Source organism: Phyllobates terribilis, unplaced genomic scaffold, assembly GCF_046119375.1.
Source record: "Phyllobates terribilis strain yellow unplaced genomic scaffold, ASM4611937v1 Scaffold_231__1_contigs__length_3143052, whole genome shotgun sequence".
Taxonomy (NCBI): Eukaryota; Metazoa; Chordata; class Amphibia; order Anura; family Dendrobatidae; genus Phyllobates; species Phyllobates terribilis.
This window is the reverse complement of record NW_027362991.1, coordinates 1,828,607-1,880,880: the sequence shown is the minus strand read 5'-3', so window position 1 is coordinate 1,880,880 and position 52,274 is coordinate 1,828,607. Positions and strand designations below refer to the sequence as shown.

General features: G+C 48.8%; 1 long non-coding RNA gene across 1 annotated transcript; it reads right to left on the bottom strand.

Annotated features, from left to right (window-relative positions):
- Window positions 1-33,850: 33,850 nt before the first annotated feature.
- Window positions 33,851-43,134, bottom strand: LOC141215231 (uncharacterized). The gene is made up of 3 exons (XR_012284327.1): window positions 43,017-43,134; window positions 41,188-41,494; window positions 33,851-34,123 (listed from the first exon to the last, which is right to left on the bottom strand). It is a non-coding gene; the product is annotated as an uncharacterized lncRNA (long non-coding RNA).
- Between the last annotated feature and the right edge of the window lie 9,140 nt (window positions 43,135-52,274).

The following is a 52,274-nucleotide window of genomic DNA, read 5'->3' as shown; positions in this document are numbered from 1 at the left end:
TGACCACCCGCCTGTCCAGAGACTTCTGCCCGCTCACCTGGGAGCGCTCATCTGCCGCCTGTCTGTTGGTCTTCCTGGAGGCTCCGCCGTCACATGCTGTGACCACCCGTTCATCCAGAGACTCTCGCCTGCTCACCTGGGAGCTCACGTCTATCATCAGCCGCCACAGGTCGTACCAACCCTTTACCTAGAGACTGCCCCGGTCACTTGCCGTGACCATCTGCCCGTTCATCCAGAGACTGCCCCGGTCACTTGCCGTGACCATCTGCCCGTTCATCCAGAGACTGCCCCGGTCACTTGCCGTGACCATCTGCCCGTTCACTCAGAGACTGCCCCGGTCACCTGCTGTGACCTCCTGCCCGTCTTCCCTGGTCGCCACCCGCTCCCTTACAAGGACTGCCCCCTTGTATAGTAGCTCTGAGGTTCCGCCTCCCAGACCCGTTACAGTTTGCTCGGGCCCTGGAACCCGGTGGCACCCAAGCTCCCTTGCTCTCGGACCTGTGTCATGAACTGTCCCGTCAAAGGTCCCAACAGGAGTCCATCCTGGGTCACCTGCGGAATGTCAATACTCGCCTGGACACTCTGACTGCTCCACCAGCAACCTCCGCCAGTGCCATGTCTCGCAATCCGGCAGCTCCGCTGCCCACTATTACCATGGTATCCTACCCCGGACCCCGGCTTTCTGCACCTCCTCGCTTCGGAGGCGACTCCGCCCAGGCTCGGGGCTTCATAAATCAGTGCACCCTGCACTTTGAACTATTGTCCCACCAGTTTAACTCCGACCGGGCCAAAATTGCATTCATCATGTCCCATCTCACCGGGGAGGCCCTGGCCTGGCTAAATCCTCTATGGGAGAGAGGAGACCCCCTGGTGTCCAACTTGCCTGCTTTTCTCACGGCTTTCCGTAAAGTCTTCGACGAACCCGGACGGAAGACCTCATCCGCATCATCACTGCTACGCCTCCGTCAGGGAAGTCTCACCGTGGGCCAATATGCCATACGGTTCCGTACCCTTGCCTCGGAGCTGGCCTGGGATAACGACGCTCTGGTATCCGTCTTCTGGGAGGGTCTGTCCGGCCGTATTAAAGATGAACTTGCCGGTCGGGACATTCCTACCACTCTCGATGACCTAATAACTCTTGCCACCCGGATTGACCTACGGTTCCAGGAGCGTGCCAAAGAGGTCACCCGTGAGAGGAGGTTACCATGTCTAGCTCCTACTTTTCAGAGACCCGTCACTCCCTCCGTCTCTACCCAGGTACACTCTCCTGAGTCTATGCAGGTCGACCAGACCAAGATGGTCAAAACCCGTCAGGACTTACGCCGTGCCGAGGGGAGCTGCTTCTACTGTGGCAGTAAGGAGCACCGGATCCGTGCCTGCCTGGAGAGGTCGGGAAACGCCTGTGTCTAGGTTCGCTCAGAGAGGTCAACCTAGACAAGAATAAATCCTCTCCATCTCTGCTGCTGTCAGTCTCAATCGTCTGCGGGGAGAACCGTTATTTCGAACTAGCCCAACTTGACTCTGGAGCAGCCGGGAATCTTATTTCACAGTCCCTGGTAGAGAAATACCGCATCCCCACCAAACCTCTGGCTGTACCCTTGTCTGTTGCTGCCGTGGATGGGGGCCTCTTACCACGCCCCATCCAACTCATCACCGAATCCATTACTCTGCAGGTGGGAATGCTGCATTCTGAGAGTATCTCCTTTCATGTTCTGCCTGGACTCTCTCACGCCCTCTTGCTAGGCCTACCTTGGCTCCAGAGACATGCACCCGTGCTTGACTGGCAGACCGGAGAAGTCCTTCGCTGGGGACAGGACTGCCATAAGACCTGTCTGGTTCCCGTCCATCCCGTCCGTCCTTCTCCTACCCCAGCTAATCTACCTGGACTTCCGATTCCTTATTGGTCTTATGCTGATGTCTTTAATAAAAAGGAAGCAGAGACACTACCTCCTCATAGACCATACGACTGCCCTATCGACCTGTTACCTGGTACTACTCCTCCCCGTGGGCGTATTTATCCTTTATCCGCTGCTGAGACCCGGTCGATGTCCGAATATATTGAGGAGAATCTGGCCAGGGGATTCATCCGGAAATCTACCTCCCCGGCGGGAGCAGGCTTCTTTTTCGTCAAAAAGAAGGACGGCTCTCTCCGTCCCTGTATAGACTATAGAGGCCTTAACCAGATCACGGTGAAGAATAAGTACCCCCTTCCGCTCATTCCGGAGTTATTTGATCGTCTGAGGGGGGCTAGAATCTTCACCAAACTGGACCTCCGTGGGGCGTACAACCTGGTTCGTATCCGTCAGGGGGATGAATGGAAGACGGCATTCAACACCCGGGACGGCCACTATGAATATCTGGTAATGCCCTTTGGTCTCTGTAACGCTCCTGCCGTCTTTCAAGAGTTGGTCAATGACATCTTCCGGGACCTTCTCTACTCCTGCGTAGTGGTGTACCTGGACGACATCTTGGTCTTCTCTCCGGATCTCCAGACTCACCGGAGGGACGTTCGTCAGGTCCTGCTCAGGCTCAGGCAGAATCACCTCTTCGCTAAATACGAGAAGTGCCTCTTTGAGCAGACCTCGCTTCCGTTTTTGGGCTACATTATTTCTCAGACCGGCCTACGAATGGATCCAGAGAAACTGTCTGCCATCGAGAAATGGCCTCGACCGGAGGGGTTGAAGGCCATTCAGCGATTCCTGGGCTTCGCCAACTACTACCGCCTCTTCATACCACACTTCTCTTCCCGGACTGCCCCAATTTCCGCGCTCACCCGTAAGGGTACTAATCCCAAAGAGTGGCCGCCCGAAGCAGAGGAGGCCTTTCTTTCCCTAAAACAGGCCTTCTCTTCCGCCCCGGTGCTGCATCGCCCGGACGGCAACAAGCAGTTCTTCCTGGAAGTTGACGCCTCCTCCTCTGGAGCCGGTGCGGTACTTACTCAACAATCATCTTCCGGGAGAATGGTAACTTGTGGCTTCTTCTCCAAACTCTTCTCCTCTTCTGAGCGCAACTATTCCATAGGAGACCGAGAGTTATTGGCCATCAAACTGGCATTGGAGGAGTGGCGTTACCTACTCGAGGGGGCTCTTCACCCGGTAATAATTTACACTGACCACAAGAACTTGGCTTACCTCCAGCATGCCCAGAGACTTAACCCGCGCCAAGCCCGGTGGTCCTTGTTTTTTGCTCGCTTTGATTTTGTTCTTCATTTTCGCCCGGCTGACAAAAACGTCAAAGCAGATGCCTTGTCCCGATCCTTTCTGGTGTCCGATCTCGAGGAAGAACCTAAACATATCATCGATCCCGCCAGAGTAATGCAGGTGGCTCCCGTGAGCCTAAATCGTCTCCCTCCCGGTAAGACGTTCGTATCAGTACCTGATCGGGAGAAGATCCTACACTGGGGTCACTCGTCTAAACTAGCTGGCCACGCCGGTCAGAAAAAGACCCTCCAGCTTATTGCCCGGCACTACTGGTGGCCTACCCTGCACAAGGACGTAATAGACTTTGTTTCTGCCTGTGTGTCCTGCGCCCGCAACAAAGTCCCGAGACACCTGCCAGCCGGTCGCCTTCTTCCGCTTCCTGTGCCTGCTGCCCCCTGGCAGCATATTGCTATGGACTTCATAACTGATCTCCCCGTCTCTGCCGGTTGTACGGTCATTTGGGTGGTCGCTGACCGCTTTTCCAAGATGGCTCACTTTATTCCCCTGCCTGGCCTCCCGTCTGCACCCGAGCTGGCTAAAGACTTTATCTGCCACATCTTCCGTCTTCATGGTCTGCCCCTCCACATCGTGTCGGATCGTGGGGTACAGTTCACCTCACGTTTCTGGAGAGCCACTTGTAAACTGCTAGACGTCACCCTGGACTTCTCTTCCGCTTACCACCCACAGTCCGATGGTCAAGTGGAGCGGATCAATCAGAACCTGACCAGTTACCTCCGGCACTTCGTTAATGCCCATCATTCTGACTGGGTGGATCTCCTACCATGGGCCGAGTTCTCCTATAACAATCACGAGAGCGAATCCTCCTCCAAATCCCCGTTTTTTGTAGTCTTCGGTCAGCATCCTCGGATTCCTTTTCCTGTCTCCACCTCTGTGGACAACCCGGCTGCGGAATCTCTCGTTAGCAAATTTTCCTCCATTTGGGAGAGTACCCGATCCGCACTCCTTCAGTCGTCCGAACGGATGAAAAGACACGCTGACAAAAAACGCCTGGATCCTCCACAATTTCGTCCTGGAGATAAAGTCTGGCTCTCGTCTAAATATGTCCGACTCAAGATACCTTCTTACAAGTTAGGGCCTCGGTTCATCGGTCCTCTGGAGGTCATCAGTCAGATCAACCCGGTGGCCTATAAATTAAAACTCCCGGCCAACTTACGTATCCCTAACTCCTTCCATGTATCTCTCCTCAAACCTGTGGTTCTTAACTCTTTTTCCAAGTCTACAGGTACGCCTCCTGCTCCGGTTTCTGCTGAGGACGAGTTTGAGGTAGAGAACATTCTTGCCACCAAAAGGGTAAGAGGAAAGACCTTTTTTCTAGTAGATTGGAAGGGGTTTGGTCCTGAGGAGAGAACGTGGGAGCCCCGGGAGAACATCCATGCCCCTCTTATCCTAGCTAAATTTCTATCTGGCCTAAAAAAGGGGGGGCCTAAAGGGGGGGGTACTGTAGCGCCGGCGTCCCTGCCCTCTGCTAGGCAGGGACGCTGTTCCCCTCACCTCCCTGCTCCGTGCCCGGCGTCCTCCTCCCGCTCTGCTGGCAGCGCGCGCTCCTTCCCGGCCACTGTGCTTAGGGCGCGCGCGCGCGCTCTCCCTCCCTCTTAAAGGGGCCGCGCGCGCCGTCCTAAGGAGTCCCCGGCCAATGGCCGGAGGACTTCACCATATATAAGGCACCTCCTCCAAAATGGAGGTGCCCGAGCAATGTTGTTGCACTGTTTACTACTCTGCTTCAGCCCTCAGGTCCCGTTGCCAGTTACCTGCCAGTTACCTGCCAGTTACCTGCCAGATTCCTGCCTGATTATCTGCTACCTGCCTGCTAGTCTGAGGTCCGACGGTCTGCCTTACTACTCCTGTCAGTCTGTCTAAGGACCAGTCTGCCCGCTCACCTGGGAGCGCACATCAGCCACCTGCCTGCTTGCCCGAGGTCCGACGGTCTGCCTTCCAACTCCTGTCAGTCTGTCTATGGACGAGCTTGCCCGCTCACCTGGGAGCGCTCATCTGCTGCCTGTCTGCTAGCCTACCTGGAGGCTCTGCCGTCACGTGCTGTGACCACCCGCCTGTCCAGAGACTTCTGCCCGCTCACCTGGGAGCGCTCATCTGCCGCCTGTCTGTTGGTCTTCCTGGAGGCTCCGCCGTCACATGCTGTGACCACCCGTTCATCTAGAGACTCTCGCCTGCTCACCTGGGAGCTCACGTCTATCATCAGCCGCCACAGGTCGTACCAATCCTTTACCTAGAGACTGCCCCGGTCACTTGCCGTGACCATCTGCCCGTTCATCCAGAGACTGCCCCGGTCACTTGCCGTGACCATCTGCCCGTTCATCCAGAGACTGCCCCGGTCACTTGCCGTGACCATCTGCCCGTTCACTCAGAGACTGCCCCGGTCACTTGCCGTGACCATCAGCCCGTTCATCCAGAGACTGCCCCGGTCACTTGCCGTGACCTCCAGCCCGTTCACTCAGAGACTGTCCCAGTCACCTGCTGTGACCTCCTGCCCGTCTTCCCTGGTCGCCACCCGCTCCCTTACAAGGACTGCCCCCTTGTATAGTAGCTCTGAGGTTCCGCCTCCCAGACCCGTTACAATAACGCTGTTAACCTGCCATGTAACCGTTATATATGCAGGTTAAAAGCGTTATTTCTGATGACAGGATCCCTTTAATTCTGTAGCACAATAATTGTTTGTGTTTTTAAAACATGCAAATGAAATAAATAAAATTGTGATCATGAGACAGATCTGGGGACGATGAGAGATTGGGGTCGCGCCTACACCTTACACATCCCTGTGTAGCTCCAGCCTTAGTGACCACACACGGCCATCGCTCGGACATGTCGCTCCCCAGCATGCCTGATCGTTTCTCCCATCTCCTGGCGCCGGCAGTGCACGGCGGCTGCGTGTGCGCTCTGCTGCTCCGCAGAGGCTGGATCTGATAGATACACACACAGGCCATACAATACACTGTACAGACCCTATGACAACACTTCCTGGCACAGCACACAGGTGGGAATAGTTTTGTATTTTCATTGCAAATGACAAAGAAATCAGCACCGAAAATAGGATAAAAAAATCGGATTGTGAGATTCTTGCAAAAATGTCACTTTCTCTTATTGAGCAGAGATATTAAAGTACACCCCTGTCAGTGTCAGTCGCATCCATTGTGTGAGACCTCTGCTGCTGTCAGTGAATAGACACCACCTGCGCTCAAGTTCAACTATTGACTGCTTCCATTACCTTCCCACAAGCAGAGACCCAGACACCTCAGGTCACGTGGCACCAAAGTAAAAACAAGTGAAGGTGTTAGACAGAGAGCACTACAAGCCGCAGCATGCTGACACCGCAGTGCACACCTACCTCTCAGGGCACTGTACAGCGCCAGCCTCTGGCGGGTCTCCCCCCTGCACACCACCCGCTCCCGGCTCACATATCCTGGAGGCCGGGCCATTCCTGCTCTGCCTGACGTCATGAGGCAGGGCGGCCCAGCGTTGATGCGCGATCGTCCTAACAACACGCGGCCGGCTAGGAGCGGCTGCACAGCGCGAGCGGACACCTTACTTTTAAATAAGCGCGCCCGGCCGCCTACGATGTGTATGCTGGGTCCGCTCTGCCTGATGTCTTGTGGCAGGGCGGACTCAGCATCATTCAAGCCGCCTGCGGCCGCGGTCACGTCGGTGACAAAAAAAATACATGGGATTGCGAATTATAATGGGGGAAATTCATGGGCCCCCCGGAGCCTCGGGCCCCGGGCGGTAGCCCAGATTGCCCTCATTATAATCTGCCTATGGAGGCAGATGGAGGCACTGTGGACGACGTCTGGCCTGGGATCCGGCAGTGTCCGTCTTTTTAGACTTGCATAAAAGTGACATCGGCCACAGTTTTGTGCACTTCTGAAAAGGACACCGCTGAACAGAAGCCAGACAAAGTCCATAGTAACTCTGCTGCCTCATTATAGTGAATGGATCCTTTGGGGATTTCATCTGAATGGCATTACTCGGAGATTTCGATGGGAACCCCAAAGTAAGTGCACAGCGTAGAGTTCAGGATAAATGTGATCCAAAATATTATGCAAAATGTTCCTAACAAAAGCTTCAAATCAATCCACAAAAAAAAGCAAACCCCCACTCAGGTCCATTATCTGTCAATGGAAATATAGGGGCTTCCACGTTACTGATAGCACAAAGGCTCTGGAAAAGCACTATGGCTCCTCGCCCCACAAAAGAAATTCAGCAAATTCTGTGCTTCCAAATCAAAATGCCCCACTCCCTTCTGAGCTCCAGTGTGTACCTAAACCACAGTTAGTGTCCATATGTTTGGCATTTCTGTAGCGATCAAAGCTTGCCAAATTTACGGGTGCATGTCTCCAGAAGCATAAGCTGGGCACAACATACTGTTCACTACAACATAGTGGTCACTGCAACAGCAGTTTGCAATTTTCACTCAGCAACATCCGCTGCTGCTTGTTTCTGGAAAACACCCATAGAGTCAAAATCTTCACTACACCTGTAGATAAATTCCCAAGGGGGTATAATTTCCAAAATGGGGTCACTTTAGGGGAGATTCTGCTATTCTAGCGTTTATGCGCTCTATATATGGAGACCACATACTATTCCAGGAGGCAAATAGCGCTCCATTCCTACCGAGTCTCGCTGTATGGATAAGCAGTACTGTACAGTCACATATGGGATATGTCTACATCGAGCAGAAATTTTTGTGCCATTTGTACCTATTTCCCAGTGTGAACATGTAAAATCTGGGGCTAAAACAAAATTTTGGTGGTAAAAATGTAATTATTTTTTTCTTCACTACCCAATGGTATAAAATTATGTGACCCACCTGTGGTGTCAATATGATCACTGAAACCCTAGAGGAATTCATTGAGATGTGTAGTTTGTAAAATGGGGTCTCTTTTGGGGGGTCTGCTGTTTTGGCACTTCAGGGGCTCTGCCAATGTGTTATAGCACCCTCAAACCAGTCCAGTGAAATCTGAACTCCAATATGGTGCTTCTTCCCTTCTGAGCTTTGCACTATGCCTCAGAAGTTGCTTTCGACCACATATAGGGTATCGGTGTACACAGGAAAAATTGCACAACAAATTTTGAGGTCCATTTTCTCCTGCTATCCTTGTGAAAATTAAAAAAATTGAGACTAAAAGAACATTTTTGTGTAAAAAATATATATATTTTTTAATTTTTACAGATCCACGTTTTAAAATTATGTGAAGCACCTGTGGGTTCAAGGTGGTCACCACACATCTAAATAAATTCCTTAAGGGTCTAGTTTCCAAAATGGGGTCACTTGTGGGTTTTTTCCAATGTTTAGGCACATCAGGGACTCTCCAAACGCGACATGACACCCCCAGACCATTCCATTAAAGTCTGCGTTCCAAAACATAATTCCTTCCTTTCTGAGCTCTTCCATACGCCCAAACAATAATTTTCCCCTACATATGGGGTATCTGCATGTTCAGGAGAAATTGCACAACAAATTTTTGGATCCATTTTCTCCTGTTACCCCTTTAAAAATAAAAAAAATGTGGGCTAAAAGAACTTTTTTTTTGTGGGAAAAATTTGATCTTTTCATTTTCACGGCTCTACGTTTTAAACTTCTGTGAAGCACCTGGGGGTTCAAGGTGCTCACCACACATCTAGATAAGTTCCCAAAATGGTGTCACTTGTGGGGGGTTTCCACTGTTTAGGCATATCAGGGGCTCTCCAAACGCTACATGGCATCTGCTAATTATTCCAGCAAATTTTGCATTTTTTGCAGTCAAATGGCGCTTCTTCCCTTCCAAACCCTGCTGTGCGCCGAAACAGTAGTTTTCCTTCACATATTGGGTCTCGGCATACTCAGAAGAAATTGCGCAACAAATTTTTGTGGTGCAATTTCTCCTGTTACCCTTGTGAAAATGCAAAATTTGGGGCTTTTTGTGGGAAAAATGTGATTTTTTTTATTTTCATGGCTCAATATTATAAACTTCTTTGAAGCACCTGGGGGTTCAAGGTGCTCACCACACATCTATGTAAGTTCCCTGAGGAGTCTAGTTTAAAGAAAATGTTGTAATTTGTGGGTGGTTTCCACTGTTTAGGCACATCAGGGGCTCTCCAAACTCGACATGTCGTCCGCTAATTATTAGTGTTGAGCGAGCACTAAAATGCTCGGGTGCTCGAAGCTCGGGCCGAGCTCACCGTGATACTCGGGTGCTCGACCCGAGCAACGAGCCCAATGTTAGTCTATGGGAGACCCGAGCATTTTTGCGGCGGCACCCCCGGCAGTCTGTAGAAAGCCTAAAAAGTGCCCAAAACGATAGTGACAGTGCTCAAAAGACATGGGGACAGCATGGGCATCGCCCCAGGAAGCATTTCTGACCCCCAGGTCACTGCTGTCAACAATGCTTTTCCTGTGAAATATGTTAAGGAACTTCCTTTCCAGGGTAAAGACTTGTGTATAAGGTAAAATAAATAACCAAAAACAAAAATACTCCTCCACACCTTGGGCTATGTTCACAAGTAGCATTTTTTATGCGTTTTTGCACTTTTGTATTGCTTTCAACCGTGACAAATGCATTCACCGGGAAATGTCATTTTAACATTTTACAATTTTATCTGGCCATGTGCTGTGTAACACATGCATACAGTGCTGAAAAGACATGGGAACAGCATGGGGAAGACCCCTGGAAGCATCTCTGACACCCAGGTCACTGCCTAAAAGTGTGCCCATCAGAAGTGATCCTTGCCGCATCAGAAGATGCAGACTTGCAACTATCCCCGTGCAAGTCCTTGTCTCAGGGCAGTGTTCAATTGTACCTCCCCATTCCTTGCAATGCAAGCGCAGGTATGCAGACTGCCACCCACCCCCAGGCTGCAATACCATACTGCTAGCTTGCTTGCACTTGAAATTGGGCCTTTTAGGCATGTGGAGGCAGACGCCGGCCACCATGTCATGGCTGCGTCGGCGGCCTAGTATCCATACTCAGTCCCCATCTGCCCGGCGGCCAGGTGTCCACGCTCGGTCCCCAGCCACCAGAGTGGTTTAACAAGACGGTTTTAATGCCCCTTGGAAAAGTGGTGGAGGTCGCAGTAGCTTAACAAGAAGGTTTTAATGCCCCTTGGAAGAGCGGTGGAGGTCGCAGTAGCTTAACAAGACGGTTTTAATGCCCCTGGGAAGAGACGTGGAGGTCAGAGTAGTTTAACAAGATGGTTTTAATGCCCCTTGGAAGAGTGGTGGAGGTCACAGTAGCTTAACAAGACAGTTTTAATGCCCCTTGGAAGAGTGGTGGAGGTCACAGTAGCTTAACAAGAGAGTTTTAATGCCCCTTGGAAGAGACGTGGAGGTCAGAGTGGTATAACAAGATGGTTTTAATGCCCCCTGGAAGAGTGGTGGAGGTCACAGTAGATTAACAATACGGTTTTAATGCCCCTTGGAAGAGTGGTGGAGGTCATAGTAGCTTAACAAGTCAGTTTTAATGCCCCTTGGAAAAAGTGGTGGAGGTCACAGTAGCTTAACAAGACGGTTTTAATGCCCCTTGAAAAAGACGTGGAGATCGCAGTAGCTTAATAAGACGGTTTTAATGCCCCTTGGAAGAGTGGTGGAAGTCATAGTAGCTTAACAAGATGGTTTAAATGCCCCTTGGAAAAGACGTGGAGGTCGCAGTGGAATAAAAAGACAATATCAATGCCCCTTGGAAGAGTGGTGGAGGTCGCAGTAGCTTAACAAGACAGTTTTAATGCCCCTTGGAAAAGTGGTGGAGCTCGCAGTAGCTTAACAAGACGGTTTTAATGCCCCTTGGAAGAGACGTGGAGGTCAGAGTGGTTTAACAAGACGGTTTAAATGCCCCTTGGAAAAGTGGTGGAGGTCGCAGTAGCTTAACAAGATGGTTTTAATGCCCCTTGGAAGAGCGGTGGAGGTCGCAGTAGCTTAACAAGATGGTTTTAATTCCCCTTGGAAGAGACGTGGAGGTCAGAGTGGTTTAACAAGATGGTTTTAATGCCCCTTGGAAGAGTGTTGGAGGTCACAGTAGCTTAACAAAACAGTTTTAATGCCCCTTGGAAGAGTGGTGGAGGTCACAATAGCTTAACAAGACAGTTTTAATGCCCCTTGGAAGAGTGGTGGAGGTCACAGTAGCTTAACAAGACAGTTTTAATGCCCCTTGGAAGAGACGTGGAGGTCAGAGTGGTTTAACAAGATGGTTTTAATGCCCCCTGGAAGAGTGGTGGAGGTCACAGTAGCTTAACAAGACGGTTTTAATGCCCCTTACAAGAGCCATGCAGTACAGCATATTAATTAAAAACATTATTCCCATTATTGAGGAGTGGGTCTCCCATAGTCTTTGCCTATGCCTTCCAAGCAAAAGCTGCCAAAAATTAGGACGGAGAAATGCTGGCAACACGGACCACGGTCACCCTGGTGGTATAGTGGTGGTGGAGGCTGAGGATAAGAAGAAGAGCAAAAAACAGCCGAAATTAGGAAGCGTATACCCATGTGTGGGTGTAAAGCGGTGCATGGGAATACACCTCCCGAAATAACACAGTGGATTTGACTTTATGTTACTCTGCTGTCATTTGGTGGTGATGAGAAGTCTGGCCCAATCCAGCCCTTGTTCATTTTGATAAGGGTCAGCTTGTCAGCATTGTCAGTTGACAGGCGAGTGCGCTTATCGGTTATAATTCCCCCAGCGGCACTATAAACACGCTCTGATAGCACGCTAGCGGCAAGGCAGGCCAGGGGACCTCCAAGGCGTACAGAGCGAGTTCATTCCAAGTGTTCAGCTTGGATACCCAATAATTAAAAGGCACAGAGGAATCACGGAGGACGCTGGTACGGTCGGCAAGGTACTCCCTCACCATCTTTTGAAACTTTCCACCCCTTGTGAGAGTACCTCGCGCCTCAGGGCCTGTAAGCTGGGCGGGTCTCAGAAAACTGTCCCAGAATGTTGACAGTGTTCCCCTGCCTCTGCTGGATTGAAGTTGCGTCTCTCTCGCCTGTACGCCTTGGTTGGTCAATGAACTGTGACCTCTGCCGCTAGCGTGTTCAGATGGGAATTTTTTTAACAGTTCTGCAGCAAGGGCCTTCTGGTACTGCCCCATTTTTGTAGACCTCTCCACCTCAGGAATAAGAGAGTGAAAGTTCTCCTTGTAGCGGGGGTCTAAAAGTGTCACCAACCAGTAATGACTGTCACCCAACATTTTGACAACGCGAGGGTCACGGTTAAGGCCTCGTAACATAAAGTCAGCCATGCGTGCCAGACTGGTAACGGGCAAGACTTCCGTGTCCTCACCAAGATGACGACTGACCATGCTCTCCTCCTCCTCCCCCCTCTCCTCGGGCCACCCATGCTGAACCGATGGTATAACAGTTGTACAGGTACTACTGTCTACAGCGCATGATACTGACTCGCCCCCTGGGCCATGGGGCACTCGGATCCGGGCAATAGGGAGACGATGGGGGTAGTAGTGGCGACCCGGTTCCGTGGCTCAGGGTGGTCAGGCCAATGGTAGTCTGCTACGTTCTGCTGATAATGTCCGACTACGCCACCTGTGGATTGCGGTTATTAGGAACCGCCGCTGCATGCAGACCGCTGGGGCTGATGAGGTGTGCAGCTAGGGTAGTGTGACTCCCCACGGGAAGAGTGCGGCCCCAGGGCAGTATAATGGATGGTGGGAGTGATGGTAGTGAGAGTCCCAGTGCTGATAGTGCTGGAGGAGCAAGGAGCACACAGACAACAGGTTGCAGTCCAGGGTCTTTACTAGAACAGGTAAATTGACCCACAAACAGTCCCAGCTAGGAGGGGACCTGGATGTCTGAGAGCAACGGGGAAATTGGCCCTGGTCAGGGTGAGGGTGTAGGCCTACCGTGCTTTCTGTGCTCCTTCTGGCTATCTCCTCGTTATAGGGTAACAGCCCACGTTTCCGAGCTTTCCGTGTATTCTCGCCTGTATGGCCTGCGACGTGGGTTCCTTTCTGCTCCCAGCCTTGCACGGCTTTGCTGGTCCCTTCTGTTGTGGCAGGGCCTCCAGGCTTCTTAGGCCAAGGAATATACAGTCCCTTGCGGACTGGTTATCTGCTGGAGGATGTAGAATCCTCCCAGCCTCAGACACCAAAGTCTGGTAAAGTAAGTCTTTTATCTGCCAAGACAGGCTCTCTTCGCCTCTTGTCTCTGGCTTGTGGCTCTCCTCCTGCCACACTTCCTCTTAGGTGCAGTGCAACTGTCTGTCCCTGTTCTGCTCTGGGATAAGTCTCAGTGCTGAGACAGGCCATGAAGTTCTCTCTAACCCTGCCCCCAGTACCAGCTTTTATAGGGGCAGCCAGCTCCCCCTACTGGCCTGAGACAGGAGGCATTGCATGCTAATGTTCCCCTGACTAGAGAACCTCCCCCTTGCTCTCAGACACAGCTTTATTTACACTTGTGGCATCCAGGCCAGGGTGACACATTCCCCCCTAGTAAAATTTAGTACTCCGGGACTAAACAGTAAACAAAGACAATATGCATAACCATAAAACAATAACAGACAGGCGACGCACAGATTGAGTTCTTAAGGTCACAGTGTGGCCTGTGACCAGGTGTCCATATCACCAATACAACGGGGAGCCTTAACCAGGTGGGGGTCTGTCCTACCCCAAGTCCTTCACAGTCTTAGTTCATTCCTTGGTTAGGCTCCGAACGCAGTCCATACAAGGTCCCGGTTATAAAAAGTCCATAACCTTTGAGTCCTTACGGTAGCTGCAAGAAACTGAAACCAGAATTACCAAACAGGCATGTAACTTGGCAAACAATTCAACAATTGGCAACAGGGTTATTTACAATTTTAGCGCACTCTATATTCTCCAGCGAGCGGGTATCTGCCCCTTTGTGCTCCTGGTTGACCTACGTAGCCCACTGTCTGGTGGTGGACCAACCTGGCTTTCCCTACTAGCATTAGGGGTACAGCTACCAGCTGGGTGTACAGGTAGGGCAGGCAGCTGTCTGCGGGTTCTTTGGCTTACCGCAGGCATGGCAGGCTCACTGTCAGCAGAGGGTTGACTCTCCTGGGCTGCTGGTACAGGCTCTTCTGCCTCTGGAACCGCTTGCTCCTCTTCACCTTCCGGCTCTGGTGTTGGTTGTTGCTGTGCCGGTTGCAGGAAATGCAGGACGGGTACCACTATGGCATCATTTATGCGAGTCCAGGACTGAGGGAACTCTCCGAGAACGGTGCTGATCATTTATTCCTTGTCCTCTGCGGGTTCAAGGTCACTCTGATCCCCTTCTGCACTACGGAGTTGCTCGGGGCACCTTTTGAGGTGGTCTCTGGAGACGACACTAGTGGTTTCTCCTCCGTCCTTGGTGATTACGCACACCTTTGGGTTGTCATGGTCAAACTGCAGTACGGTGTAGGGTTCCCTTTCCCACTGGTCGTCCAACTTATGTAGCCTTCTCTTCCGCTTCAGGACTTGCTCACCAGGTTCTAGGGGACCAGCAGGGGCGTGTTGATTGAAGAATTTTTCTTGCCTCTCTCTCACCTGGGCCAGGCTCTTCTCCACACTCTCCTGTACCTTCTTGTACTGCAGTTGCCTTTCCGTATCCCAGTCTGCATCCGGGGAGGTGTCCTCAGGTATTAGGACTCCCATCTCCAGGTCTACGGGCAGCTTACCTGGTCTAGCTCGCATCAGGTAAGTCGGGGTGCAGTTTGTAGCATTCACCGGGATATTGTTGTATAGGTCTATCAGGTCCGGCAGTTTTTCTGGCCACAGGCTGCGTTCCTCCAGGGGCAACGTCTTCAGGAGATCAATGACTATATTGTTCATCTTCTCACACATCCCGTTGGTTTGGGGGTGGTAAGGCGTTGTACGAATCTTCTTACAGCCATAGAGGTTGCAGAACTCCTGGAAGATTTCAGCCTCGAACGCTGGACCCTGGTCTGTCAGGACCTGTTCCGGATACCCGTGTGGACGGCAGAAGTATTGCTGGAAGGCTCTGGCCGCTGTTTGGGCTGTCAAGTCCTTTACCGGGACCACCACTAGAAAACGGGAATAGTGGTCCACGATTGTCAGGGCATAGATGTATCCTGACCGGCTGGGAGCCAATTTGACATGGTCCAGAGCTACCAGCTCAAGAGGCTGCGTGGTGACGATGGGCCTCAAGGGTGTCTTCTGGCTGGCACGGTCCTTCCTCCTTAGGTGACAAGGGCCACAGTCTCTGCACCATTTTTCTACAGCCCCTCTCATGCCGACTCAAAAGAACCTTCCTCTTAGCAGGAACTCCAGTTTCTTCCAACCGAAGTGCCCCGCTCTGTCATGGCAAGCCCCCAGGGCCATAGCTGCATCCCGCCTTGGGACCACGACTTGCCAGGTCAGCTCGTGCGTCCGGTGGTTGACAATCCTTCTGCACAACTTGCCTTCGTAGAGGAACAGCTTGCTCTTCTCTTTCCATAGCTGCTTGGCTTCCTCTGGGGCATCTGGATCCAAGCGGGCGTCTTCCCGGGTCAGCAGATCTTTCACCAGGCGGACTGCAGGGTCACTATCTTGGGTCTCGGCCCAGCTGTGGTGAGGTAGGGGATTGATCATCACAGTGGTTAGATCCTCCTCCTTCACGCGGTGAGAGTATTGAGCGGCTCCATACTGGTGAAACGCGGGGAGTTCTACCTCCTCCAGCTCTTCTGGGTCTTCGTCACTTCAGGTAAGTGAGGCATCCTTGATAGGGCGTCCGCGTTGGCATTGGTTTTGCCTGCCCGGTACTTGATCACGAAGTCATAGTTGGAGAGACGGGCCATCCACCGCTGTTCTAGGGCACCCAGTCTTGCATTGTCCAGGTGTGTCAACGGGTTGTTGTCCGTGTACACGGTGAACTTCGCGGAGGCCAGGTAATGCTTGAAGCGTTCCGTCACGGCCCATACCACCGCCAAGAATTCAAGCTTGAAGGAGCTGTAATTCTCCGGGTTTCTCTCAGTGGGCCTCAGCTTTCGACTGGCGTATGCGATCACCCGCTCTCTGCCCTGTTGGTTTTGGGACAGTACGGCTCCCAGTCCCACATTACTGGCGTCTGTGTGGAGAATGAAAGGCTGGCCATAATCAGGGTAGGCCAGGATCTCATCCCCCGTGAGGGCCATCTTTAGCTGGCGGAAGGACTCCTCTTCCGGTTTATCCCACTTGAAGGGTGGCTTTTGACTTCTGGACTTAGACTGTCCGATCAGGAGGTCCTGCATAGGAGCTGCCATCTTAGTGAACCCGGGGATGAACCTTCGGTAGTAGCCTACCAACCCGAGAAACTGTCTCACCTCTTTGATGTTCGAGGGGCTTGGCCAGCTCTTGATTGCCGTGACCTTGTCAGGGCCGAGGGCCACTCCTTCCGCGCTTACCATGTGCCCTAGGTACTGGACCTTTGGTTTCAGCAGGTGACACTTCGATGGTTTCACCTTCAGGTCATAGCCTGCCAGGGCTTCGAACACCTCAGCCAGGTGTTTGAGATGGTCCTCATAGGTCTTCGAATAGACGATCACGTCGTCCAGGTAAAGGAGGACCGTCTCGAAGATTCGGTGCCCTAGACAGCATTCCATCAGCCGCTGGAAGGTCCCTGGTGCATTGCAGAGCCCGAAAGGCATGCAGTTGAATTCGCTCAGTCCCATCGGGGTGGTGAAGGCGGTCTTCTGCTTGTCAGCCTCTGCCACAGGAACCTGCCAGTACCCGCTAGTAAGGTCCAAAGTAGAAAAGAAGTTAGCAGATTTTAGTGCGGCTACAGACTCCTCTATTCTAGGCAGCGGATATGCGTCTTTGTGGGTGATACGGTTGATTTGTCTATAGTCCACGCACATTCTCATGGTGCCGTCTTTCTTTTTCACCAGAACCAAGGGGGTCGCCCAGGGGCTACAGCTATCTCTAATGACCCCAGCTTCCTTCATTTCTCTTAGCATGCCCTTTGCTTTCTGATAATGTGCAGGGGGTACAGGTCGGTGTCTTTCTTTTATTGGTGGGTGGCTCCCTGTGGGGATGTGGTGTTCTATCCCTTTTACCCTGCCGAAGTCTAGCGGGTGCTTACTAAAGACTCTCTCGTACTCCTGTACCACCCGGTAGACTCCTTGTTTTTGGTGCAGGGGAGTGGAGTCAGCACCCACGTGGAGTTTCTGGCACCAGTCCTCCTTTTGTTTCTGGGAGCCATTACCCTCCACCTGTGGAGATGGAGGCAAGGGTTCCACGGCCCTGATAGCTTTGTGTTCGACGACAAACAGTTTGGCGAGTGTAGCGTACCTGGGTAAGTGTACTTCCCTCTCCCCAATGTTGAGGATGCGGACGGGCACCCTCCCATGACGGACATCAACCACCCCCCGGGCGGTCAAAATGGTGGGCCTGCTGTCTGAGTACACGGGTTCTACCATGGCTTGGTAGTCTCTACCTCTCAACCCGATTGCAGTCCGACACCAGATCATCATTTCACTTTTGGGAGGCATGGAAATGGGGAATGGGTCACTCAGTCTTACGCTACCGATCTCACCACCAGACAGTTCTACCTGCTGCCGTCTCATCAGGGCTTTTATCTCCTTGTTGAGGACTCTCTGTTGGCTGGAACTAGCATTCACCGCCACCTGTTGTAAGATTACAATTACCTCTGAAAGACAATTTTCAATTACATTAGTACCCACAGTTATTTTAGGGTGACTTTCACAACGGTCAATGTCCACAATAATTACTCCCTGTGCCTGTAGTTCAACTTTACCAATTTTAATGGTCATCTCCTTGAACCCCATCTGCGGCACGGGTAAGCTATTACTGGCGATGATGCTCAAGTTACTGTCTGGATACCGTGTGATATCAGCATCAGTCCAATACTGCTTAAAAAGTACATAAGGGATAGTGGTTACTTGTGACCCAGTATCCAGCAAGGCGCTCATGGGGATACCGTCCAGCACCACGGGTAAAACCGGGCGCCCCCCAACGTACTTATCACGCCAATTATAAGGGCCTGGTGATCTTATGCCTGGGGGTTGGCCCTCTGCCCCAGGTTGGACCCGTTTAAATTACAGTACCTGGAAATGTGTCCGGGGTGGTTGCATCAACGGCAAATGGGCTGTCCATCCTCTGCGTAGCGGTCTGTGGGCCTCCTTCGGAACGACGGGATCCTCCTCTGTCGACGCCACGGGACATCCTCCGGACTTGAAGCCAGCTCGATGGGTCTTGAGAGGTCCACTTGCGACGCCTGGACGGTCCTGGTCAACGCCGCGACGCTCCTGGTCAGCTCCTGGACTTGGTGGTGCAGGTCTTTCGACGGGGCTTGGTTCAGGGCCTGTGCATCAGCCCCCACGGGGTCCATAGAGGAGGGCGCCGCCTCCTGGTGGTAGGTGAGAGCAGGGCGCCGGGGGTTTATAGCGCCACTGGTTGCAGATTCACGGAGCACCCTTATGGCCCTGTCCTTAAATTGGGCAAAGGTCAGATCAGGGTTCTGAAAGAACATGAGGCGCAGTTGGGCCCTGTGGGCGCTAGACAGCAGACCTTCTATGAATTGTTCTGTTAGCAGTTTATCCGTTTCCTGCACACTGCCAGGGTCAGTTTGTTGGATAGCCCTCAAGGCTTCCTGCAAATTTAGGGCATAGTCTCTGATGCTGTCCTGTGCCCGCTGCTTACATCCATAGAACCTCATTTTAATCTCAGCAGAGGTACGTGTGTCAAAGGTACCCCGCAGCCGGGCCAGAATACCCTTCACCGTCCTTTTCTCCTCAGTGGGCCATGATTTTACCTCCCTTTGGGCTGCGCCAGTTAACTGCCCTGTTAGTATGCTGACCTTCTGTTCCTCTGTCAGGGGGTAGACTTGGAACAAACTGTACAGCCTTTCCTTAAAGTCAGTTAGGGCATGGGGCTCCCCTGAGTACTTGGGCAGCCAGGCCGCTCCAGGGATGTAGGGCAGAGAAAATGGCATCACCGCTGCTGCAGCTGCGTTGGTGGTAGTGGGCGCCTCTGTGTCCGACATCTTCCTCCCCCCTAGTTAAGCGTGGCCTACCTTCCGATGATCCTCTTCTGTAGGCCGCGGCTCCGCTGCTGCTGCTCTGGACGAGGACCTTGCGTCGCGTCCTCATTACGTCAGCGTCGCTCTCTCTCCCTTCCAGGACCTTGCGCAGCGTCGGTGCGTGGGGCGGAGCTTCGGGTCTCGCGCGCTTTCGGCATCCACGCCCCTCTTCTTCCTGCTCGGCGTCCTGAAGATGGCGTCCGATGGCGGGAAGCAGCTGCGGATGGCGGGAAGACGGCAGAAGATGGCGGGAAACGGTCCAAGATGGCGTCTGATGGCGGGAATCGGCTCTGGATGGCGAGAAACGACTCCGGACGGCGGGAAACTTCGCCACAGGTAAGTTACAAAAGTCTTTTTCAGGCACGCAGTACCCGGTGGTTGCGGGCACGAAATCCTGCCGACTACGCCAAAGCTGACTCGCCCCCTGGGCCGTGGGGCACTCGGATCCGGGCAATAGGGAGACGATGGGGGTAGTAGTGGTGACCCGGTTCCGTGGCTCAGGGTGGTCAGGCCAATGGTAGTCTGCTACGTTCTGCTGATAATGTCCGACTACGCCACCCGTGGATTGCGGTTATTAGGAACCGCCGCTACATGCAGACTGCTGGGGCTGATGAGGTGTGCAGCTAGGGTAGTGTGACTCCCCACGGGAAGAGTGCTGCCCCAGGGCAGTATAATGGATGGTGGGAGTGATGGTAGTGAGAGTCCCAGTGCTGATAGTGCTGGAGGAGCAAGGAGCACACAGACAACAGGTTGCAGTCCAGGGTCTTTACTAGAACAGGTAAATTGATCCACAAACAGTCCCAGCTAGGAGGGGACCTGGATGTCTGAGAGCAACGGGGAAATTGGCCCTGGTCAGGGTGAGGGTGTAGGCCTACTGTGCTTTCTGTGCTCCTTCTGGCTATCTCCTCGTTATAGGGTAACAGCCCACGTTTCCGAGCTTTCCGTGTATTCTCGCCTGTATGGCCTGCGACCTGGGTTCCTTTCTGCTCCCAGCCTTGCACGGCTTTGCTGGTCCCTTCTGTTGTGGCAGGGCCTCCAGGCTTCTTAGGCCAAGGAATATACAGTCCCTTGCAGACTGGTTATCTGCTGGAGGATGTAGAATCCTCCCAGCCTCAGACACCAAAGTCTGGTAAAGTAAGTCTTTTATCTGCCAAGACAGGCTCTCTTCGCCTCTTGTCTCTGGCTTGTGGCTCTCCTCCTGCCACACTTCCTCTTAGGTGCAGTGCAACTCTCTGTCCCTGTTCTGCTCTGGGATAAGTCTCAGTGCTGAGACAGGCCATGAAGTTCTCTCTAACCCTGCCCCCAGTACCAGCTTTTATAGGGGCAGCCAGCTCCCCCTACTGGCCTGAGACAGGAGGCATTGCATGCTAATGTTCCCCTGACTAGAGAACCTCCCGCTTGCTCTCAGACACAGCTTTATTTACACTTGTGGCATCCAGGCCAGGGTGACACAATACCAGCTCCTGTTCTTTCTCCTCCAGATGAGGCTGGGCTGTGTGTAATCGCCCGCTATGGCTTCTTGATCCATCTCATCATACTGTGGCTGCAATGCCTCCTCTTTAATTCTCTGCAGAGAGCGTTGCAAAAGATAGACAAGTGGGATGCTGACGCTAATGTTGGCGTCATCGCCACTCACCATCTTGGTGGACTCCTCAAAGTTTGTCAGGATGGTACATATGTCAGACATCCAGGTCCACTCCTGAGGTCTTATGTGTGGAGTCTGACCTGAATATCGACGGCCTTGTTGCAGCTGGTACTCCACAACTGCTCTCTTCTGCTCACAAATCCTTTGCAACATGTGGAGGGTAGAGTTCCAACGTGTGGGGACATAACACACCACTTGGTGTGCCGGAAGCTGCAAACGCTGCTGCAACACAGCAAGGGCGGCTGAAGCTGTAACCGACTTGCAAAAATGAGCTGACAGGCGGCGTACTTTGACGAGCAGATCTGGCAACTCGGGGTACGATTTAAGAAACCGCTGAACCACGAGGTTAAGCACATGAGCCAGGCATGGTACGTGTGTGATCTCGCCTCGCCTCAGAGCCGCCACCAGGTTACGGCCATTGTCACACACGACCATGCCTGGATGTAGGTTCAGCGGTCTCAGCCACAGATCTGCCTGCTCTTTCACAGCTGTCCACAACTCACAAGCAGTGCGAGGTTTATCACCTAAGCTTATGAGTTTCAGCACAGCCTGTTGCCGCTTAGCTGAGGCAGTACTGCAGTGCTTCCAGCTTGTAACTGATGTGGTGATATCTGAGATGGAGGCTGAACAAGAGGAGGAGGAGGAGGAGGAGGATGCGCAGGAGCTGTACACTGTGGGGGCAACTCTGACTGACATAGGGCCCGCAATCCTCGGTGTGGGGAGGATGTGTTCCGTCCCAAGATCCGACTGGGTTCCGGCTTCCACTATGTTTACCCAGTGTGCCATCAGGGAGATGTACTGTCCATGGCCACAAGCACTTGTCCATGTGTCCGTTGTCATGTGGGCTCTCCCAGTAACTGCGTTGTTGAGGGCACGGCAGATGTTTTGGTACATGTGCTTGTGTAGTGCGGGGATGGCACACCGGGCAAATAGTGTCGGCTGGGGACCGAGTACCGAGGGACGGCCATCGCCATAAGGTTGCGGAAGGATGCCGTCTCCACCAGCCTAAAAGGCAGCATTTCCAACGCAAGCAGTCGTGAAATGTGCGAATTTAGGACTGTGGCCTGTGGGGCTTTGGCTGCGAATTTGCGCTTTCGTTCAAAGGTCTGGGATATGGACAATTGAACGCTGCGGTGGGACGTGGACGTTGATGCTGTTTCTTGAGAAACTGCCATAACAAGTGAAGACTGAGAGGAGGGGGCATCTTTGCATGCAGTATGGACAAGGGATGGCCTTACACGCACAACAGGGGGTTCTCTTACACGCACAACAGCGGAAGAAGCAGTGGTGACACCCGCTGACACTGGTCGTGGACCCTGGTGTTCGCCCCACAAAGTCGGGTGCTTTGCTGACATGTGCCTGATCATGCTGGTGGTGGTCAGGCTGGTAGTTTTGTCACCTATGCTGATGCTGGCATGGCAGGTGGTACAAATGGCCTTTTTGGGGTTGTCAGCAGAGTCTTTAAAAAAATTCCAGACTCTGGAAGACCTACCGGTTGTACTGGCAACGTCCCTCATGTTGGTGTTACGGTGAATGGTTGCCCGCCTTCTGTGTGCGGCCACCACACTGCTTCTTCCTGCCTGTTGGGGTACTCTGCCTCCCTCCCCCTGTGTGCTGCTGGCCTCGCTCTGCGCGTCCTCCTGCCACGTTGGGTCAGTTACTAGATCATCCACCACCTCCTCCTCTTCCACTTGCGCACCACGATCCTCCTCCTCACTTTGTGGCAATTGTGTCTCGTCATTGTCCACCTCTTGTGACAAATTGCCAGCGTCGACTTCCTCTGGCCGAGGCTGCACAAATATGGAAATGGACCAGTGAACAGCTCTTCAGAGTGTCCAAGTGTGGGATCAGTTACTGTCTGACGACACTCGGCATAGTGGGAGGAAGGAGCATCAGGGTGAGGAGGAGTATGCGGTCGAGACTCACGGCTACTAAAACTTGACCGTGTGGAAGACAGACCGGAGGTATTGGTGCCCAGGTAACTGGAAGTATTATCTGCTATCCAATTAATAACCTGTTCACACTGATCAGTTCGCAATACTGGTGTTGTAGTGTGCTTCCCTAGTAATTCGGTCAAGAAGTGGGAGCGAGAAGATGTGGCTGTTGGTTGTGGCACATTTTCAACTGGGCCACGGCCCCGTCCTCTACACGCACCATCACCAGAACGTTCAGTTCCACGTCCCTTGCCACGCGCCTTGCCCATTGTAAATGAAGTAAAATAGCTTACACTCGCACTATCAAGGAAAAAGGGTAATAAAAAGGAGATTAGAACCGTGGAAGAGGAAAACCACAGTTCTATTTCTCTGGCCTACACCAGAATCTTTTAAACAGATATATTTGTGTCTGAACGCTGAGCGAGACACTCAATTTTTTTATTTTTTATGTAAAAAATGCCAAAAGCAGGATAATACAGAGATTTGACCCATAGAACTGCAAAACCACAGTTCTAGTTATCTGGCCTACACCAGACTCTTTTAAACAGATATATTTGTGTCTGAACAGTCAGGGAGACACTATTACAGTTTTTTTTACGGAAAAAATGCCAAAAGCAGGATATTACAGAGATTTGAACCGTGGAACTGCAAAACCACAGTTCTAGTTATCTGACCTACACCAGACTCTTTTAAACAGATATATTTGTGTCTGAACAGTCAGGGTATCAGCGTACTCAGAAGAAATTGCACAACCCATTTTATGGTGCAATTTTCTTCTGTTACCCAAAACAGAAAACTGGTGTGTACAGGTGCTTATGTGGCGCCCAGGGCCTTGATGGGGACTACTCGGCGCCCGGGCCTTGATGCCTGGTCTTGGGGGATGTCGCGGTGGTCGGCTCCCAGGCCCGTACCCTGGGGTCTCTCTTAAAAAAGGGGAAATGAAATGTCAAAGTTCGTGACGCCACCTGTGGTGTCTGGTGAGGGTCACTAGCGCTGCGGCAGTCCGCTGCGGCCGGTGTTGTGGCAGCTTAGATGATATCGTTCCCCACAGGTGGAGCAGGGCCTCAGGGCAGCGTAGGAGGTGGGATGCAGGACAGAGGGGACCCAGCCAGGTCAGAGCAAGAATGGGAGCACCCAGAAAGTCACTTCTGTACCTTTACTGGAATTAGTTCAGGAACACCCCAGAGCACTGTAGGGTGAGGGGTGCACGTCTGTATTCTTCCCAGTGGCGGGTGTACGGCCTCCTATTTCTTGCCTCTCTGTAGTAAGTTTCTGATTTGCCTGGAGCTAGGCCTAACTTGGTTTCTGTCGTGCACCGGCTGACCTTGTGGTAGGGCCTTCTCTTGGAGAGCACTCTCCCAGCTTGCGGGGCCTGTGTGACTCCTGGCTCTGTTACATATCAGCTCTTGGGTGATCCTGGGACCTGAAGTCTTCCAGGGGTCTCCGGTTGTCTCTACAGGGGATATACGGCCCTGTAGACGCGGACCCTGTGTCCAGTTTATGTTTTCTGGGGTGAGCTGGTAAAGCTCCTCCGCCCCCAATGCTATTCACTCCTCTAGCCTTCGGCCTACTCGGGCCCTCACTAGGCTATACACACTGGCAGTTAGCTGGCTGCCTCTTCTGCCGCTCTCTGAGCGTCGGCAACGCTCCTGGCTCACTAACCTGAGCTGCTTGAGTCTAGACTAGCAGGAGCCTCGTGCTCTGCTGCTGAACCTTTAGCTGTGTTCTCTAGACTGCAAACTGAAACTAGACTGAGCTCCACTGCAGACTGACCTGTTTCTGTGTCTCACTCTGCAGGAACTGGCAGACTTTGTTCCTCTCTGCCTGTCAGCAGGAACTGAACTGAAACTGAAAAACTGAACTGCCTAACTCCACCCTCCGTATTTATATCCCTATCCCTATCCGGGCTCCCTCTTGTGGTCTGAGGTAGGGTGGAGGTGTGTGTATGCTCTTGTGGAGAAATCCTTTAATGCACTCCTCTAGGATCTGTGGCACTATTGCACAGCAGGGCGCCACATTCCCCCCTAGTTAAACTCAGGACTCCGGGGCTGAAGCATATTTTGTAAACAATAATAAACAGTAATAATCTTCCCTTTATGGGAGGTTAGGACACTTTGAACGTTGCATAACCAAAGCATGAATAAATATATATATACATTGCAAAAGCAGTAGGCAGTGAGCAACCAGAAAGTCCAAGTCTCTTCCGGAGTGGTTGCTCAAAGGGGCACTCCAGGGAGTTCAAATATGTACAAGTCTTTGGGCTGCACATAGTCCTCAGCCACTGAGTTCTTAGATACCCATAGGGTAATGGAAAACAAATAAGCAAAGTGTCCATATCACTTGAATTGTCCATTCAGGAAAAAGACATAAATTAGATGCATATTTAAAGGCAATACACAGTATAATATACAATATACAATACACCATAATACACCAGGGGTAACTATCTACATTTGTCAGAGTTTTAACTATTCACTATACCTGACAGAGGGTTGACCTCTCGTGCTACGTGTTGATCTGCGTAGTGCGGTGGTCTGTGAGGTATCAGTGTCTGTTTTATCAGTTACCCTGTCTGCTCTTCGTTTGGGTAAGTTGTAAAATTGCGTTAACATCTCTATGGGACTGGCAAGTGTACCATTGGCTGGGCCTTCCTGCTCTACTCCTGCTAGGGATCCTTCGTCCGGGGATTCTTCTTGAGCTGGCTCTTCTGTGGCACTAGGCTCTTCTGCAGCACTTACAGGTTCAACTTGCTGTGGAGGTTCTTCTGGCTGTTGGAAGAAGTGGAGTACTGGGATTATGACTGCTCCTCCAATTTGAGGCCAATCTGCCGGGAAATCTCCTAAATCAGTATGGATTACTGCTTCTTCAGGTTCCTCCTGGATAATGAGAGGCACTTCTTCTTGGGGTTTTAGCAGATCTGGACACAACTTCAGATGGTCCCTAGATACTGTTGCAGTTGTTCTTCCTCCATCTTTGCTGATCAAACACGTCTTCCTGTTATCAAACCTTGAATTCAACACAGTGTAGGGTTCTCTCTCCCACTGGTCATCAAGTTTGTGGTTTCTCCTCTTTCTTTTTAGCACTACTTCACCAGGTGTGAAGGGTTCTGCTGGTGCACTCCTGTTGTATTGTGCTTCCTGTTTATCCGTCACCCGAGTGAGACTGTCTTCGACACAGGCTTGTACTCTTCTGTACTGCTCCTGTCTGGTCATGTCCCAGTCTTCAGTGGTCATGTCTGCTTCTGGTTCTACAACACCAAGCTCCAGGTCCATGGGCCACTTTCCTGGTCTTGCTCGCATGAGATAGGCTGGAGTGCAATTGGTGGAACTTACAGGTATGTGATTGTACAGATCTACCAGGTCAGGTAGTAGGTCTGGCCACTAATTTCTCTCCTCAAGTGGTAAGGTCTTCAGCAGGTCGATGACAATGTTGTTCATCTTTTCACAGAGACCATTGTTTTGTGGGTGGTACGGTGTAGTTCTTATCTTCTTACACCCATACAAATGGCAGAACTCCTTAAACAACTCTGCCTCGAAGGCTGGGCCTTGGTCTGTCAGCACCTGCTCAGGGTATCCATGGGGTCTGCAGAAGTACGCTTGGAACGTCTTTGCTGCTGTCTCTGCCGTCAGGTCTTTGACGGGGGCGACCACCAGGAAACGTGAGTAGTGATCCACCATGTTCAGGGCATAGGAGTGTCCTGACCTGCTGGGTGACAGCTTGACATGGTCCAGGGCCACGATCTCCAGGGGTCGAGTCGTCTTGATGGGTTGCAGGGGTGCCTTCTGACTGCTGTAGTCTTTTCTTCTGAGGCTACAGGGTCCACAGTCTCTGCACCACCTCTCAATGGAGCTGCGCATTCCCACCCAGTAGAATCGACACTTCAGCAGGGTTTCTAGCTTTTTCCAGCCAAAGTGGCCAGCCTGATCGTGGTAGGCCTCCAACACCATCTGGATGTCCGTCTTGGGAACCACTATCTGCCATACCATATCATGGGTTTTTGGATTGACGTACCTCCGGCACAGCTTGTCACGGTAGATAAACAGCCGGCTTCTCTCGTTCCACAGCTGTTTTGCTTGGAGAGACGCATCCTTCTCCAGGGAGGAACCTTCTTGGGTTATCAGCTCCTTGATACGGCTGACAACCGGGTCGCTGTCCTGGGTCTCTTTCCAGCTGTGGTGAGGCAAGGGGTTTAACGTCTTACCACGCTGCCTCCTGGAGGCTCGTTGCTCGTGGATCATCCCATGCCGGTGAAAGGCAGGTAGCTCAATCTCCTCCAGGTCATCCACTTCTTCTTCTGTGTCTGACTGGTGAGGCATCCTGGACAGGGCATAGGCGTTGGCGTTCTTGCGGCCCGCCCGGTACTTAATTGTGAATTAGTAGTTTTACAGCCAAGCCATCCATCGCTGTTCCATGGCTCCTAGCTTGGCTGTTTCAAGATGAGTCAAGGGGTTATTGTAAGTGTAGGCAGTGAACTTGCTGGAGGCCAGGTAGTGCTTGAACCATTCAGTGATGGCCCAGACCAAGGCCAGGAACTCCAACTTGAAGCTGCTATAGTTCTCTGGGTTCCTTTCAGTCGGGCGGAGCTTCCTGCTTGCATAGGCTATCACTTTCTCTAGGCCATTCTGCTTCTGACTTAGGACAGCTCCCAGTCCTTCATTGCTGGCATCAGTATACAGCAGGAACGGTTGGCTGTAGTCAGGGTAGGCTAGGATCTCATCGCCTGTCAGGATCTCCTTCATCTCCTTGAATGATTCAGCCTGCTCTTTACCCCAGTGGAACGGGGAGTTTCTGCCTTTGGGGGACTGTTCTACCAGGAGGTCTTGCAGAGGCGCTGCTTTCTTGGTGTAATCTTTTACAAACCTCCGGTAGTATCCTATCAGTCCCAGGAACTGATGCACCTCCTTGAGGTTCTTCGGCTCCGGCCATTTCTGGATGGCAGTGACCTTCTCCGGGTCTGCTGCTACCCCTTCTGGACTGACAATGTGCCCCAGGTACTGTACCTTTTTCTTGAGCAGGTGGCACTTTGAGGGCTTCAGCTTCATCCCATACCGGGACAGTGACTCAAACACCTACGCCAGGTGCTTCAAGTGGTCCTCATACGTCTTGGAGTACACTATCACGTCATCCAGGTATAGTAACACAGTCTCGCAGTTGCGGTGTCCCAGGCAGCACTCCATCAATCTCTGGAACGTTCCAGGGGCGTTGCTGAGTCCAAACGGCATACTGTTGAACTCGCAGAGTCCCATCGGGGTGGTGAAGGCCGTCTTCTCCCGATCCTCCTCCGCCACAGCTACTTGCCAGTACCCACTTGTGAGGTCAAGGGTGGAAAAGTAATTTGCAGACTTTAAGGCAGCCAGGGATTCCTCAATACTTGGTAAAGGGTATGCATCTTTATGTGTAATGTGATTTACTTGTCTGTAATCTACACACATTCTCATGCTTCCATCCTTTTTCCTGACTAAAACTAGGGGAGCTGCCCAGGGACTACAACTATCCCTTACTACCCCTGCCTTCTTCATGTCGTGCAACATCTCCTTGGCTTTCTGGTAGTGTGCTGGAGGTATAGGCCTGTACCGTTCCTTGATGGGGGGATGGTTGCCTGTGGGGATGTGATGTTGTACCCCCTTAATCCTCCCAAAGTCAAATGGGTGTTTGCTGAATACCTGCGCGTATTCCTGAACCACCCGGTGTACCCCCTGTTTCTGGTGGACAGGAGTGGTGTCTGTCCCAACATGGATTTATTGACACCAATCCTCCACCTGGGTTGCCGGGTCATTATCCTCCACTTGGTCTGGGGAGGTTAAGGACTCTGCCGTGTGAATGGAGTTATTATTTACAGCATGTAACTTGGCAACAGTGGCATATCGTGGTAATCTGACCTCGTCTTCCCCATAGTTGAGAAGACGGACGGGCACCCTCCCATTGCATACATCCACCACTCCTCTGGCAGTTAAGGGTGTGCTCTGAGCTAAGGGGCTCTACTACCACCTGGTAGCTCCGTCCTTTGAGACCTATTGCTGCTCTACACCATATCAGCATTTCACTCATCGGGGGAATCACAATGGGTATGGGGTCTGTTACCCGTACATTACCAATTTCACCACCTGTTAGCTTTACTTGCTGCTGGTACATCAGGGCTCGGATCTCCTTCTGGATCGCTCTCTTCTGCCCTGGTCTGGCAACGTCAGCGAGCTGTTGGAGTAAAAACACAACCTCCTCCAAACAGTTACCAACAATGTTAGTGCCTAGTACCATATTCAGTCCTGAGTCATCAGAGACAGTCTCTACCACAATGAGTCCCTGGTCCTTCAGCTCCACTCTCCCCACTTTTACCGTCACATCTTTAACCCCGACTAGGTTAAGAGGGAGGCCGTTAGAGGCATATACTGAAAAGTCTGGGTTTGGGGGTTGGAGACTGTCCATGGACCAGTATCTCTTGTAAAGGACATCAGGAATAATTGTTACCTGCGATCGAGTGTCCAGCAGGGCAGGTATCGCAATGCCATCCAGGATTATGGACAGGAAAGGTCTTCCTCCCACAAACCTGCTGTGCCAGTCTGAGGGGCCTGCTGAGTCTATTCCTGGGTGTTGGCCCTCGGACCCAGGGTTTGCTCGTTTAAAGGACACTTGTGCACTGTGTGGCCTGCCTTCTGGCAGCGGTGGCAGACAAACTCTCGTTGAGGATGGCGCTGGTTGTTGGTCCTTCCACGGGGGGGCGTTGTCCTCCTCCATGGCGGCGACGTCCTCCTCCTTCCCCTCATCCAGGGGACATCCTCAGGGCAGTCGGATAGCAGGATCTTTCCCTCCGTCTCTGGCTCCGTCTGTAGCTGCAGGGCACTGGCGCACTTCTGAGCGCAGACAGTCCAGCTCAGTAGTGGGCGTTGCTTGCACTTTGGCTTCAGCAGCCAGCGGGGAAAAGGTGGGTGCTGCTGGCGTTGGAGTGGCCTCACCCTGGTAACGTTGGATTGCAGTATCTGCTGTCTCCAGGGGTTGCAGCCCCTTATAGCCATGTCCTTAAGGGTGTCAAAGGTAGCATCTGGATGATCCAAGGACCACCAACGTCCTGCTCTCCGCTTGGGACCTCATCCCCCGGACAAATTGTTCTTTTAGCATTTTACTTTCATCATTTATGCTGGTTGGACTAACCTGTTTTAGAGCTCGCAGGGTCCCTTGTAAACGGCAGACATAGTCCAGAACGCTGTCCTCCGGTTTCTGAGAGCATTGGTAGAACTTCATCCGGAGGTCTGCCTCAGTGCGGTCCTCAAAGGCAGTCTGTAACTTTTTGAAAATTGCGGACCCTGACTCCTCGTCTTCGGCCGACCAAGTCTCTACTTCTCTCTCCGCAGCACCAGTCAATTGTCCCACTACTACTGCAGCTCTTTGTTTGCCCGTCATAGAATACATGTCCAGTATGCTTCATATTTTGCGCTTGAATCCAGACAGGGTGTCTGGCTTGCCGCTGTACTGGGGGAGCCACTTTGCTCCAGGCATGTACGGTAAAGTCAATGGTACAATGGGGGCTACAGGATCTGGCGATGGAGCGGTTATTCCGTCCTGCGCGGAGGCGGCCGCGGATGCATCATCGGGGCTGTCAGCTTGGCCCGCGGCGTTGGGCTGTTGCTGCAACATCTTGGCGCCCCCCTAGCGAACCGGGGCCTACCTTCTTTCTGTAGGCTGCAGCTCCGCAGGTGACAGACTCTTTGTAGGACCTTGCGTCGCTTGTGTTGCACGTCAGAGCGTGCATTGGGGCCTCTGCCAGGACCTGACGCTGCATCAGTGTGTGGGGCGTGCCCTGGGTTTCGCACGGTTACGCCCTTCTTCTTTCCACGAAGCAACAGGAAAAATGGCGGACAATGGCGGGAAACCTCCGAAATGGCGGGAAATCTTCACCACAGTAAGTTTTACGGTCTTTTAAGGCGCACAGTACCCGGTGGCAACGGGCACAACTCCTTCCGTTGCCGCGGGCACGCAATCCTGTTTGTTACGCCAGAAAGAGAGATGTGGCGCCCAGGGGATGGGGACTACTCGGCGTCCGGGCCTTGATGCCTGGTCTTGGGGGATGTCTCGGTGGTCGGCTCCCGGGCCCGTACCCTGGGGTCTCTCTTAAAAAAGGGGAAATGAAATGTCAAAGTTCGTGACGCCACCTGTGGTGTCTGGTGAGGGTCACCAGCGCTGCGGCAGTCCGCTGAGGCCAGTGTTGTGGCAGCTTAGATGGTATCGCTCCCCACATGTGGAGCAGGGCCCCAGGGCAGCGTAGGATGGGGGATGCAGGGCAGAGTTGACCCAGCCGGGTCAGAGCAAGAATGGGAGCAGACAAGAAAGTCACTTCTGTACCTTTACTGGAATTAGTTCAGGGACACCCCAGAGCACTGTAGGGTGAGGGGTGCACGTCTGTATTCTCCCCAGTGGCGGGTGTACGGGCCTCCTGTTTCTTGCCTCTCTGTAGTACAGTAAGTTTCTGACCTGCCTGGAGCTAGGCCTAACTTGGTTTCTGTCGTGCACCGGCTGACCTTGTGGTAGGACCTTCTCTTGGAGAGCACTCTCCCAGCTTGCGGGGCCTGCGTGACTCCTGGCTCTGTTACGTATCAGTCTTCCAGGGGTCTCCGGTTGTCTCTACAGGGGATATACGGCCCTGTAGACGTGGACTCGGTGTCCGGTATATGTTTTCTGGGGTGAGCTGGTAAAGCTCCTCTGCCCCCAATGCTATTCACTCCTCTAGCCTTCGGCCTACTCGGGCCCTCTCTAGGCTATACACACTGGCAGTTAGCTGGCTGCCTCTTCTGCCGCTCTCTGAGCGTCGGCAATGCTCCTGGCTTACTAACCTGAGCTGCTTGAGTCTAGACTAGCAGGAGCCTCGTGCTCTGCTGCTGAACCTTTAGCTGTGTTCTCTAGACTGCAAACTGAAACTAGACTGAGCTCCACTGCAGACTGACCTGTTTCTGTGTCTCACTCTGCAGGAACTGGCTCTATTCCCTAAGCAGACTTTGTTCCTTTATGCCTGTCAGCAGGAACTGAACTGAAACTGAAAAACTGAACTGCCTAACTCCACCCTCCGTATTTATATCCCTATCCGGGCTCCCTCTGGTGGTCTGAGGTAGGGTGGAGGTGTGTGTATGCTGTGAGCGGCCTCTTGTGGAGAAATCCTTTAAGGCACTCCTCTAGGATCTGTGGCACTATTGCACAGCAGGGCGCCACACTTACTAAGAGTAGCCATCTCCATATATAACTAACAAAGTAGCACTCTGTAACGCTAAGTATGCAAACATGAAATTTATGAAATTTGAATAGCAATACTGCTCAAGAAAATGGAAATAATTGAGAAATCTTGGCGCATAAATTGGCCAATTCACGTGTACCAGGTAGCCACGGTAAGGCGTTTCCCGTTACTAGGAACCTACCAAAGTGTATCCGCTCTTATATTGTTAGTTATATATGGTGTTGTTCCACTTCCTCTGGCACTGGAAACCTGCAGTGTGCGAAGGGAAAGATGGATTCTACATATTTGCAAAAGTTGTCAGGTTCAGTTATGAAACGAGCCATTGCTTAATAATTTTGACCTCCTGAATTCATTCAAATCTGACAATGAAAATTTTAGTTGGCTCTTGTTTTTATGATATCAAAGAATTTTCCTTTTACTGCTACATAAAATCAATGCATAAAAGTTTCAGTACTTTGAAACATTATTATTTTTGCAGATATAAAGATGCAGAATATTTTGTTATGCCAATTCTCTAATATTTATTTAGAAGAGACTTAGCAACAATTCAAATAAGTAAATTATAAACAGAATTATATACAGTTACAGAAATTGCAATAGAAAATTTGGTCCTCATTCAGTGATCACTCTTTTTTGCTTGTCTCTTGTACTCCTGCGTCAGATCATCTCTTACAATTGTCCAACAGTAATCTGCAGCATTGATGGATTCCATTTCCATTAATATCTTTTCTCCATAGCTGCAATATCTTGGTGAAATCTCTCACCGTGCTTGTCGCTCACTGCTCCTAAGTTTGGTGGAAAAAAGTCTAGATGCGAATGTAAAAAATAGATCTTTAAGGACATGTTACTGCCAAGATCCTTATATGTTTTAAGGAGATTTTCCACCAACTCGTCATAGTTATCTGCTCCTGAGTTTCCCAAAAAATTAGTTACCACCAATGTGAATGTTACCCATGCAGCCTTTTCCTTGTCCTGCAACAAACGGAGAAACTCCTCATCTTGAAGAAGCTTACAAATCTGAGGTTCAATAAAGACTTCTTCCTTTATCTTTGCTGCACTCAACCATGGGAATTTATCAGTGAGATACTTGAATGCTTTTGCATTTTTATCCATTGCCTTTATAAAGTTCTTCATGAGGCCCAACTTGATATGCAATGGTGGTAACAAAATCTTATGTGAGTCAACAAGTGCTGGATGGAGGACATTTTTACTCCCTGGCTGAAGTTAATGTCGGAGAGGCCAGGCTCTTTTATTGTGGTGAAATTCTCACTCACACAGAAAGCAGCAGTACTTTATGTATCCACCCTGGAGACCAAGTAAGAGGGCAACCACCTTTAATTCACCACAGAGGGTACACAAATGCTGGTTATAGTTCAGACACCTCAACAGCTGTTTCATGTTGTCATAGGTTTCTTTTATGTGGACTGCATAACCAACTGGACTTTAAGGTAGAGTATTGCCATTATTCAGTAAGGCGGCTTTTAGGTTTGTTTTGGACAAATCGATGAAAAGCCTCCATTCCTCTGGATCATGACTTATCTTCAGAGCTTCCATTAAACTATTGATGTTGTTGCCTGCCACAAGATCGCCCTCCATGAAGACATATTGGACAAGATCTTTGTCACGATTGCGGAACAAAGGAATCAGAACATCGCCCACTAGGAGATTCCACTGCTGTAGCCTGGAACCTAAGAGCTCAGCCTTACTGTTGGGCAGAGCCAAAACTAGATCCTTTAGTTCCCTTTGTGTTACAAAGTGTGGTTCAGTTGAGGTTGCTGACAAAGTCTGGGTCATGAGAGGAAGATGCTTCGTGACACCAAGTCCAATTCCTCTCCCTTGAAACTCCTTTCCTAATGGGGGACACCATGCAGAAGTATCAATTGGTAGTGTGATCGGTTGGCTCTCTCCAGATCATTGTGACTGCAAAAGGCATAGACTGCCTCTTCCCATGCAACCACTGGTGAAGATGTGATGCACATCTATTGCAGCATATGTGTGGAGCCCAACTCTTGTCCTGATCTCAAATTCCGTAGCCAGAATACAGGTTGTAGGCTTTCTTTATCATGGTAGTCAAGTTTCGCTTCTGTGACAGAAAAGTTACTTCTCCGCATATATAGTAAAAACTATCCACTTTGTTATTGCAAGAAAGAGGCATATCTGAAAAAAACATATAGAAACATGTCAATACGCTAAGAAACTAAGCTACTGTTTCCTAAAACTGTATACCTTACAAAGAGAGCATTTGTAATAGTAGGTGATACAACTGTAATTAGGATTATGTCATCGAGCTGAGTTGGTGTTTTTTGGTTGGTCACCCTAAAATAATAGAATGCTAAAGGCTCAATAGACTAAATAGATGATGTAATAGATGAGCTACAAACAATGTCATAGTGATGATGAAATAATAAAGATGCAATTTTTCTGTAAGCCTGCATGAAAGGTCCCATAAGTAATTACAACCTCCTCTGGATCTTGAAAATTACAGCCAAGCAGCAAATTTAAGCATCATATTCGTTTTCAGTACCACAAAATTAGGTAAGTTCAACTGTTTTTGTCTCTGAACCAATTTGACTGTAGAACAATTATCAGGGAATCCTAGGAGAAAACGTCAAGCTGAATCTTGAGTGTCATTGGACTTTTGGACAGGAGGGTGATCCCAAGCATGCCTCAAAGGCATGGTTTTGTACAAAGTTTCTAAAGATTCTGCAGTGGCTGCCAGAATCACCTGACTTGATCCCCATAAAAAATTTTGGTGGCATCTGAAGAAGGTGGTAGCAACACACAAACCCAGGAATAGTAGGAAAATGGATTCCTCACGAACAGTCCCAGAAACTGGAGTCTGGCTATTAATCGTTTGCAGCAGGTCATAACAGCCAGAGGAGCTCTACTAAGTACTAAAAACGCTTGTCATAAAGGGCTTGAATAATTCTGAGACTGCAGCTGTCAGAAAAAGTTACATTTTGTGCTGAATTTGGAGAAACAACTTGTTATATTATTGTGTTCGGTTATTTAAATTGTTCTTGTTTTATTTATTACAAATGGCAGAAAGTTTGTACATTTTGCTAATAAATCAAATTTGCAATGGGGGGCTTGAATAATTTTTATTGCAGGTGTATAGGTCTATGAGGAAATTCGCTCAGGTCATGACACCCTGCAATCAGCCATGGGATTGTCATCTGAGCACAGTTCGTGTTTCATGAACTGTCATGAATATAACTGTTGGACATAAAGTTGCATAACTTTTAACTAAATAACAATTTATTTATAGAAGATTGAACAACCTGTTTACATCGTGGTCACTTGATTGCAACATTGAGTTGTAATTACACAATTATTTATAAGTTTGCATTAGTTTAGAAAGAAGACAAACAGTTGTTAGGTTAGGGAAAAAAAATCAAGCTGTTGTAACTTGCTATCATCGTTAGTTTTTACTTTCTCAATCGATAAAATCCATGCTAAAATCAAAATCGCTCTCATTATTGGATGATAACTCCAAGGGATGAGACTTTTTTTTCCAACAGTAGAGCCGTGTAAATACTTCCCATGCTGCAACTTCTTCTTCTTCTTCTTGCATTGTTTCAATAGCAAACAAAGTATTATATTTAGGAGTGCCAATCCAAACGAAGCAAAACATCAAAGCTTAAAAAAATAATTCAGAAGGTTCTCAAAGTCATTAAACTTTTGCCAGACTAACAGCACATTTAATTAGTAAACAGACATCTAGACATATTTAATCTGGCAGCAAATGCTGCCTCTCTGGCTTTATCGCCTTAGGCATTAATGCCGCTCTTTGGAGCTAGCCCTCGAGGCGGTTGGTTCTGGTAATTTGGCAGCACTTACTTCTGGGAAACAGTATAATATGACTCTATTACATGTATTTTAGTAGAAGGATTATTTAGAAGCTTATACCATATGGAAAGCTACATCAATTAATGATCCCTTTTTAAGACTTAAAGGGGTTGTCCAGGCTTGGGGCTCAAGTCTACAGTCACTCTATGTGACTGCAGACTTGTGAAACCTCACAGTGCGCATGCTGCGCACTGTCAGGATTCTCTGGTGCCAGGATCCAATGGTCATGTGACCGCAAGTACATGATTTGCATACTTCTGGCCACATTCCGACTAGACGTGTCCGGTCTCGCGCTCAATACACTTGCATTGAACAATGCTGTGCACGTCTAGTTGGCCGGTGACTGCATGTATGCAAATCGTATATTTGCACTCAGGTGCCCACCCGCTCCCAGCACCGGAAACACATGTCCACCAAGACTGCATGGACCTCGGAATGGTGCACAGTTACACATAATTTTGACATATAAAGTACCACACACCAAAATAACTTGCAAAACAAACAAGAAAGGAGAAGTGGGTGTGAGTGATATAAGCACCGTGTAATAAACAAAGCTACCAAAAATAATCAATTGTATAGGATCAAATATTTAAAAACAATAAAAAAGAGGGCAAAAAAAATCTCAAAGGTTACTAAGAGTCCTCAAACTGATACATGGTGGATTCGAGAAATCTTTACCCCATATGCAGTAAAATAAGGACTGAAAATCCCAAGTATCAGAATGATGCCATCATTAAACTGTAACATCCCTGGCGGCGTGCTTGCATGGTGCACCACCTCCCACCATGCAAGACCGCAATCTTACCTGTCTGTCCATGCTGCACTCTTTGCTCCATTACCTACTGTGTCCATGTCTCCTGTCTGATTGCTTAGGGCGTCGGCGCGGCTTTCTGCTTGTTTCTTATAGCTACTGTGTGAACAGTCCTAATGCGTCCCCAGCCTATTGCTGTGAGTCACTCGATACTTAAACCCCCTCCACCCAGTAGGAGGTGCCTGAGCAACACTTGCACTCAGTTTGTCTTTTGCAACTGAGGTGCCAGGTCCTGTCCTGACTCTTGTCTGTCCGCCACCCTGGGGGCCGAGTACCCAGGGCCTTTTCCTGTACCTGTGACTTCAAGTCTGTTTCTGCCACCCTGGGGGCCGAGTACCCAGGGCTGCTACCTGTATCTCTGACTTCTAGTCTGTTTCCGCCACCCTGGGGGCTGAGTTCCCAGGCTCGTTCCTGTATCTTGTTCCCGGTTCAGTTCCTGTCTGAACAGTGTCCTAGCCCGTTACTTGTTTCTCTCTATGTCCGTACCTTCCCTTTGCCTGCAGTGTCTGAACCTGCACCTAACTCCAACTCGTTGTCTCTGTACTTCTGTTTGAGTTTTGTGTCCACTTGCTACTTCATTGTAAGTACCTTGTGTGTATCTGGTTCTGCTTGTCCCCTTTCCCTGCCTCTGTATCTACCTCCTGTGTTCTAACCATCTTCCTGTATTTTCCAGTCTGTTCCATGTGAACAGAGCCCTGTCCTGTCTGCCTTCACCTTCTGCTCTGTTCCGCTCTGCTTGTTCACCACTCCGGCGGTTCCGCTCTGCTCCGCTTGTTTACCGCACCTGCGGTTCTGTTCTGCTCTGCTTGTTTACTGCACCGGCGGTTCCGCTCTGTTCCGCTTGTTTACCGCACCTGCGGTTCTGTTCTGCTCTGCTTGTTCACCGCTCTGGCGGTTCTGCTCTGCTTTGCTTGTTTACCACACCTGCGGTTCTGCTCCGCTCTGCTTGTTCTCCGCACCTGCGGTTTTGCTCCGCTCTGCTTGTTCACCGCTCCTGCAATTTTGCTCTGCTAGTCCACCGCACCTGCGGCTCTGTTCCTGTATCCCAGTCTGTATTGGTCCCTATCCAACCTGCGTTCATACCTGCCAGTATCTGCCTGTCTGCATTCCAGCGGTGCCTGTCAGCACCCTCCTGTCTGCATATCGGCCCCACCTGCCAGTACCCACCTGCCTACATACCAGCCGTGCCTGCTAAGTACCCATCTGCCGTCATACCAGCCATGCCTGCCAGTACCCACCTGTCTGCATACCAGCTAACCTGCCTGTTCCTGCATTCCCCGGTGTGGGTCAACAGCTGTGACCGGGGTCTGACCTGGAGTAGCACCTGGTCCCTCTGCTTGGTTCCTCCCTGGTTCACGGAGTCGACTGAGTCGCCGTGCGTCCTTGGTCGGACCGGGTTGATACTTAGTTACGCCCCTCCAGACACTCCTCGGTTCATGGTACAGTGGGATCACTAATCACGCTCACGCCAGTCAGTCCGGGCGCGAGCGTAACATAAATTATTCAATAGAAAGAAAAAAGAACTTGCAAAATTAACCTACAATACATGAAAATAAAAGCAAGTAAAATAAAGTATAATACAGCTAGAAAAGAGGGTCTGCAGCAAGTTAGTGTGATGCTGAGTCTTTTCTCAAAGACAAGCTGTGTGAGTCAGGGAAGTCAAGGAGTCCAAGGTCAAGAGCCTGGACAGAGAGAAGAGACAAAGGCGTAGTTAATTCACAGTGCGGGGTCAGAATTCCAAGGTCAGAGTGCGCCAAGGCAAAAGGGGTAATAGAAATGGGTAGTCAAAAGGCAAATCCAAGGTCTGGCAACAAAAGATTAGAATGACTGAGTTCAGAGCACAGAGAGAACACATCACTGAGCTGAAAGCTACGACTGGCAAAGGTCTGGGACTAACAGCTTAGCTAAATAGCTGGGTAATCACTAAGAACCACTAAGAACAGGGAATGCCTGAAGGAAGCTCAGCACCTCCCAGTTTCAGATTGGATAGCTGAGCTGTCTATCAAAATACCAACAGTTCAGCTTGCCTCTGTACTAGATTGGACGGCTGAGCTGTCTATCAAAATACCAACAGCGCAGCACGCCCCTGCACTAGATTGGACGACTGAGCTGTCAATCATGAAATTAAGAAAGAAGGAATTGTGCAGTGTTAGTGAAGCGCTAGAACAACTAGACAGGGGATTAGGTTTTAACACTAGCCTTTTATTGTTTAGTACGCTCTCTAACGCCACGATGCCTTTTGATAGCAGAAGCTATCTTCCTCAGGTAGATACCTGAGGAAGATAGCTTCTGCTATCGAAACTAAAGGCCCCGTCACACTAAGCGATATCGCTAGTGAGATCGCTGCTGTGTCACGGTTTTGGTGACTCACCAGCGACCTCACCAGCGATGTCGCTATGTGTGACACTTTGCAACGATCAGGTCCCTGCTGTGAGGTCGCTGATCGTTGCAAAGTGTCCTGGACCATTTTTTGGTCGTTGGCCTCCCGCTGGCCAGCACACATCGCTGTGTGTGACCAGCGGGACCAACGATCTGGCTGGTAACCATGGTAAATATCGGGTTACTAGGGGCACGCGCGCACTTAGTAACCCGCTGTTTACCATAGATACCACTCTGCTACGGTGAGCGGAGGCTCCAGCTCACCGTAGCAGAGTGGTATCCATGGTAAACAGCGGGTTACTAGGGGCACACGCGCACTTAGTAACCCGATATTTACCATAGTTACCAGCCTGCTCCTGCTTAAGCAGCAGGCTGGGAACGGGAGCAGGACATCGTGGAACGATTCTTTCCACGATATCGCTGCTCCCCTCATCGCTGGTGAGCCTGCCTGTTTGACAGCTCACCAGCAATGTATTAGCGATGCAGCAACGATCCCTGACAGGTCGTATCGTTGTCGGGATCGCTGCTGCATCGCTTAGTGTGACGGGGCCTTAAGTGCTTCACTAACACCACACAATTCCTTCTTTCTTGATTGCTAATCTCCCCTGTGGAGAGCGGTGGAAGCTGCTCTGTTTACAACTAGCCTACTACAGGACCTGCCGTGATGTCATTGTGGAACGCCCACTTCGGTCACACGGTCCTGGTCATGTGACCGCTGAAGCCTTGTTCCCTTGTTGTGCGGGTGTGGCGCCCGACTGCGCTTGGTACCACAGATGCTAGAGGGGTGCATTACCGGATTTCTCCACAAGAGGCCCCCACAGCATACACACCCCTCCACCTTCCACCTCAGACCACCAGAGTGAGCCCGATAGGGATATAAATAGGGAAGGTGGAGCTAGGCAGCTGAGTGATTCAGCAGTTCCTGCTCAGACACAGAAGGAGTCAGTGCAGTCGAGCCAGAGCCTAGCAGTTCCTGCAGAAAGAGTTCAGTATAGTCTGTAGAGTGAGTCCAGACTAGAACTCACAGAGCTCAGGATAGAGAGCTAGGAGTGTGCCGACACTCTGAGAGCGGCGAAGAAGAGCACCGTCCCGGCTGCAGTGTGTGTAGCCTAGTGAGGGACCAAGCGGGGCCGAAGGCAAGTGGAAGAAAGTAACATAGGGGGCAGAGGAGCTTTACAAGCTCACCCAAAAGCATATACCGGACACCGGGTCCGAGTCTATGTGGATGTTCATGACCAGTAGAAAACAACCGGAACCCCTGGCGAACTACATGTCCCAGGATCACCAAAAGCTGATACGTACCAGGGTCAGGAATCACAGAGACCCCAGAGAATAAGGAGAGTGATCTCCAACAGAAGGCCCTATCACCAAGTCAGCAGGTGCAGAACAGAAACAAAGTTAGGCCTAGCTCCAGGCAGGTCAGAAACTTACTACACAAAGGCAAGAAACAGGAGGCCCTACACCCGCTCACTGGAGAGGATCCTGATATGCACCCTTCACCCTACAGTGCTCCTGGATGTGCCTGAACTTCCATCAGTAAAAGGTACTGAAGTGACTATCATGTGTGTCCCTGTTCTTGCTCTGACCCGGCTGAGTCCCATCTGTCCTTACATCCCCCCTCATACGCTGCCCTGAGGCCTAGCTCCACCTGTGGGGAGCTATACCACCCAAGCTGCCTTAACACCGGCCTCAGTGGGCTGCCGCAGCGCTGGTGATCCTCACCAGACACCACAGGTGGCGTCACGAACATTTACAAACCTATTATCCCAATATACATTCCCCTCTTTCCAGTTGTCCATCCTGGGCCACGGACCGGGCCAGCCACCGTGACATCCCCCAAGCATCTGAGGGCCCGGCTGCCGAGTACCCCACGGCCCCGGGGGTGCGACACAGGGCTCCTTTGCACAACAGGACCAGGTGAGTGGTCACAACATCCACCCCCTTCATTCCCCCCCAAACCTTAGGCTCTTCACCATTGCCGCTCCAACTGCTTTTGTTTTCCAAGTCACCAAATTGACAGCTTAGCATGACCCTGATTCCATAGGGCAGCAAAACTGTCACTCACTGCATTGAAGACACACTGAGCGGAGGAATCTTGACAGATTAGGAGAAGTATCACACGTTCCGCCACCACTAGTGGCTTAAAAGAGAATTTTACCCCAAACATGTATATGTTACACACCTGTCCTGGGTATCCCGGGCTCTGCTTCCTTCCCCTGGATCGGCTGCCCTCTTTTGTGCTCCACATTGGGTTTTGCAAGTTGCCTGGCATGAATCAATGACATCCTCTCCCTAGACCTATTTAAGGCCCATTAAGGCACACACTTGTGTCTTGGGGTTGAGACTGTAGTCTTATATTTGGTGTGCTCCACCTTCTGTGCTTTTTGTGTTTTTGCTTGCAGTCATCCCTGCTGAGTTCCACTTCACATGCTTGTGATGAAGCAACCCATGTGATTCTGTAGTTTGAATGTCAATGGTGGAGAATGGAGCTGAGAATAATAACAACAACAAAAAAAAATAAACGTGACAAACATAAATGTGTGCCATATATCCACATGATATACTTGTTGAATATACACCTCTGGGATATTATGATATATATATATATAAAGGATGTGTTAGTCTTTATCACCATAATATATACAGTAACTAAAGTTATCATGTCGTTTTTACACTGTAAATGCTGTAAAAATGTTTTTTTTTTTTTCAACCCACCCAACTTTTATGTGGTAATAAATCAGCTTAGAAGGTGATTCAGGACGAGAGGCGAAAGTGTTACAAACCATCACTGCTCACTTATGGATCTGACTGATAGCTGTCATCTGCTATGTACAGGGATAAATAGAGACTGTAAAAACCAAACTGTGCAAATTATTTAATTAGACTCTTGAAAAATAATTATTTAATTTAAAAAAAATGACCCCACAGCTTTCTATACAGGGTACTCAGTTAACACTATTTTGATCAAAAAAGCCTAAAAGCCATCCCACTACGACAAGGTGAACCCAATCGGGACATTCCTTTCCTATTTCTAGTATTAAAACCTTATGTTGTGTCAGCCGACCTCAATGTAGATAAGGGTAGAGCAGGACAGAGGCCCGACTGTTCAGGCACCTGTCCATGGGATGCTATATAGATGAAATGCCTATCTCAGAAATGGGGGCATGCTCCTGTTTGTACAAAATACAAGAAATGACTTTTTTGACACTAGAGACAAGATAGGACAGTCCCGATGGGTTCACCTTGTCGTGGTGGGATGTCTTTTACTCTTTTTTGATAAAAATAGTGTTAACTAAGTCCCCTATGTTATTTATCTGTACTATTTTCTTATTTACTTTCAAAAGTTTATTTGATCATTTTGTTTTTTTTGTTCTTCGATTTTGTCTGTGAAATGGTCATGCTCTCACACATTGCATACGTACTGACTAATGCTCTGGCTCATTTCTTTGGTTTTCCTGTACTAATCATGCAAAGATAGCTGTCAATCACTAGTTGGACCGCCCACTGGACTCCTAAATATGCAAATATCAGGGAGTTCAAGGAATAAAATACAAGTCATAGTGAACCTTTTCCTATCTATATATCATTCTGCTCAGTTTCCCCTCTTCTATACCATGTTGTCCGCAGATTGGACCGCATGTGCAACGTAACAGGTTCCCTTTAATGTACAATGCCAACAATTTTTCAAATAATGACATCAATAAATACCTGGAGCAAAAAAAAAATCATCCTGTGATAAACTGTACAAAGAAAAGAAGGCACCGACATAATCACAGCCATATCCCTCTCTCTGATCTTTTGCTTTTCGAAAACAATCATGTGTACGCAATATTTTTTTTGTCAATATGAGTTGCATTAGGTATTGTCTGACGTGATCTAAAGGGTTAATGCATTTCGTAGTCGGAATCCTTGCAGTTTCCAATTACCTTTTATCAGAACACACTAATAGTGGTATTTCTGCTCGCTCTGGTACATTAATAAATACCTCTTCAAAGTTTACAACCCACTTACCTGGTATGGAATTGCCTTGCTAAAAGCAACTACCATACATTTTCTTAATCCCCAGCAATCAGTCGTCCTTTTACATGTAGGGTCATGTATTGTTCCATCTTTGCAGGTGTTCTTACTCCGGTAAAATGATAGTTTCAGAGGAGCTAAAGAAAAAAAAAATACAAGAGGTTTTCATTACACTGATCCCTTTTGTGGAATTAGATTAATTGGCTCTGAGGAAATGTTTTTCGTGTTACGTATGGCTCTATTATATGGCTTGTTATAACATACTCAAGATAATTAATTATTCATAATAATAACATTGTAATTACAATGAAAAAAAGGCTTCCTGGCGATCTGATGAGGCACTCATTAAAAAAATGTGAATATCTTGATATTATTAATTAAAGGGGTTATCCAGGATTATTCATTTTTTCACTATGGGAGAAGAACTTATTGGCAAGGTAATTGATAACTACCTGCCTGTTGTGCCCGGTGCCGATCTCTGCCGGCACAAAGTGGCCACTCCTGCTGGCGATTCATCTACTCTTCTCAGATGATGGGATGTGATCGCCAACATCATGCTGATTCACAGTTAGCTCCCTGCTGCCTGACTGCGGGAAGCCAACAGTCCATCAGAATGACATCGGCAGTCACGCCCCACCATCTGAGCAGCTCAGAAGAAGAAGAGCTGCTCTGTTGATGTGGAGCAACTGAATCGCTGGCAGGAGCATTCGGTGACTGCTCTGAGCTGGCGATTCAGCAGCTTCTCATCTGCTCAGCTAAGATGGGATGTGATTGCCAACATCATGCTGATTGACAGCCAGCTCTCCACTGTCTAATTGTGGGGAGCCAGCAGTCAATCAGAATGATGTCAGCAGTCACGCCCCGTCATCTGAGCTGCCTGGAAGAAGAAGAGCTGCTCTGTTGACGTGGAGCAGCTGAATCGCCAGCAGGGGCATTTGGTTGGACAACCAATTTAATGTTGATGCCAATGCTATCTTTTAAAATGTAGTAATGTATCTCCATAACCAATTTGTTGTTTACACTTTTTGTATGTTTCAGTTTTGTTTGTTTTTTTATCGTGGGGAGTTAAAATACCCTCATGGAAGCCCCCAATGTGCTGCTGTTACTTTATTACTATTTTTTTGCATACGTCCTTAATAGATTTTTATCCTTTTCTTGGTCTGTATATCTAATTTTGCCATCAGTATGGCATCCATTTTTCTCATCTACAAAGCAAATCTATATTTCTAAGAGTCTCCTACCAATTAGGGCTCGTGCAGACGTGTGTGCGGCACGTTCCATGCACGGACTGTAATGGTTGGACAGTAAGCGTGTCTCCTGACCTTAGCGTGACGGCCTCACAGAATTATATTAAGCTGTCATGCTCAGGTCAGGAGTCCTGTGCATTGAGGTACGTTCTCGGACCATGTTGCACGGACGTCTGCATGAGCTGTTCAACAGTGAAAGAAGAGTGAAGAATCTGTGGCAAATTTGTCAAGAGTTTTGATATGGCTCACCAGGTGTGGTAGATTCACTAAGTCCCATAAAGAGATTAAGGTCAGTCTCATAGATCAGAATCATAAAGACTGGTGCAAGGAAAAGTTTAAAAAAGCAGTCCAAACCATTTTCTATCTCCAAATCCAATTAAATGCACTTTATTGTATCCACAGTCTTTCAAGCAGGTCAAGAAAATCCTCCATGAGGATATTATGACCTGCTCGAAAAGCTGTGCATGCGGTAAAGTGCATGTAACTGGATTGTCTAAGCCATAGGCCTGGATGAGCACGGACCAGATGTGTTAGTGCAGTAAAATACAACACATAGTTGGAAAAGCCAGACAGCTTGTGGAACCTGGAGCACTGTGGAACAACGCAGCTGGATATGTTGGCTAGAACATGGTACATAAAGGAATAGTGGAGCTGGATATGGTAGAAGGCACATGGTACTGTGTGGAGCAGTGGGGTTGGATATGTTGGAGAGCACGTGGAACAGCAGAACTGGATATGCTGTATGGCATGTGAAACAGCAGAACTGGGTATGTAGATAGGCACCTTGGTACAGCAGAACCACGTGTGGGGACTGACACCTTAGCATAGCAAAGCTGATTATGCAGACTGGCACCTTGGTACAGCAAAGCTGAGTATGCAGACTGGCACCTTGGTACAGCAGAGTCAAGTGTGCATACAGGCACCTTAGAATAGCAGAGCCGATTATACAGACAGACACCTTGGTAAAGGAGAGCCGAGTGTGCAAATGGGTACCTTGGAACAGAAGAGCCGACAAAGCAAACTGGCAAGTTAAGTTAAACTGATAAGTCACTAGAATATATGCAGTAAAGCTGAGTACGGCTGAGCTGTATTTGTTAGGCAGTGTGGTGCTGCCTGAACTGGCCTAAAAAGGCCTAAACAAGAGCAGAGGGAGCTGGTTGCCGGGAAAGGAAGATATGGAGCCCAACTGTCACAGGTGTGTCAGAAGTGACAGACAGTCGCCCTGCAGTTGGCTGCAGGAGATCTCTACGTCTGGCATTACAGACATCTTCTTAGAGGCTGTCTCTAGGACCCATTGGCTACCTCCCTCTGGCTAATTAACACCCTGGCCTGGGTGTATAAATACCTGCTGTGTGCCAGAGGGAGGTGCCGGCGATATTCATTACTCCTTGTAAAGGCTTTAGCAAGAGCAGTACTTCGTCCTCTCTGGAGCTTGAGGACATGTGCGCATTTGTCTGGAGTCGTCTACAGTCATGGCCAAAAGTTTTGAGAATGACACCAAAATTATATTTTCACATGATCTGCTGGCCTCTGGTTTTTATTAGTGTTTGTCTGATGTTTATATCACATACAGAAATATAATTGCAATCATATTATGAGTACCAATAGGTTATATTGACAGTTAGAATGAGTTAATGCAGCAAGTCAATATTTGCAGTGTTGCCCCTTCTTCTTCATGACCTCTGTAATTCTCCCTGGCATGCTCTCAATCAACTTTTGGACCAAATCCTGACTGATAGCAGTCCATTCTTGCATAATCAATGCTTGCATTTTTGCCAGAATTTGTTGGTTTTTGTTTGTCCACCCGTCTCTTGATGATTGACCACAAGTTCTCAATGGGATTAAGATCTGGGGAGTTTCCAGGCCATGGACCCAAAATCTCTATGTTTTGTTCCATGAGCCATTTAGTTATCACCTTTGCTTTATGGCAAGGTGCTCCATCATGCTGCAAAAGGCATTGTTGGGCGCCAAACTGCTCTTGGACGGATGGGAGAAGTTGCTCTTGGAGGACATTCTGGTACCATTCTTTATTCATGGCTGTGTTTTTAGGCAAGACTGTGAGTGAGCCGATTCCCTTGGCTGAGAAGCAACCCCACACATGAATGGTTTCAGGATGCTTTACAGTTGGCATGATACAAGACTGGTGGTAGCGCTCACCTCTTCTTCTCCGAATAAGCTGTTTTCCAGATGTCCCAAACAATCGAAAAGGGGATTCATCAGAGAAAATGACTTTGCCCCAGTCCTCAGCAGTCCACTCCCTGTACCTTTTGCAGAATATCAGTCTGTCCCTGATGTTTTTTCTGGAGAGAAGTGGCTTCTTTGCTGCCCTCCTTGAAACCAGCCCTTGCTCAAAGAGTCTCCGCCTCACAGTGCGTGCAGAAGCACTCACACCAGCCTGCTGCCATTCCTGAGCAAGCTCGGCACTGCTGGTAGTCCGATCCCGCAGCTGTAACAGTTTAAAGACACGGTCCTGGCGCTTGCTGGTCTTTCTTGGGCGCCCTGGAGCCTTTTTGACAACAATGGAAGCTCTCTCCTTGAAGTTCTTGATGATGCGATAGATTGTTGACTGAGGTGCAATCTTTGTAGCTGCGATACTCTTCCCTGTTAGGCCATTTTTGTGCAGTGCAATGATGGCTGCACGTGTTTCTTTAGAGATAACCATGGTTAACTGAAGAGAAACAATGATACCAAGAACCAGCCTCCTTTTAAAGTGTCCAGTGATGTCATTCTACTTAATCATGACTGATTGATCGCCAGCCCTGTCCTCATCAACACCCACACCTGTGTTAATGGATCAATCACTAAAACGATGTTAGCTGCTCCTTTTAAGGCAGGACTGCAATGATGTTGAAATATGTTTTGGGGGTTAAAGTTCATTTTCTGGGCAAATATTGACTTTGCAAGTACAGTAATTGTTGTTAAGCTGATCACTCTTTGACATTCAGGAGTATATGCAAATTCCCATTACAAAAAATGAAGCAGTAAACTTTGGAAAAATTGCTATTTGTCTCATTCTCAATACTATTGGCCATGACTGTAAAGCTAAGCAATTTCCCTGTTTGTTCACCCTTGTTGTCTATAGTGTTTAGTGGAGATCGATTAGTGCTCATCTCCTCCCTTCCCTAGCCTTAGCCATACGCCAGGGAAAGATAGGGCGAGGCACGCGTGTGGCGATTGGTGAAGAGCCAATATAGGGACGTTAGTGGAGACAGAGTGATATCAGATCAGCCTAGGAGGTCTCCACTCTATCCTTTCCCTAGAGTCTGGGCTCCCTTCTCCTCCTCCCTTTGTGTTGCACTAAGTCTTTCCCACACCTTGCGTGACACCAACATTGGAATTAGGACAGGTGAGTGACAGGTTTCCCCCTTTTCATTGCAAAGGGTAAAATTTGCAGCAAATCTGTAACATGTGACTGATTTTAATATCCACAGCACACATTTTTCCAGTACATATAGTTTATTTAAATATTTTATTCTGCAATTTGTCAGGGATTTTAGTTTTCTTCCATTTTTTAATCTGCATCAAATCTGCCACGTATGAACGTGCCTTAACACAGGGACCTGAACATAAGCACTTCTGCAAGATGTGACCGGCCTTTGCTTTCTTTGAATTCTACCTTACCCAACATAATTGTTGAGACTAACACCCCATATTCTTTATATAGTTGTCAGCCACGTCTTTTTAGGATCTACATGGGGTGTCGAATGTTAGATTCATTCTTTAGCTGTCGCTATGATTTCTTTTTTTATAAATAACGGCACGGAATAAAAAGAATAAAGCCGGTTTTGCGCTTTGAAATGAAGAACTTATTTAAGTGGCCATATTGTGTAAGGGGTTTTACTGGTTTCATGTTTTACAAAAACAAAAAAAACGTCCCCTCACCTGGCGTAATCTGAGCTCGCCCTCAGAATTATTGTTCTTACACCTGCATAGTCCCACATCCAATTCTCTTTCTCACTTCTAACACAAAAGGCGCCAACCTAACACAACCACGAAATAAGAGCGCTGCAAAACAAACACCATACCCAGACCCTCCAACACGATCCTCCTATATAACAGCCTATATTCAAACCCCCACCCCATTATATGGCCCCCTTTACCTAAAAACAACTACTGACCCTTTATCTTTTGAGTTGTTATAAATCTTATTAATACTGAGTAATTCTGGGAAATCTAAGTGACAAGTAAAATCGAAGAACTTTCCAAATGAATTCCCCCCCCCCTTCCTCAAAAAAATAATATTGGTTTTCCTAAAAAAAAATTATGTGAAAAAATAAAAAGTTTAAAAAATATATAAAAATTCAAATTACTTCACTTTTCCGCATTAAGAATAAAAACAGAAAAAAAAATAAATTACATTTGTCGAAGTCCGATCTATCGAAACATAAAATTTTGGCTCTATGGCCAAAAACACATAGTTGTAATCAATTTAGAAAATGTACTGCGAATACGTATTAAAATGGCAGCCGTTAAGGGACCTTATTCTGGATCTGTGCAGGTGACAGCTGTATAAGACACTTGACACCCTGCAGAATCAGGCCTGGCCAGTTTTGGAGCCTATCGGGGACCATCAGCCCCTTAAACAGCACTGTCAGTCGCGACAGCGGAGTCTATGTATCACAGGTGTGTCAGATGTGACAGACAGTCGCCCTGCAGTTGGTTGCAGAAGATCTCTTCGTTTGGCATTACAGACACCTTTCTAAATCTGTCTCACGCTAGGACCCAGCGGCTACTACCTCCCTCCTGCTCTAATTGACTCCCAGGTCTGGGTGTATAACTAGTTTCACTTTGCAGCAGGGAGGGGCCTGTGATACTCACATGTTTCCTTGTGAATGCTTGGAGCTCTCAGACTGCTATCTTCCTCTGTGGTGCTAGGAGGACATTTGGAGTTATCTTGCTGAAGTCGGCTAAAGCTAAGCTACTTTCCCCCGTGTATGTCTCCCTTGTTGTCTTTAGTTGTTAGTGGGGATCGACTAGTGCTCACCACCCCCTTCCTATCCAGGGCCAAGCACTAGGGAAATATAGGGTCTAGGTTCCTGTTCCGCGATTGGTGAGGAACCAATTTAGGGACTGTCAAGGGAGACAGGGTGATATCTGATCAGCCTAGGAGATCTCCACTCCCCTTTTTCCCTAGAGTCTGGGCTCCCTTCTGCCCTTCCCTTTGTGTTACATTTAGTCTTTCGTGCACCTTGAGTGACACTAAGGGGTTAAAAGACCCCCAATGGCAGGATTGATCCCCCGCGATCATAATAGGGGTGCCCATCGTTGCCATGGTACCCTAAGGTCATCTGATGACCCCAGAGTACGGTGGCCTGTGAGATCCAGCTATAAGCAGGGTCTAAGAGGCTGAGTCAGTGAGACACTGACAGGTCTCAGGCATTGCAGTACACGAGTACTGCAGTGGATGAAACCAACGATCAGAGTAAAAATTATACCTGTCCCATAGTGGGACTTATTGAAACAGTGAAAAAAAGTATATAGTAAAATAGTTAAAGAAAAAACACAAAAAAAAGTGCACAAAAATCTTGAAAAGCCGTTTCACCACTAAAAACACAGCCTTTGTGATAAAACAAAGATAAACAAAGAAGAGTACACATAATTGGTATCGTCGCATCCAGGAAGACCCAATCTATAAAGCTGTCATGTTATTTATTCCGTACAGTGAGCACAGTAAAAAATAAACATAAAAACCATGGCAAAAATGTTGCTTTTTCATCATACTGCCACACAAAAAATGTAATAAAAAGCGATCAAAAATTCATATGTAAAAAAAAATATACAAATAAAAATGCCAAACCATCCTGCAAAAAACAATATGTCTCATTCGGGAAAAAAATAAAAAAGTTACAGCTTTCAGAATATGATGATGTAAAACAAATTCATTTTTGTAAAATATTGTTTTTAGTCTGTAAAAGCAGCAAAGCATAAAAAAAATATAAATCTGGTATCGCTGTCATTGTACTGACCTGACAAATAAATCGGTCTTATCACTTTTACCGCAAAAAAAATAGATAAAAACAATTCCTGTATTGCTGTTTTTTATTCATTCTATATCTGAAAAATCTAAAAAAGCGATCAAAAAACATTGTGTCCCAAAATGGTACCAATAAAATCTCCAACTTGTCACGCAAAAACTAAGCCCTCATACATACCTAGTCACCATGAAATAAAAACGTTACAGCTCTCAGAATATGGCGACGAAATAGTTTTTATAAAAAAAAGCTTTTTTACTGTGTGATAGCAGCAATATATACAAAAACTATATAAATCTGGTATCGCTGTAATTGCACCGACCCAAAGAATAAAACGTCTTATCACTTTTACCGCACGAAGAACAGCATAAAAATAAAAATAAGAACTGTTCTTGTACTGCTGTCTAATTGGTCATTCTGCCAAAAATCAGAATAAGGCTCAGATCACATTTATCCTGTGCTCTCTGCTGAGCACGTACGTCAGGGTTTCTGTGTAAATTCCCCAAAGCCGCGATTCAGATAAAACCCCGGACAGAGCCACTCACTTACGAGGCCGATGGAGTTCTTTTGGACTGGTCAGTGTTCCGGCGGTGTCCCATCATTTTGGGCATCTTTTTAGCGCACAAGTGTGGACGACCACAGATCTGTGCACGCCTAAAAAGACGGAGACTACCGTAGCAGACACTAAACGGTGTATGAAGTGTCTCCATCTGCCTCATTATGGTGGGTGGTTCCGTCGGGGCTTTAGTGTGAATCGCATTTTTGTGGGATTTACACGGAAACCTCGACGTAAGTGCTCAGCGAAGAACACAAGAAGGCGATCCAGCCTTATTCTGGAAGCGATCGAAAAACATTATGTACCCCAAAATGTTACCAATAAAACCCTAATTTATCCTGCACAAAACCAGCCCCCACTCAGGTCCGTCATCTGTCACTGGAAGTATAGGGGGTCCCACATTACTGGTAGAACAAAGACTCTGGAAATAAAATCCAGTGAATTCTGTGCTCCCAAATCCAAATGCCCTCCTCCTTCTGAGCCCCTTTGTGCCTAAACCGCAGTAAGCGGACACCTGTTTGGCATTATTTTAGTTGGGAGAGAGAACTTAACAATTTACAGGGTGCATATTGTCAGAAGCACAAGCTGGGTACAATGTATGGGGTCACTACAATATATGGGGGCTCTACATTGTATGGGGGCACAATGTATGGGGGTGCTATAGTATATGGGGCACTACACTGTGGGGGTACAATGTATTGGCACAAAACTGGCAGATTTGCAATTCTCAAAAATCTTTCTGAGAATCTGCCCACAGAGCTTATTTTAAATAAAAGGGGCAGTGTGAGACATGTAATGACTGACAGTCTGCTCTCCTGATCTACATGTCTCACACTGGTAACGCCTCCTTTTATTTAAAATAAAATCTGGAGGCAGATTCTCAGGGAGTTCTATGTCCCGCCCATAGATCTTAACAGCTCATTTACATATTAAGAAAAACTTGGATTTCTCGGAAATAAGACATCTGATTGCAGATATCAAGGTATCATTTTAGTCAACTTCCTATGACCTGCACACACATATAGACGGCTTAGGAGGGTAAAAAAAGGATTCACTGCAGGCAATGTGGGCAGGTGTGACACAGGAAAGGACTAGGAAGTGACTCTTTGTCACACTTTTAGTATATCTTCTTCCCACCAATCTTTAGCTTTTCAACAACGTCCTGCAGTTTGTTTTCTCTTTACGTAAATCAAACATATACTATAGTTTCTAACAATTGTTTTGTCTCCTGCGATTGTATGTAAATAAATTGTGTAGGATCCCTGTGGATTTTAGGAAGGAAATGTCTAGTTGATCAATATATATATATATTTTTTTCAATGGCATCTCAGAGACAAAATGCAGGGTGACATCGAACCTGTTAAATTGAGATGTAACTTGTAAATAATTTTTGTGACGTTATGAAAAAACATGAAAGCTTTCACAGCAATAAAGGCTATAAAACCAACTTGTGATGTGCCATCCTTCAAAGAAGCTA